Below are 72,089 nucleotides of genomic sequence, written 5' to 3' on the forward strand. Positions count from 1 at the left end.
ATGAAAGACAGTTTCTAGGAAATATGTGATATAGCAAATAAAACAACCTAGAAAATTTGAATCACTGTGTAATGTTTGAGCATTTTTTTTGTGTCGAAAAAGTGATTCTGCCCAAGTTTGTTCTTTTTTATTATATGAATGACGCACCCTAGCTCATCCTCTATTAAATCAAAGAGAGATTGTTTTATTAATTTTTGAATTGAAATTTGTGGCATATTATAAAAAACAAAAGGCATAATTATTTACATGAAAAGGGATGGCTATAAGTGGAAAATAAAAAGCAAAGGATATTTTTCTTTCTAGTGTAAACATCTGGCAGTAATCCTTGCTTACACAATTAATGGGCATTTAATTGGCAATGATCAGTTTATTGCTGCAATATGAAGTGAATGTTTCCCCAGGAACAAACAGCTGTTGCAAGAATTTCACAGTGATTTAGCAAACACCAGGTGATAGCTGTATCTTGAAAGAAGTGTTCTGTCTCTCAGCAAATCACAGTGCATCGAAAAAACAAAGTAAAAAGTAGCATAGCGGAAGAGATCCAATTGTCACTGGCATTAACATTTATCTAAAAAGCAAACTTCATAAAACAACAGACTAATTACGTTAGATATTATCCATGCCTCAAATATAAAGAAAGAATTCCTCCAAGAAGCAAATAATACATTGGCATGACATTCTTCTATTTAAAAGTAGTATTTTATGTCTTGTTTTAAAGACATAATAGTTGATAAAACTTTTTTTGTATTCTAATATTTTATCCTTTTAAAAGTCTTAGAAAATTTGATAGTCATTCTAATTTTTTGATTAAAAAGTTATTGAAGTCATTCCACAGTTACCGACAATTATATGCTTTTCTTAATAGATTTTATTCAACTGTCTAAAATTAAATGTACCACTTTTTAATTTGCATTGCTTGTGAGCTGCTTTCCCATTAAGTTTTAAATAAAAAGTTTTTCATTTTTCATTATGCACTCTTATTACTAATTTAATAAAATGATAATAGCTATGCAAAGTTTCTGTTACTACTCAGCTTTTGTCATAGATTAAATTACACATTTTAAATGTAGCACACTGGCAGACACTGTTATTTCATAAAGCTGAGTTTCATTAGTGAAGAAAGTAATTTTGCTTCAGCAAAAGAAAAAATGCTTTTATTTACTATACTATTTAGTATTAGCTCATACTAGAGTCTACGAACAATGAACTCAAATGAACAAAGCATCAAGGGCCAATTTATAGAACAATGCTTTTATTTTTTCATGTATGCATTCTGCAATAATTCATCTCCATGACAAAAGCAGACAATCAATCATCTTCTATTGTGCCTTTCTCAATAAAATTACCATTCTTGATGTAACAAAAGAAAGCTGCCTAAGAAACAGGAACAGTTTTACATGCTCAAATCAATAAATTGATCATACTTCAAAAAAACTTTACCCATTAATATGACAGTGCAGTTTTATGTTTAACTTATCCACATTAATATTAAATTATTAAGTAACATTGTTCTTTTTTCATTCAAGAAAACAATAAGAAATAAGAAAGCATGTTAAAGGAATGCTTTCAAGGGTCTCTGTGACAAAACTTTGTTGCCTACATATGTTGTTGTTATGCTATCGTCTTATAGCTGTGTAAATTGAAATACATAACATTTTGGAAGTAAAATCTCTACATTTATTAGTCCTAAAATCATATGGAATCTATGTATTGTTACAAAATTTATTACAAGACATGTCAGAACGGCAGATTTAAGGCAATCTTATGATATAGGGTATTGTCCTAAAGCGAGACATTTATATGGTAGTAAGTATACGTTAAACATACAAACTAATGCAGATATTTCAAAAAGTGAAATCTGAAAATGTCATGTGAATATAAAGGAAACTTAAGTTCAAAAGTTAAGTAAAAGTTTCCACACTGGGAAAATGAAGAAGGACTATTATAGGTATAGATATAGCTACATACACATTCTAAATAACTTGCTCTTTTATTTTCAACTAGAAGAATAGAAGCTTAACATGAAAAAAGTAAAAATTTTTAGAAGTTTTCTAGCCAATATAGAGTTCAATACAGAGATACGTATTTCATTTTCATACTGTTTGTATATATATAAAATACTATTTTTCCTCCTAAATTTCTCTCACTGAGATCAAGTGGAATTACAGCAAAATTCATAGATTAAAATATGAATTATTTCTGTATAACCTACCAGAGTAACAGGATTAATTTAAGCTAATAACACTCATGTCATTAACCACTCCAAAATTCAGATGACTTTGGAACCTCTGAAGATTCTCTATAATTGTATTTTCTTTTTTCTGAATTAATGAGGCCAGGCCATAACATGTTTCAAGAAAATGAAATCCTTTGTTACAGAAATGCAAATTCTGTGACTTAGCATCTAAGAGACTATATAGTATAAATGATTATGAGAATAGTTTCATTGCAGTATACATGACATCATAATAATTCACAATTTTCAATAACATGCACCAGTTATGTAATTAAATTCTGAATATTTTGTGCTTATATTGTCTATAAATTTACTGTATGTTCATGAGTTACACCATGACACAAGAATGGCATTCTAAATTTGATATTAAATATTGTGTTTGATTTTAACCTCATAGTAATTAATTTGAAAAATTGCAATCAAAACATATTACTGTAACTGAAAGTTTAAAGTAAGCATTAGTGAAGATTTTACTGCATTTCATTATAAAATAAATGTTTTAATTGAAATGTTTTTAGGTCGTGACTTTAAACAGTTGCTTATTTTGTTGCCCTTTTCTTTCCTCATGAACTGGTTAATTCACTCTGATTTAATTCCCAGTCAATGTGATGTAATAGTTATTTACTGAGAGAGATGTATTACTGACGATCAGCTCTTACTAAGGAATCTTGCTTACTTATACGTTACTCTCAGAAGGAACCGATTTCAGGGAAAACTAGAAAGTTAGTTTATGTTGGATGTTTCACTTTTGTCTTGCCATCCTTAGCTTTCTTTGCTGAAAAAAGAAAAAGCAGCAGATAAAATTTAACAAGAAATCACAGTGTTGTTTATCATACCATCACAACAGTATTGCTCAGTTTTCTTGAACTGTTAACTTATCTTTATAGAGAATCTATGCCTTGGGACCAAGGTTTGGTCTTTGCTCCCAGGTCTCAAGAAACAACTTTACAATTCAGTTATTTTCTCTTGAAGTCATCACATCCTCTCTTCCCCGTGTTCCGTTCTCTCCTCCTCCCCCTGTTTCTTTCTCTCCTTTCTACTCCTTTTTCTCTATCACTGCCCGATCTCTTAAAGTGTAATGAATAACATCCCCATGATTTCATTACAAACTTTGCTTTGGAGGCAGGGCCCAGGAAATTTCCATCGAGCGCATCTGTTTCATTAATCCTGGAACTTTGTTGCATTTTATTTAAATTATATAACCAGTACCACTGTCTATGGAAGTCCTTGGTTTCTTTCTTTTATGGATGGCAGTATTTCCAGCAACAGCACCAACTGAAGAAACTAGAGCCAGCTATGTTTGTAGGTATATAAATCCAGAGTATTCCATTGAAATTTGAATTTTTTTTTTCTTTGTACTCTTTTAACAACTGTATTCAGAGCATGATGGTGCTTCTTTTTACTTTTGTTTTTGTTTTTAGCTGCACAGCTACTGAGTCTTTCTCATGCCTAGTCAGTCTTTCCTTGGAGTAAGAAATTGATCTGAGACTATGTGTTTTTTTGAAAGCTTTGGCAGAGAATAAGAGAGAATAATTATTAGAGAAATCTAGGCTGACCTTTTGGACAAGTCAATTTACACCAGTTTACACCACTACGACTATATTGCCGTAGTGCTCATACTTTCGTGTGCATCAGAATCATCTGGAAGGGCTTGCCCAGTCCCACCTCCAGAGTTTCTGTTTCAGTAGCATGGAGGTGATGGAGAATTTGCATTTTCAACAAATTCCTATGGTTTGCTGATCTTGAGAGCTACTGTTGTGTTAAGCCAGAGGATATTTTAAATCTTATGATTTTGAACCTTTATAATATGGTGGATATCTTGTATCATTTTGGGCTTTTTAGAAAAGTATGATTTAATAGTTTGCCAAAGAGTACATTATTTCATATAATAGGGATTGCATGCTGAATGTGTTTTGATTTCTTTTTATACAACTTTATTTATTTAGAGCAGTTTTAGGTTCATAGAAAAATTGAGAGGAAGGTACAGAGATTTCCATATACTCCCCGTCCCCACATACACACAACCACCTCCATTATCAATGTCCCCACCAAAGTGGCACATTTGTTACAATTGATGAACCTGTATTACACATCATAATCACCCAAACTCCAGAGTTTATATTAGGGTTCACTGTTGGTGTAGTAAATTCTATGGATTTGAACTAATGTATAATTATGTGTATCTACCACGACAGTATTGTACAGAAATCCTCTGTGTTTCACCAATCCATCCCTCCCCACCACTGGAAACCAGTGATCTTTTTGCTGTCTCCATAGTTTGTCTTTTTCCAGACTGTCATACAGGTGGAATCATATAACATGTAGCCTTTTCAGATTAGTGTCTTTTACTTAGTAATATGCATTTAAGGTTCTAGCTCTTTTTTGTTTGTTTGTTTGAGCACTGAATAATATTCCATTGTCTGGATATACCACAGTTTATCAATTCAACTACTAAAGGACATCTTGGTTGCTTACAGGTTTTGGCAATTATGAATAAATCTGCTGTAAACATCCATGTGTAGGTTTCTGCATGGCCATAAGTTTTTAACTCCTTTGGGTAAATACCAAGGAGCAAGACTAATGGATCATTTGGTAAGAGTTTTAGTTTTGTAAGAAACCACCAAACTGTCTACCAAAGTGGCTGCACCATTTTGCATTCCCACCAGCAATGAATGCGACTTCCTCTTGTTCCACATCCTTGTCAGTATTTAGTGTTTTCAATGTTCATGATTTTGGCTGTTCTAACAGGTGTGTAGTGGTATCTTGGTTTTAATGTGCCTTTCCCTGATGGCTTATGATGTGAATCTGTTCATCTTCTTTGGTGAGTTATCTGTTAAGGTCTTCAGCCCATTTTTTAATTTGTTTGTTTGTTTTCTTATTGTTGAATTTTAAGTTTTTTTGTACATTTTAGATAACAGTCCTTTGTCAGATGTGTCTTTTACAAATATTTTCTCTTAGTCTGTGGTTTGTCTTCTCATTCGCTTGACTGAATGTGATTTTTGACTCGTGCAGTTTGTGCCTTAGGCTGATGTCACCAGATCCTAAGATTATTCTGCAAAGCTGTTTATTTTTACCAGATGTTACTTCTAGAGATCAAAATTATTTATAAGCCAGAGTGTCAGTGGTCTGACTAAAGATAAGCTTCTTTTTATAACTGTACTTCAACGAAATGAAGATTTCTAATACCTTGACCCTCCTTTTTTTTTTTTTTCCTTAGAATTAAACTGTCTTGCCTTCATTTGCTGTACTATCCAATGAAGTCTACAGCTTATCACTTCAATCACTCTCTTGTCAATTACCCCCATTCCCATTTCAACAACAATCCAGTGTTGTTATTTCCTTAGACTATACCAGGGAGGCTGAGTGCTGATGGGAGGAAATCACACTGAGTAACCACTGCAAATCCATGATCTCTACTTCAAGTGGAACCTCATTGCTGTCTGGCGGCTCTTCTTTCTTCAGTTGGCTCTCTTTTCTATTGACTGTACCTACTTTGAAATTTTTCTTCTTTCAAACTTTTTAGCCAACCACATCTGTATTTACACTCTGAAAATGGTTGTGATTCCTACTTTACAGAGAAAATGCTAGAAATTGGATAAAAATACGTCGTGCCACCAAATCCACCCCCACCCCCAAAAAGGGGCAAGAGCAAGATCCTCATTCCTAAAACAAATACCTCTTTCAATGCTCTGAATGTACCTGTACATAAAAACATCATTTCTTTTATTATTCCCCATTCCAACTGTGTATTTATCTTTTCCTCTCCACTTCCTCCTTCAGTATCAGCATTAAAAACATGCCCAAGTCTTTTCCTGTTTTTCCATGTTTCCCGCTAGAGACCAACTTCTCTCACCTTTCTCTGGTATGCTTACTGAACAATATACTTTTTCTCACTGTTGCTGTCCCTAATCTATTCACTTCTCAGTTTATGGCTCACAGCTCTTTCTTAGAAATTAGTATTATCTTCCCTTAGCTTCTACACTCTGACCTCTTTTCTTCACTCTATTCATTCTTCACATACTCTTCTGGCTTCACAAAGTGCAGTGATCTAATCTACAACCAGTCTTTGTTATACCTGCAAATGTAGCGTCCACTCTGGTCTCCCTCCTGAGTACAAACCCATATAATCCAACTGCCAGCTGGAGATCCCTTCCTGGAAGGCCTACACTCACCTGAAACTCAGTACTACTTCCATCAAACTTATCTCCTTCTTCCTTGAAATGTGCTTCTAATCATGTGGACTTCTAATTAACAAAAAAGCAGGCTGATACACTACATAATAGTCTGCTTGGACTCAGCGTATCTCAGAGCGCCTCATTACTACTGTGTGACTTGATGTATGTCACACCACTGAATCTCTGTTTCTTTTCTATAAAATTAGAATGACCAAGTGACAAGACGTACATTATAGGAACAAAGTGAGATACGTATGCTATAACATATGAAATGCTTCAACTAAAATACATAGTGCTGTACAAAAATAATAATGATAATCTTACTGTCATTTATCCAAAAGGTTAAAAATTAAATAGATGATAGTTGATCAGTCATCTCTCACTAGAATATTATTTGCCCCAACAAAGGGGCGCATTTATTTATCTTTTTATATTCTTATTTAAATGTTCCTTTTTATGGATCTTAGCATTTTTTCAAAAGGCTGATTCTTCTGGGCTTTCATATATTTCATGTGTTTATTAAATGACAAATCCCTTTTTACATATTTATCCTTTAAGTACCTTTTTGTTTCTTTTTTATTGTGGGGTGACAGGTGGGCTTATATGCCACTTCGGCAGGTTTTGCTTTTTCTTTTTTAACTTACTCTCTTCTTGTAAAAGTTAACTTAAACTTTTCAATATCTCCCCTCTCTTTCAAACCAGTATTGTATATATTTCTTGTATTGTAAGAATTTTACTAGTTGTTCATTACTCTCAAGCCATCTTCTCTTTTACTAAATCATAAGGTCTTTTATGTGACCTTTTTGAAATTTTCTACTGTGTCAGGCTTCCCTCCTTGATTATCACAAACTCTAACAAAACCTGGCCACTTAATTTGAAATGTTATATCACTTTTAATCCACAGATTAGTTTTTGTTGATCAGAATTCGGTGTGGAAGTAAGTACTTGGTTGTTTGATTTACTTTCTGTGAAAAGAAAAAGTACAAACTTTGAAAGATGCTGAGTTGAAACAAGATGGCTCACACTTTGGCTGTGTAAAAGTTGCATGTCACCAATTGAGAGTGTCATTTTGGGCACATTTGGTGTTTTCCATTTGTAATGGTATCATCAATTTTTTTTTTCTGCCATGCATTCACTCCCAGTTGAGTACATACAATCTACAGTTTTTACTTTTTATCCAACTCTCTCAGAGTCATAGAACTTGTTTACATAATAGAAATTAAATTATCAGCAAAAAGCAAGTAATTTATCATGTCACAATTAATCTCCTTGTAGCAAAGTATTTTGATTTCCACTCAGTACCAACTTACACTGGTTTAGAAAGGAAGGATATGATAAAATTTCCTTGTCTACACTGCTTTTTTTTTTTAATGGCTCTATAAGACTATTACTTTAAAATACTTAATGATTATTTCCTTTTTGCAAAGCAATACAAATTTATTGCAAAATATTTAAACATTACAGAAAGGAGTAAGTTAAAAATAAAAACTTCTCAAATAATCTCATTTCTCAGAAAGAGTTTCCAATAGTATTTGATATACAACCCCCCGATTCATATCTGTGTCCTACAAGTGTTACATACAAAAAGCAATAGAATTATATATATATGTATACACACAAACACACACACACACACACAACTTGCTTGTTTCACTTACTAATATGTTGTGAATCTCTTCTGTTTCAATTGGGATTTTTTTTCCTCACTTTTTAAGATCTACGTAATATACCAATGGGTGGATAAATCATATTTATCCGATTAGCATATTTTTAAAGATCATTTCCAATATTTTATTACTAAGGACAAAATTGTAATTAATATCCTTGTACATATAATTTTACATGTTTATGTGAATATTTCTGTAGAACCAATTCCTGCAAAGGAATCAAGAAGGTACACATTGGGCTTCCCTGGTGGCGCAGTGGTTGAGAGTCCGCCTGCCGATGCAGGGGACACGGGTTTGTGCCCCGGTCCGGGAGGATCCCACATGCCGTGGAGTGGCTGGGCCCGTGAGCCATGGCCGCTGAGCCTGCGCATCTGGAGCCTGTGCTCCGCAATGGGAGAGGCCACAACGGTGAGAGGCCCGCGTATCGCAAAAGAAGGTACACATTGAAAATTTTGTTTGATATTGCCAAATTGCCTTTAGAGAAAATTATTCTATTTTACATGATAACTAACAATATATAATATCTTCTATCTATTGCACCCTCGTCAATTCTAAACATTATCACTGTGTGTGTGTGTGTCCTTTCTGATAAGTAAAAGACAACCCTAAAGTTATTTTATGTGTTTATAAAATCTTGTGTTCTTTAAATGTTTGTTTTTGCCCTTTGTATCCCCCCACTTTTTAAAACTTGGCTCTTTCTTATTTAGGTGTAATATAACTATTAGAGTTAGGAGTAGTTAAATTATATGTGGTTGTATATGTTACATACATATTTCCGCTTGTTTTAAAATTAAAAACTGGTCTATAACATTTTACCTCACAGAATTTCTATAGGTAAATTGTCTACAGTGTTCATGTTATGCTTTGAAAGGCCTTTCTAGTTCCAATTACCATCTTGTTTGTTTTTGGTAAGTTTTAACTATAATTGTAGAAATATTTTATTCCTTTTAATGGACTATAAGCAATGTCTTTTAAATTTAACAGAATGTACAAAATATTTCTATTTTGTCTTACATAAACTATTTTTTCAGATACTTAACAAATATACTTCCTTTATGAAAAGTGGGTCTGACTTGCTTAAAAAGGAAAAAAGAAGCTAACGTATGTTTAATACACAGCTAGGCCTTATGGCTAAACATGAGTAGGGCTAACAGAAAAGCCAAAATTATAAGTACAAGCTAAGAAGACAGTTGAAAATAAGAAATATAAGGAAAAGTTAATGGAATTGAACCGCTAATTTTAGAGAAAGAGAGAAAGCCATGAATGGCCTTTGTAAAAACAATGGGATTGACAACAATTTACAATTTACTTCTACCCAATGACTATTGAATAGAAAGGTTTGAACCAAAAATAGGGGGGATTTTTATTAGATATTGGTACACGTTTTCTGACAGTGAGAATTATTAAACATTGAAATGAACTGCTTTGGAGGTCTCTAAAAATTGGATTGATTTCTAGTAATTCTGGAAGATCCTAACATTTGAAATTGTATAATGATTTGGGTAGGCAATCCTGAGGCATCTTTCATTATTTTATGATAGCTCTGAAAATGTCTGGAAACACCAAATGTAAATTCATATTTTGGGAAATACTCTGCAGGTTTAGTTTGGTCTTGCCAGCCAACTCCCAAAGGTTTTCCCCATTTTTTAGTTTATCCTTACTCCAATTCATCATAAAAGCTACTTAGATAAAAGATCCCAACCTTTGACTGTGAGTTTCCCCCATGTTCAAGGACAATTTGAGGCTGCTGAGTCTGGATCTTTATATCCTTGATGATGATCTGATTCCAAAATACCATTCCTACCCAGCCTCCACCTGCACTTCTTCATGTACCACAATTGTGGCCAAACCTCACTCTTCACTTATTCACAAACTGGCTGTGTAATTTCCTTCCTCCTTTTCTTCCCACCTCTCTTTATGTCTATTGTCTAACTGCACACATACCATCCCCTCTACCTGTAATGTTCTCCATCGCTGTCCATAAAAGTTTCATTCATTGTTCATATATTACATCACAAGAAGTTTTCCTTTTCTCCTCAGATGAGGGCTCAATATACAGCTATCACTTGTTTATATCTTTATCTCTACCTCTAGCTGCAAACTCTACAAAGCCAGTGTCTCTTTCTTACTAATCCTTATATTCCTAAAGGGGCACTGGTTGTTTTCACATAGTACCAAGTTTCCTCAAATTTGTCTAATCATAAGAATTACAATTAAGGATGCAGACTCATGGGTTCAGCCTGGCTACTGCATCAGAATTCTGAGGAGTAGTAGAAAGGAGTTTTATCAGAAGGAAAGTTTGGAAATCACTAACATTTAAGTACTTAATAAAACCATGTCAAATAAATAAATGAATGAGTCCATTTTTATTTCTTTGGAGTTTCCTCTTTGAGGACATTTAATCAAGTATATATTTCTGTGGCTCTCCTGCTTTTTCTGTTCCTGATATCTCCATCAAAATACATTGAGCAGAAGGGTGTTGAACTCAGCAAAATTAGTTGCTTTTATTAGCCAATTGACAAATGATATTCTAAGCATCCCTGTAGGTCTTAAAAAACAATGATTACTTTTGAGCAACATTTTCAAGCTGTTAGGTGGGAGTTTGAAGTAATGTGGAGGGCAGGGTTGGAAAACCTTAATTCAGTGTTCTGAGATATGTTTGTCACTGGTTGAACTTCACCTGGAATGGTTTGGTGCAGCCACTATGGAGAACAGTGTGGAGGTTCCTTAAAAAACTAAAAATAGAGTTACCATATAATCCTGAAATCTCATTCCTGAGCGTATACCCTGAGAAAACTATAATTCGAAAAGATACATGCACCCCAGTGTTCATCGCAGCACTATTCACAATAGCCAAGATATGGAAGCAACCTAAATGTCCATCGACAGATGAATGGATAAAGAAGATGTGGTGTATATATATATACACACACATATACATACACACATATGTCTACATATATATGTAAAGGAATATTACTCAGTCATAAAAAATGAAATAATGCCATACACAGCAACATGGATGGACCTAGAGATTATCATACTAAGTGAAATAAGCCAGACAAAGACAAATATCATATGATATTGCTTATATGTGGAATCTAAAAAAGAAGATACAAATGAACTTATTTACAAAACAGAAATAGACCCACAGACATAGAAAACACTTACGGTTACAAAAGGGGAAAGTGGGGGGAGGCAGGGATAAATCAGGAGGTTGGGATTAACATATACACACTCCTATATATAAAATAGATAACCAACAACGACCTACTGTCCAGCTCAGGGAACTATACTCAATATTTTGTAATAAACTATAACAGAAAAGAATCTGAAAAAGATATAAATATATATAAAACGTGTAGGACTGTGGAAAGGGCCTGAGCCAGAAGACCCGCTGGTCCTTGACCTGCAAATAACCTTGCTCTGTGACGTTTTGAAAACCTCTTTGTTTCAAAGGGCTCAATTTATTCATCTGTAAAATAAGGGAGTTGAAGTAGCTGATCTCTGAGGTCCCTTAGCTCTAAACTTCATGATTCTCTGATTCTTGTTTTATCTGAGAATTTCATTTGTCTATGTGATTTCTTTCTTGCCTCTGATATGATAATTGAGGGTTGATTATACGTATCCAGTCCAATTATTCATAGATCATAAAGATTTTTATTATTATATGTAGAAGATTAAGATGTATGAAGGGCATAAGATTGAAATCTCTACAAAGCCTAATGATAAAAATGCCATTATATACTAAAAATTTTCTTCTTTAGGATACTTTACTGGTATTTTCTGTTCAAAAAAATTTAAGATCAGTGCTTAATATTTAGTATGTTTCCATTCTCGGAGAGCTGAATTTTTAAAATATATGTATTAAACATGCTTTCTTATAAATTATGATACATCATTATTGGAAGCACTGGGCCATGGCAAACGATCTATTACCTCATGATTTACTATGCTGTATTATGTCAACTGATGGATTATAGCATGTCAAGTTTTGATATGTAAAATTTTTAAGATAATTGGAGAAGCAAAGCACAAAAATAGTTCATGTACTCTTTTAAATAAAAATCTCCAAAGTAATTTTAGACATTTTAGAGGGTTCTGTATTTTGGCATAGCTGAGTGTCAGTGTATTACCTCTGTGAGTATATAATATGCACAAGGAAAGTTATTAAGGTTGGACGTATGATTTAAATAGCTGATGACACCTTTAGAAGGATATAAGAATTAAGACATTTTATAAAGCTTCACATATCTGTTTTTTTTCTGATTTTTCAGTATTGTGTCAACCATGGTTTTACAAATATGAGCCCTGTTTTTTAAAGAATCAATATATTTTGCCTGCTATTCTACTCAGCAGTTACTATCAGCATAAATTTGCTACCAAGGAAACAATAAAAATAATTCTTTGTTGGCCAGTGGACAAAGAAGATCAGTTTTACAGAAAAATTATCTGCACTTTTAATCTGAATAATGGCATAACCAATACGATGCCAACTACAGATTTAAATAAGGTAAAAAACCCCACAATTTTCCAGGATTAAAATATGATCTTGCAGCATTACAATTTCTAAACTGCCAGATATTTATAGTTTAGATACATTTCACTTGAGAATATAGGTATTGTCTTTACTGAGTATAATAGAACTAACTTTTTAAAATTAAAGGATAATAATGCAATAATATTGTTATGAAGTGAGTGGGATTTGGGTGTCAGAGCCAAGTTCAATTTTTTTTTTTAAACATCTTTATTGGAGTATAATTGCTTTACAATGGTGTGTTAGTTTCTGCTTTATAACAAAGTGAATCAGCTATACATACGTTCCCATATCTCCTCCCTCTTGCCTCTCCCTCCCTTCCACCCTCCCTATCCCACCCCTCTAGGTGGCCACAAAGCATCGAGCTGATGATCCCCCTGTGCTATGCGGCTGCTTCCCACTAGCTATCGAGTTTTACATTCGGTAGTATATATTAGTCCATGACACTCTCTCACTTTGTCCCAGCTTACCCTTCCCCCTCCCCGTGTCCTCAAGTCCATTCTCTACATCTGCATCTTTATTCCTGTCCTGCACCTAGGTTCTTCATAACCATATTTTGGTTTTTTTTAGATTCCATATATATGTGTTAGCATACGGTATTTGTTTTTCTCTTTCTGAGTTACTTCACTCTGTATGACAGACTCTAGGTCCATCCACCTGACTACAGATAACTCAATTTCATTTCTTTTTATGGCTGAGTAATATTCCATTTGGGCATATAACCTGAGAAAACCATAATTCAAAAAGAGTCGTGTACCACAATGTTCATTGCAGCTCTATTTACAATAGCCAGGACATGGAAGCAACTTAAGTGTCCATCGACAGATGAATGGATAAAGAAGATGTGGCTCATCTATACAATGGAATATTACTCAGCCAAGTTCCATTCTTATCTCCACAATTTGCTAGCCATGTGGACTGGACAACTATTTAAAGTCTTTAAACTGGTTTCTTTATGCATAAAATGGGACAAATAATCCTCTACTTCTTAGGCAAGTTGTATCATGTGAGACTACACATTAAATGTGCCTAACAGAATATGGCTGCCTCCTAAAAAGCCCTCAATAAGTATTAGCTTCTGTTATTGTCTGATGTAGGCCTGTACAATAATTCATATTTACAGTCTGCTCTATGAAGACTTTCTTTCTCATTTCTTATTTATTTTTTTACTGAAGTTCTGAAAACATTCAATTATTCAAAGGTTTTTTTTCAAAAAACTATGTTCAATTAAATCTTTCATATTTTTAGAGATTGTAAATTCTCTCAGACCAATGTTTTCCTGATTGCATTTTGTTTGGGGAATCTGAGCTGTTTAGTCTCTTCTCCACAAAAGAAATTTTTCTATATGCTATAATTTCAGGAATTTCTATAGCTCATAGTAGAGCTGAGAAAGACAAAACACTAAAGTACACACAAAGAAAATACTGCTGTTAATCATCATGTGACAAATTATTATGGCTAGTGGTTTATTTGAGGCACTTCTTTGGAATTAAATGAGAACCCAGCTCATCCACATATGCCCCTTCTTGTACCTTTGCATGCTTAGAATTAAAGGCAGCAATGTATGTTTTTTAAAGGCATGTACTGGATGCCTTCCATTTCCTCCTCCTGGTCTTCTTTCCATCCTTCTCCATCTTGATCTCTTCCCCAGGAGGTGTTTCTGAATGGATTATATTAATAAGGTTCTTGGCTTTCTGGCTTCCTATTGAATGTGGCATGTGGGATTCAGCAGGGATGTGAGGGAAGGGAGAAATTGAGGTTAGATGTTTATTCCACCACAGTCTCTCCCTGCAGGTTTGTCTGAGGCTGTCTACATCCCTCCATCACAGGTTATAACTCCCTCCAGGTGGTCGTACCCCACAGACCTCTTTTTGTCTCACCTGCTTCTGGTAACTGCCCTCTCCTGCTCTTCTGGGCCTAGAGGCGGGAGGAGGTACAGGTGTTTTTATATTGTTGTAACCTCTGGTTACTGCACTAACCCTCTGGTGACTTCCCTGTATCCTTCTTACACTTTGTAAATCTCTCTATATTAGATTCCCCTCCAAATACTCAGTTTGAATTTGCCTTTTATTTCTTACTGTAGGACCTACACCCCGTACAATACTCATTTGCATTTTTAATGTATCTTCATGTTACTGTTTAAATGGTAATTCCTTTGAGAACAAAAAGTATTTACTATTTTTAATTTGCCTCCTTTTATAGTCATAAAGTGGTGGATTTATAAGGGAAGAAATAGTATATAGGTTAAATAATAGTGCTGGATTTGAGTTGGGAAGGTGTAAGGATATGTGCTGGGCAAGGGCTGAGGAATTTCTGCATCTTTTACTCACACCATATTGTAAGTCCAAGATGCGGCTCGCACAGGCAGGGTGTAGAGAGAAACTGGGTGTTTCCAGGGTCTCACTGATGAGACGGGATTCCATTGGCTTCTGCTATTACCCTACTGTATTGTAGTAGCTAGAGAAGGAATGTGGACAGCGAGTGATGGCAGAGCTTTTTCAAATTTTCTTTTTTTATTCATATTTCATGGCATATAAGGTGATGACAGCTATGTTGTTGAGTTCTGCTTAATCCTCTTCCCTCAGAGCCCCTTTGGATACCATGGCATCAAAGTATAGGTAAAAGATAAATGTTGGTGATTTAGTAAGGTATTTCAGAACTATCTATTCCTTGGATATAAAAAGAAATTGAGGTTACTATCTATAATCTAGTAAAATAATCTCTCTCTCGATATATATATATATATATATATATATATATATATATATATATATACGCGCGCGCACACACACACACACACACACACACTTACTTGATGGTCATTTTCATAGGGAAAATAGTTTCTAAAAATGTCTGTATAATCAATAGAAAGTGTTTTTCAAATTTGCTATCATATTCAATGTCATTTACTAACGTTTATGTTTTTACTTAGATTTTCACAAACTTTATATTTTTTCAAAAATACAAATATTTTGGAATGATAGTATATTGCAAAGTATTATCTCCACATAATCTCTAGCATATTTTTATAGCTCACTTATCAACAATCCACAGAATTGCAAACTTAGATTAGTGAAGACCTGAAGGTAGCAGGAATGTCCCTTTGTAGTCCTTAAACCTTTTTAATCGCTAAAGGTACACCTGTGAAAAAAAGCTGAAGGTGGGATTATGAACGCATAAAATATATTGTTTTATCTAGACCTACAAAACTTGACTGAACTCACTCTATTCTTTGATTCTAAATATATGTTTGGAGTCAAGGAAACAGGACAGGAACAATATTTACTTCATTACAATCTTTTCTATGAAAATACTTAACCCTAGGTTTTTCAGCAACTGGGGTTTGAATTCACTAAAACTGTTAGGCAGTATTTGAATAATTTTGTGAAGGTAATGTGATAAAAGAATCCTCTGTAAATATCTGATTAGAGTCAAACATTTAGATGAATGTGTCCCCAAGAGAAGTCTTACAGTTACTATAATTTTACAGAAGAAGTTTGTTACATACATATTATTATTTTAAGCTACAGGTTTAGAAAAATTTTTTAAAAAGCTTTGTAAGGCAGAGCCAGTAAATGTTGAGTTGTTTTACCCACTGTACTTAGGAAATTGTATAGATTCTTGACTAGAGAGAATTAATGTTTTGTTTTCCTTAAAAGATGAGAGGACTAAAAATGTCCCATATCCTGTTAAGTGACCTATGAAAGCTACTTTAATCATTTTAATAGCTTTTTTGGTTCTCAAATTCATTTGAATATGGTTCTTTACTAACTAAAAATATTCAGATATTAACTTAATTACATTTTACCAATTAACAATACTTTCAAGGGTAGAGGTTTCATTTTGTTCAGACATTAGTTTACCTGGAATCCTTTGGTTTTAAAAAATAAAAATATATACCATTAAATTGTGAAAAAAGGTACACACATAAGTAGCTGTGATTGGCCAATGATTAACATAACCTATGTAATGTATTTATTTGAGTAACACCTTCAAATAACATATATAATGAGTACTGCAGGGGACATTATATGAAAGTTGACTATTAGTGATAGTATGCAAGTATTTGGTATAGTACTTACAGAAAAAGTCCTGTCCTATAACTCAAAAATAGTTTTATAAAGAGAATACATGTAAAAATCTTTAAATATTTTGCTTTATGAATATTCATAGAGAGATTTAATATCCAAAGAGATCTTTTTTTTTCCCTTTGCATGTAGACATAACATAAGTTGCTAGTTGTCTTAAAACCTGTAGCGTGATTACCTTCCTTTATGGGAAGTCCCTGTAGCAAGTTTTTACTACCACACTGGCTCAAAATATTGTAATTCATGTACTACTAAGATCTCTGAAAAATCATTGTTTATTTTTGTGTGACTAGGAGCATGAAATACCCTTCCTTCTAGGGGTCTTTGTCCCATAAATGTTAATGCACCCATGAAACTGATCTGATGCCTTTTAACTTTATTTTTAAAATCCAGTACCAAATTCCCAGATTATACTGTCAGTACAATGTCATTGAAAAACAGCTCTGGGCAAAAATATGATGTATGAAGCTTATTTCCTTCCCATTAGATTTATCTGTGCCATCCTGATAAACTTCCCATGCCTATCACAATAACCAAATAAATTGAAAAACTTGATGTCAAGTGAAAGTGAAGACTAAATCTCTGCAGAATATCACAGAAATTTATTTATTTCCCAAATATTCACTCAACACCAGCCGTGTATCAGACACTTTTTGAGGTGCTCACTAATGATATGGTGAACAAAAATAACTCTTCATAGTCCTATGGTCTAATAAGGAAAAGACAGAGACATATTTTTCAAATAAAATTAAAATGTTGTTTAGGTTAGGGAGAAAGGTAAAGCAGGAAAGAAAAATATGAAGTTTCAGCTTTTAACAGGGGTGGTTGGAGAAGGAGGGTTGAAAAAGTGACACTCAAGCAAAGACCTGAAGGAGGAGAAGAAGAGAGAAGGGGAAATCCATGTATCCAAGGATTTTGGCAGAAGAGAGAGGGGAAATCCATGTATCCAAGGATCCTGGCATGTTTGAGAAAGAGTGAGGAGAACAGAGGGGCTGGAGCACAGAGAGTGAGTGCAACAATAGAAGGAGTAGACGTGACCAGAGGTTGGATCTTGTCAATCTGGCAGCCTGTGTATTCAGAGAGAGTTAGGAAGCAGAGGAATAATGAAATTTGAATTCTACTATAAGAGGATCATTCCGGTTGCTGAGTTGAGAAAAGATGCTAGGCTGCAAGTGAACCAGGCTGGAGATGGTAGAGGGGATGAGAAATGGTTGGAAGTGAGATGATGTAGAAGTTTAATCTGTGGTTGTAGAGATTCTGAAGTACACGTTAGGAATAAAATGTCCTATTTTAAATGTGATGGAATCTGTAAGAGTATATATTTAAAAAAAGAAAAACTAAAACTTCTGTGAGTAGAAATATCCTTTTCACATGGATATATGATAGTCATGTTTATATGGCATTGCTCTATGATATGTCAGTGGTTCTGTTATAGATTGACTGAAATTAAAAGAAAAAAAGATAAAATGTTTATCTAAACTGAGGAAGCTAAAGAATTAGCCAAGGAATGTGATAGGTTAATAGTTTGGAGCTTTATCCTGAAGCAGTGGGTAGAATGTTTCATTGGTATTCTATCCCTAGGAATGAGATGTGTTGTTTATAAAATCCAAAGGAGGAGAAATGTACTAAATTGGCCCTGATGAATAGATGGCCACTAGATCAAAATTTAACTGGTTGAACCAATAACATTCAGTGATCAAGAGAATTGTACGCAAAGTGCTAATAAGAGAAGGAGGAGGAAAAGGAGAATACGGGGAATTAATGTCATTAAATGTTTACTGTATTCTAGAAACTATGCTGTGTGTTTTTCTTACATTGCCTCATTTAAATTTCAAAACATTATGGAAAGTGGAATTAAGAGAAAAACAATTAGGGAAAAGCACTGAGGGTAGTGCAGCAGGGAGGCATGGAAAGGAAAATAGTCCACGTGCCCAAGAAACTGGAGGAGGGATGCAGAATGGGAAGAAATAATTAATGCTTTTATATTGAAGTTGCTGAAGAATTTTAAGTAGTATTGTGACTGTTGTATTTGCATAGATAGTTTTGGTAACCATGTGAAGGCTGGGATTACTGGGGGCTAAGGCTGGAGACAAAGGACTAGTTATGAGTATGTGGAATCAAAAAATGCAATATGTGACTATGACCAGGAGTAATGCATGTTTGTTTTAAAGTTCTCTTCTGCCATCCAAATAGACAAGCAGCTTGATTACACAATTCAGGAGAGTGGTCTAAATGAAAGACAGAGATTTGGGACTGATCCCTATAGAAGCCTTGGACATAGATGAGATCATGGGGGCTGATGGAAATGTATAGAGTTAGGACAACAGCCAGCACTGAGAGAAAGAAGGAAGAAGAGTTCATGAAAAAAACTATGGAAGATCAATGGAAAATTTGGGGAAAAAGAAGACAGTAGCATGGGAGCCCTAGGGAAGAAAGTTTAAGGAAAAAGGGAGAAGTTAAATAAAAGTGAAAGAATGTAGTCAGAGAAGGTAAGAACCTTAGAACATTCAGCAGCAGGATTTTCTTGTGCTCTGAATAAAAACAACATCAGACCAGCAATTGGGGCAAAAGTCCAATTGAATTAGCTTAAGGAATGCATTAGGAGTTGAGGAATTAGAGGGCAGAAAGGTAAAGCTCTCTGTATTACCTCTAGTAGGTATAATAATGATCCCCAAAGATGTCTACATCCTATTCTCCAGCACCTGTATGTTACTTTACATTGCAGATGTGATTAAATTACTAATTTTGCAATGGGGAGATTATCTTGAATTATCTGGGTGGGTCCAATGTAACCACATGGTCTTTTTAAGAAAGGAAGGCAGAACAGTCAGAGAAGGAGATGTAGTGATGGAAGCAGAAGTCATAGGGATGCAGTTGATGGCTTTAGTGATGGAAAGGGACTGAAAGTTAAGGAATATGTGAAGGCTCTAGAAGCTGTAAAAACACAGGAAATGAATCTCTGGAGACTCTAGAAGAAAGACAGTTGGGCCAACACCTGAATTGTAGACAGGTTGAAACCCATTTTGGACTTCTGATCTCTAGAACTTTAAGATAATAAATTAGTGTTGTGTTTTAGCCACCAGGTTTGTAGTAATTTGTTATAGGAGCAATAGAAAACTAATATATTACCCTTGGCTATGAAAGAGGAGAAATACAAAGAGAGATAAGAGCACAGGGTGTGTGTGTGGGGGGGGGGGGTGTGTGTGTGTGTAAAATCATCATCAAGGATTCTTGAGACTACCCTCATGAAAATTCTGTAATATGGTAGGATGGTAGCTTTGGGACTTGTTTATTGGAAGATTTTACTTGTATGCAATTATATAAATGATAATCACTCGTGATAATTTTACTCGGTTCCTCTCATATAGGTTTGCAAGGACTGAAGAAGCAGAGTTGACAGCTGTACTTTTGGATACTTTGATATTTGTGTACTTGTGTTGCCACATTTTTATATGCCTCTACAGTCATTTTATTTTATGTATGCAAATTCTGTTCCCATGCTATTTTTATGCATTTTAAAGAAATCTCTGCTCAGAGTGTTATTCATAATAATAGTGTGTTCCATTTTTGTTTTTTTTAAAACTAGTGGAAAATAAGTTCCTGCAATATAATGAGGACCCATGACACTTTTCGAACTTTCAAAATGAAATGAAAATCCTTTGATTTTAACTTTCTGTTCGTCGTCATAATCATCCCTGACTCATTTCCCAGCATAAGCATCAGAGCAGTAACATGTAAAACTTCTCAATGTCTGTCAAAATGACAATACCTGAAAAGAAATGGCCTAGTTTAAAGAAAAGTTCAAGTGTTTGCAATCAAAGTAATCAATACAAGGTGATTAGATATTAATAATGAACAGAATTCTCAGTGTTCTATTTGCTCATTACTTCAGATTTTTCTCATTATTATAGACTACAAACCATAATTATAATTTATAAACATTTTAGATCAAATGAAATAATATTTGCCTCTAATAATTATATACAAATCATTCTTTGCTAACTCAATACATACCTTAATCCTCAGACCATTGAAGCTAAAGTTTAGTAACTCATACATTCACTCTGTCCTCATATAAATACAAGTCAAACTTATTCTAAAACGATTAAAATACAGATGTTAAGGGACAAGGTTAACCAGGTCTTCTGCTTGTAGCTGCCATGTTTGGAGTTGTCCAAGATGACTTGAAGTATGTTCAAAACAGTTTCCTCTGACACTCCTATGTAATTGTATTTTAAAATCAAACAGGATTATTTTTCTCTAAACAACACTTTCCTCTGTGTAATATTTTCCCCTGTGATTTCTTTCCTCTATGCAGTTGCCTATGCTGATCGTTCCACGTGCATTTCTCTCTTCCTCCATCTTCATCTATCTCAAAGCCTAACTGTAATTCAACTTTTTTTCCTGATGTTTTGCTTGATTTTAAGGGAAAAAATGCACCTCCACCTCCTTTTGGGATGTAACATTATAACTCTTTGTGAACTGATCATCCCTTCATTAGGATAGAGTGAATGCTTCCAGATGGAAGGAATGATTCATCTTCTGATCAGCTGCATCCATGGTGCTCATAGTGGGGGCTTTCAACAGAGCAGAGCCTCTATAATGACTAAGTGAAGATTGAGGTTCTGCTCTCCTCTCTTAGTAGGTTGCTATATTAAAAAAAAATCATTAGCTCTCTTCAAATAATTATTCTTATGGATTTTTCTCTTGATTAGTAATGATCTTTAGTCCTTCTTCAGAGTAGCATTGTTTAAGGAAAGAAACTCTTCATGAGAAATGTCTAAAAATGGAGAAAACAGATTTCAATTCATAGCTACTCAGCTTTACTTAAAAATACCCAGATAAGCTTCCTAATGCATCCATTTATGATCATGGCTCACCTTTTCCTTTATATGAGTTTCATGCTTCAGTGGAATTATTTGGTTTTACTGGAGTTCTTTTAATTTACACTTAAAGTATAAATTTTATATAAAAATCTATAATAATGTTATCATGATATTTTTTTCACATTTCATATCTCTGATAAAATACAATAAATAGCATATTTGGCAATTAATATCAGTCAGGATTTCTGTACGAACTCATTGGATCTTTACAACTGCTTTATGGTTTACCTACAACTATAATCCACACTTAATAGATGAAGGAAGTAAGGCAGTGTTTAAGTAGCATGGCTAAGTTAACACAGCTGGTTATCAGCAGAGTAGAGATTTGAACCCATGAATATAGTTCTCAGCAAATATATCTGAGTGCCTCTGTATATTCTTAAAGGCTTTTTTTTTTTTCTTTCTAGAATGAGATTCATGCCATTGTTTTCTATTTCTTCCCACCTTTCTTGTTGCCTCATCTGTGGGCTCGAATCTAGTACAGAATTTTTCATATGGTATTAGTATTTAAATTCTTGAATAGTCTTAGTTCACAAGATTTGAATGCATTGGTATCAGGGGCACTATCTTTAGTGCAACTAAGTTGCATTTAGGAGCTTTAGTTTTCTCCTCTATAAAATGAAAATGACAATATTCAAGATAAATTAGGGTATCAATTGAGATTAAGTATGTAAAATAACCAACATATTTCTTAAACATAATTGTTGCTCAATTAGTTCTATTTATTTCACCCTCCTTTAATACTCTCTATTTTAGAATTGGAGAAAAGTATCTGTGTCATGAGAACACACTTTTTATTTGTGAAAATTTCTAAACGAAATTTTCAAATGGCCTGCATTTGGTATGCAGTTGATTGCCAAATGCATTTTCTAGTCCTTTTCCATGTGGCAACACTAAAACTGTTCCTATCCACACTGATTATCTACCTTTTTCATTTATTTATTACAAATTTCTGAGACACAGACAATTGGGGGACGTTGGCAGACGTGCTATTGTGTGTGTGTATGTGTATATATCCCTAGTCTTTCCAAAAAAGTCTTTTCAACTAATTATGGAAATAAACATAAAGGTGTAATGTCTAAACTGGGAAATTTGTTTAGTTATAGTTCAATAAGGTGATTATAAAGCTCAGTTTCAGGGAACTATTTGGATTCCATGAAACATAGGGTGTAAATTATAAAATATATACTTTGTTCAAGTGCGTGTGTAAAATTCAGAATCAAATAAAGTAAAATAGCAAGGCTTTTTTAATTTTAAGATTTTCCAAACTATGGAAGACCTTTCTTTCATCTCTGAAACAACTATTGATATTCCATGGAACACAGTTTGGGAAATGTTTGTTTGATATGAGACAATTGAAGATGTTAAACCTATGTTTCCAAAGATGTATGATATGTTAAAAGTTGTTACTTGAAAACCTGAGTTACATAGTCGAATTCATTTAGAAAATTAACAGAGTTGAATAATTTTCTCTTATTAAAGGAATTCTTAGAAATTTTAATATAGTAAATATGTCTGTTATTAGTATGCTAATAATATGTTAAAATATCTAAGAGGATACTTCCATCTGTAGCATAGCTCAAAATGACTTGATTATCAGTCACTTTTCTGTAAAAGTCCCCATTAACATCTCATGGACTATTAGTGCTGCAAAAATAGTTTTAAAAACTTGGTACTAGATCATTGGTTCTCAAAGTATAGCCCCCTGACTAGCAGTATCAGCATCACCTGGAAACTGGTCAGCATTGCAAACTCTCAGCCCCATCCCAGATCCACAGAATCAGAAACTCTGGGGTTAGGGTCTATAATCAGTGTTTTAACAAGCTCTCCAGGTGATTTTGATAAACACTGCCGTTTGACAACCAATATTTGGATGTTTGTAAGTTTGACCACAATAATAAGTGCAAATATTTTTAACTGGACTCAAATTAGAAAAAAATAGATAATGAAATTTTAAACGTATTGTTTTGGGCTGAACAGTGTCTCACCAAAATTCATAGGTTGAATATCCCCTCACAATGTAAATATGTTTGGAGATAAGGCCTTTAAAGAGGTAATTGAGGTAAAATGATATCACATGGGTGAGCCCTAGCCCATGTGACTAGTCCCCTTATAAGGGGCAATTAGGAAACACATGCTCACAGAGAAAAGACCACTTGAGGACGTAGCAGAAGGCAGCCATCTGCAAGCCAAGGAGACGCCTGGGAAGACGCCAAACCTGCAGATACCTGAATCTTGGACTTTTTGCTTCTAAAACTGTGAGTCAATGAATTTCTGTTGTTTAAGCCGTCCCAGCCTATGGTATTTGTTTTGGCAGTCCTAGCAAATTTATGCAGGTATGTATTTAAATCACTGAACTTTTGGATTGAGTCAAATCAATTCAAAGGGTTTTTTTGCTATTATAAAGTGCTATGTTTACTTTGGAATTCATCTTCACGAAAGCTCACAAATGTTGTAATATTTTGGAAGAAATGATACAAAGCATCCTTGCAGTTGTTTAATTATATCTTGGGCTGAATAAGCCACAAGACTCGAAAGAAAGTTTTGAGCAGAGGTGGTAGCTCTTGTTAATGTAATTAGCCTGTTACTTCTTTCCTTTTATTTTGTCTAATTTGAAGGTAAAAGCTTATTTCTATACCCCCTCATCCTTTTGGTGTAAGGTCTTTTTGTTTTACCATGTAGCAATGGTAGCATTTGGTATTTTATCTAGAAAAGAAAGACTTCGTTGGAAAACACCTAATTTATCTCGTAAAAACTCCACTACTTTTGTCATTTATTAGTACAAAGTACATTAAACTAGAAGTAGTAATATGTTTCCCTGGTTTTAAAATATATTTATCCCATACACCATTAATAGATTTAATACCATTAGTGATTTAAATGATGTCTGTGTATTGCGTGTTTTAGGCCTTAGGTGGCTAGAGTTAATTCTTTCTATATGACTGCTTGTTATGAGACTTATTCTCACGTATATCTCATAATGGTTCCTGTTGATTGATCTAATTATATACACATGGTTTTATTGGAGCTTTGTGAATCTGGAGATACCCATGTTTGCTTAATGTTCTACAAGCACAATTCAAAACCCTTTAGGCTTACCAGGATTGTTTCCATAATCCTTAATTGAGAAAAGTAAGCCTTGAGAATTTTGAAATACCCTGCCTAAATCAAGCTTCTGGGCCAGGAAATTTTCTCATTAGATTTTTTGGTTTTTTGAGAATCTTTTAAAAATGGGTTATGTATTTTTTGTGTGAATGTCATTTTAGAATGAAATGAAACATATTTATTCCTATGAGTGAATATAAATGTCTTAGCTTTAAGGTCTTTGATTTTCAAATGTGAAGAATGACTATTTTGCAAAAGAATATACAAAATAAAATTATACCATAGTAAGCAGTGACTAGCAGAGAAATAGTAGTATTTCAAAACAAGGCTAATACCCTTAAATTACTATATTTTATGTATGAAGATAAAGATAGCAGAATAATATTAATTTTCATAACTAAGTTAATTTCATGGAACACTCCTGAATGGTAGATATGAATCTGTGAATTTTAGTTTTTTTATTGGTCTTCATAACATATCAAGAATATCATCCTGATGCTTGAAACATGCAATTGTGTCTATAATCTGTGATTTATCCTTTCTCTCTGCAGTTTTAATGATTTTTACATTTTTTTTCTTTGTATTGCTTGAAGAATAGTTCTGGCAAATAAGGTTACTCTGTTTTCTATCCGCTTCAGTGTTTTGGGCTTTCAAGTGTTTATATATATATATATATATATATATATATATATAAATTTATTTTATTTTTAATTTTTGGCTGCATTGGGTCTTTGTTGCTGCGTGCAGGCTTTCTCTGGTTGCGGTGAGTGGGGGCTACTCTTTGTTGCAGTGTGCAGGCTTCTCAGGCTTCAGTAGTTGTGGCACGAGGACTCAGTAGTTGTGGCTCACGGGCTCTAGAGTGCAGGCTCAGTAGTTGTGGCACACGGGCTTAGCTCCTCCGTGGCACGTGAGATCTTCCTGGACCAGGGATCGAACCCATGTCCCTTGCATTGGCAGGCGGATTCTTAATACTGTGCCACCAGGGAAGCCCTCAAGTGTAATTTTTTAACAGAGCTTCAGTTTACTGAAAGCCCAAGACATACCTAAAGTTTTGTAATTCCATAGACATATGAAATTTTTCTTGACTGAATCACTTTATTTAATAACCAAAATCTTGTGAAGCATAAACCAGCAAAACTGTAATGCTGATAGAGGTTTCTCTCATAAATCTTTCCCACCACCCCCATCAGATATATATATGTTTAGCTGCAGTAAAAGACTCAAGGGAGGGCTGTACTGGAGCTGAATAATGGCGGCAGGATGGGGGCCAGAGGAATGCTTAAAAACGGCAAAGAATAACAAATGAGTGACTTGCTAAATAGTGGAGAGCTTTGTGAACCATAATTACATTCTTTGAGCAGCCAAAGCAGTTTGCTTTCTTGGTACTTACTGACCTTGATTGGAGAAGAGTTGTCTAATATACTTCGGAAATGAAAATGGTACAATTAGCTCCTAAAGGAAGCTAACTGGGTTCAGTTCATCTGAAGTTTACCATCCATGGATGTTGATAGTTGCAGTGTAACTTTAAGAAGTTATCATTTCAACAGGAAAGACAATGATCGATGAAATGAAAGTTAAAAGATCTTTATGATTCAGAAAGGATCAAAAAACCAAACATGACCTGAGAAGATTTAAATGAGACTCCAGTGTTAAAATGCACACACGTTCGTTTATGAACATCTCTTGTCAGGAAAATACCTTTATTATTGATTCATATTTGTCTATTTACAATACTTGGAAACATTATTGAGTCTTTATTGTTAGGCACTATATTAAATACTTTCTTCATTAATCCTCTTAAGAGACTCATGAGGGTGAGAACTAACTTCATATTCATTTTACAGATGTGAAAACTGAGGCCTAAAGAGGTTTAGTAATTTTCTCTGGCCAAGGGTTGGGGGCAGGAGTCAATCCGAGGCATTTTGAACACATTCTTTAAGCAGCATCGCCTGATAGTGAAATAATTGTGGAAGACTTGACCATTAATAAACTGGGGCACCTTTACTTATCAAAAACCACACTGAACCACAAATACTAAAAAATTGGTAGTCTCTGGTTCCAAATGGAAAAAAAAAAAAATCTGTCTTTATTTGAGCCTTCATATCTGCTTTGTCTTCTAGTTCCCTCTTGACTGATTAGAGCGTAGTAATATAATAAAGTTGAGATTTAAGAATTTAGATTTTTAAAATAAACCTCCCAGTATGTATACTCTAGGTTAAAACACACGTTTTCCTTTTTTTCTCCCTCCCATTCAGAACCTTTTCATCCGGACAGTACTTTTAAATTTCTTTGTTTATAATTCAGTTTTTTTCTTTTTTTCCCCAGTGTTTTCAAATAGACCAAGTATTGGTCTTTAAAACTGTTAGTGATGTTCAATTGGAAATTTAGGCAGTGATTCAGTTTTTTGCCTAAATGTAATATTATACCTAAAGAGAGATGGGAGAAAAAACTTGAAATAGAGGATATATAGCTCTGCTTTAAATCTGGATTAGCAGCAGTTGTCTTGAAAACATTGTTTAAGTTAACAATATGAAAATGTAGTATGCAGCTGTAGTTAGTGAGTTTGCTTTCTTATGTGCATAATATGAGCTTGTAATGGAAGTAATGTCATATACTATTTAACTCTGACATTTAGTGTTTGCCCTAGTAGATGGTCTTCCTTTTACTTAAGTGCCATTACTTTTATGTAGTCCATTTTCATTGCATTTAGTCCCATTTTAGTAATAATGCTTGCATGATTTACCAGGCAAATGCAATCTTTGCCCTGAATGGCACAGTGCAAGAAAAAATGGAAGCTGTTAAGAGGCTGAATGGCAAAAAAGTATTATTGACCTATGGTGGCAGCCATGTGTTTCAATTATTTTCAAGAATCCATTTGTCAAATAAGTGAAGCGATGTGGGACGTCAAGTTCAAGCTGGGGTTAGTGCCTTTCTACATCTGATATGATGTATCTTCTGTAGCCATTTAATTGAATTACCCAATTTATTTTTCAAGCAACAATGCTCTACCAAAAGCCATGACATTAAACAATTAAATATGAGTTTAAAAGTCTGCATTTTGTGTAGTTCATCATTCCTCTGCAGCAGAAAGTGAACCCTAGGGCCTGAGAATTTCTGATTTTGGTGTAGTAAAAGCTTAGCTTCTAGGGAACACCCTAACTGTCCCATATGGAAACATTTTAAAAGTAATACTTCATAATTCTTCTTTGAGCAGAACGATGGCATAAATATTTAGAATTTAACTGAGATGGCTCAATAATTCCTTGAGAAACAACATTCTATGTGGACAAGTAAACTCTAGGCTGTGATCCTTTTACCTAATTTTAATGCTCAATGATTTTGGTTAAGAATGCTTTTCTAGAAGTGTCTCCATTTTGTGAATGTAGAGGAGAGATCCTAACGAATAAAATAATCAGGCTTTCAAAGAATTATGAAGGGGAAATGCAGTTGAGAAATACCTATGTTTTCAAGTCACTAAAATATTCTGAGCCATTATCACTTACAAAGTTGTTGAAACTTTTAATGAAAAACAAGTTACATGACCATAACTCTTCCATTTGTGTGTGTGAGGGGAAATGGTGGGCGAGAATTCAAAGTAGATGCATGCTGGCTTTAGTTAAGATAACTACTGTGGAAAAAAAGTTAATTTTTATATTTTACAAGGGTATTCTATAACAAGTATTAAGAACCCTTTATTTTAGGTTTTCTTTTGTTGCCAAATTTGACATAAAGATGTGTTTTTGATCTGAGGAGAATAATTACTGAAATGCAGAAAACAGAAGCGACTTATATTTTTTTCAATTAACATTCAACAATTAAATTTTAATATGGTCAGGGAATTGTTCAGATCCTTTTGTATAGGGATACTGCACCTTTAATTATCTGCCCTCTGGTGCCAAGCCTTTTCTTTGAGTGCTTCCATAAAAGCTTATTGCAGCTAGTTATTGAGCAAATTAGTACTTGAGTTTTGGTGAAAAATGTCTTTATTAGTCCTAAAACCGGAGTCACTGTGCATTCCCAGAAGGCGTGATTTTGTTTGATGAATAAATCTAGTAATTATCCTGCTGTTAGGGCTGTACTGCAAATGTCATAAGCGGATAAACAGAGGGAGTAAGCCTTCCGTAAATTCTCTAATTATCTATGTTGGACTACTTATCGCCTGCAGATGATTTATGAGCATATTGATATATCCTTAAGTATGTTCATTTGAGTTCACAGATGCAAATAATTAAGGCACTAGTCATTTACAAGGGAGGCTTCAGGTCAGGGTCATTTCATTATAAAATTTCAGCCTGGCTTGTACTATAAAACAAGATACAGATATAATCGCCTTGACCAGGATATTTCCTAAGAGACATTTAATTTTCTTTCCTTGTATCTGGAGATATTATTCTCACCCATTATTTTCATTAAATAAGACTTTTTCAACTTTCCTATGTCACCTATTTTTATTTCATTTTAAGAAATAGTAACTGACCTATGTTTAATGTTTCTAAATTTCTTACCAAAATGATCACTGCGAAAACCCAGAAATTCTTCAAAACATTTAAATGCCATTTAAAAATTTCCAAAACATGTTCTTCAAATACAGGTGCTTTATATTTATCTTAGACAATTTCACTTCAGGTAACTGGCTTCCTAAACTGTAGAAAGTTATATAAAGAATATTTTGTTCTCATGCCTATTTTCTAATTGACTAAGAAATCAAATATATAAATCCCTCAAAAATAATTTATTTTAATAATTAAAGCTAATATACCCATATATGAGAAGAAAAAGAAGTTACTCTGAAAAGTTGAACGTGAATAGTTAATAAAAGTACTTGATACTAGTTCTCCAACACATTGAATTACAAACACTTTAAGAAGATGAATGATTTTAAGATACATCTTACATATTTTGGTACTTTTTGAGCTGTGATGTGTGGAAGAAAATATACCAGTTAAAGGAGAGTGTAGACATTGTAGCATATTATTTAAAAAATTGTACAAAAACAAAAAGTTAAGCAAGCAAAAACATTCTTTTGATATTACTAGAAGTCAAAGCGCTAAATAGAATCACATAGATGTAATCATCGACTTGATTATCTGATTTATGAGTAAGGAACAAATCTCTTCCTGGCCAGATCCTTATTAAACTGAGGTTTAGCTACATAACTCTTGAAGAAGGCTACTGATGGTGTTCTCAAAGGATTTATGTCAGTTTCGGGTCATTGTATTTCCCAACTGACAAGAGCAAATTAATTGGAAACTTACGTATATTTTAAAAAAATCGAGGTTGTCCCGAGTCTCAAACTAAGAGGGACAGTGGCTCAAACCTCTAGAATCAATTCAGTCTACACAGAGCCCTCTATAAAACTGATCTGACGTTTGATATTGGAGGCAGATTCTTAGCAGAGTTGCTACCAGTTGAAAATCAAGATTATCTTAGAATTCGGTAAATAAAGGGACATTTCTGTTTAATATATCAAGGTGGTATTTCATGAATCTATCATCATAAAGCAATTTCTTATGTGCCTTTCCTTGCTTTCTTCCTCTCCCAAAACACACAGATTTCTCCATTTCCTCCTCTACCCCCTCTCCACAGCCATGTGTAACAGTGATCACATTCACTGCTTGGGATTCAATACATCAGACTTGATATTCCACTATTCTTTCTCTTCCACTGTAGCCTAAAACGGTTAAGTATTGTAAAGCCCATTAACAAGAAGAATCCAGTCGGCTTTTATTTCAGCTTGTCTATAAAGATGCCTTAAATGCCAATCCACTTCTAGAAATTAGCTTATCATAAATGTACAACTGAAGAAATGTGTCTTATCGTACAAATTTATCAGTATTAAGTCATGAAAACTAAGTCTTAGAATTAGACCTTACAAAAACTAAAATGCTTTTCACATTTCTAGCATTCATATGCAAAAATTGACATTTTTACAAGTATTGAATCTCTGAAAAGTCCTTCTTGGCAAATTGTTTTTGCAGATTTTCCCTAACTGAGCTGAATATGCCATTAACAATAGTTTGATCTATCAGGAAAACTATATAGATATAATTCACTGTTTTGTAAATAGAATAGTTTTATAAATTAAGTCTTAAAAGTTAGTACTTGATAACAAAGTGAATCAGCTATACATATACATATATCCCCATATAAAGCAGAAACTAACACACCATTGTAAAACAATTATACTCCAATAAAGATGTTAGAAAAAAAAGAAATGCAAAAAAAAAAGCTAGTACTTGAAAAGGTAAACTTTTTACTCCAAATGTTATTTCAGCATGTATGAAATTATGCATCTTGAAAAAATCTGTAAAAGCAAATTAAAATACATAATTCATACTTTTAATGAGTTATGTGTATTCATCCAAGATGCAGCTAGAACAAAGTGAGTAGGTAAGTCTTCTGACTTCCAGTCCCTATTCCCTTATAGCATTGAGTCTAATACAGAGAACTGAAGAGCAGGAGTATAACTATACTTTCTACTCAACTCATCATTCTCTTGATATTTAAGTAAATCCAGAAATGTTAAGTATCTTTATTTTATTAAAATTTCCCATTTCTAGAATATTGTGGTATTTTTAAAAAATTCTGGTTGCTCCATAAAACTAGTAAGAATAGATTTTTCCTCAATTACAGAAATCAAATTTTCTATTTTGCATTTCCAAATATTACCACTAAAGCCAATAATACAGGATTAATAAATATGTGGTGAGCAAAATTTTTGAAGGATTTAAACACAGACACACACAATTTTGCTTTAATGCATGCACTCATTTTCCATGGCTACTTTCTTTTCTCTCATTCAATTCCACCTCTCATTCTTTATATGTTGCCATAAGTTGAACATCTAGGGCATGTTTGTTAGGACATGGCTAATATCTTCTAGTAAAGAAGGAAAATAAAGCCGGTATTTAACAACGATTTTCTTCTGAGTGAAAATATATTGTGTTTTGTTATATGTTTATCTACAAAATGTTATATAATATAGGTTATATGGCTAATATGTATGTATATATTATATGCATTTATATGTGTGTGTACATATCTGTATATCTTTTGATATCAGAACTCTTTCTTCACTAGAATTATTTCTGAGCCAAGCATTTTTCTTTGAGAAGATGAAAAACAAAACAAGTAGTGAGAAATTGCAGTGCGCCTAAAATTGTGCTGAAACTGTGATGTCTCAGGACTGGCTCAGACATCCTGGGTGCCTCAAATTATATCATGGGAATCTTTACTCTTATGATTAGCTGTGCAGGACAATGATTCCACTGTTTGGATTGCAGTCACCGAACTGCTAGATAGCTGGGAGGCAGAGAGGGGTCGTGCAGATGTCACGGAGATCTAAGGCAATTGTTTTTGGCTTTCTGAAGTTGACTTTGTAGTATCGGGGTCAGAATGTTTTTACTTCTTGACAAATCCTTTATAGAAATAATTTACTCATCTTAGCTTAAAAAGTCCCCCCAAATTCCTGAATATTTTAGGTTTCTTTTGTGCCTATTGTTAAAATAAATAAAATGGAAAAGGAGGACAAATGTAAGAAATAATAGTGTCATTGAAAGTGTCATTGCACTGTAGTTTGTAAATGATTACTTCTTTTTCAAATGAACACATGCATATTCTCTCCCCACCCCCGTCCCCCCCCTTCTCTCTCTCCCATCCCGAAATACTGGAACACCCTTTTATTTAATGTTGGTGCCTGAAACTGGGAATGCATAGAGAAACAAGTAAATAGCAGTCTTTCTTTGTGGGCATTCAATCACTGTCAACAGCTTATTTTTATGAGTAGTAAATTTAGTTTCAAAATAAGCACAGTGAAGAAGAAGAATGTGATGCTAGAATTTAAAGAGCAATATATCACCTGACTAGTGTTCATGCATAAAATAGAATCAGATCCTATTGGGCCTGTGATAGGACTATTAACTGACCTACAAGGATAAAAGCACAAAGGTAGATATCTAATTCCCTTGCTCCCTGTGCAAGTGAACATTTTTCAAAAGAGCTAACTAGTAGAATCATTGATTTTCCTCTTTGCTATTCTTTGATTCTCACCAAGATCTGAGCTTATTCCTATTAGCAAGACTGCATTAAATCTCAGAGGAAACATGCCTGGTAAGGAAGTAAATGGAGGTTCAGGAATACCATAGACCATAATTTGCAATTTTTATAGTAATCTTAATTATGTCTCACAAAATTGCCGTAGTACTTTGGTGTTAGATACAGAACATTTCTCTAATTCTGTTGTCTCTTTCCTTGCCATTGAGGACTTTCTTTTCCTTTTTTTTTTCAGTGAGTTTATATAACCTACTTGGAGAAGTTTGTGTGCATTTGTTTTAAAATCATTGCCTTTGATTTTATATTTGATAATAAAAAAAAAACCGAAGGTAAACCCCAGTGCAGCTCATCATAACATTGTAACACTTAGAATTGTGCTTCTTGTTTATATATATTGTCTGTGGTTGTAGTGTTTTAATTTCCTACCATGTTATTTATTGAAAAATTATATAATATGATTATCTTTGCATGTTAACATTTTTTTGATTGGTTTACAGAGCTGAATCTTAGAACTCTTGTACAATCTTCATTCTTTCTCTAGGTTTTAAAAGTTTGTTTCATTTGCTTTTACTTTTTCACCTAGAAGTATCAAAGCTGAGGAGTCAAAATTTAGAAGAGTTAAGAATGAAATAAAATGCCAATAGTTTTCATTCTTTTTAGACTATAGATCTTTGCTTACTGAACAATAGGGGAAAATAGGTATTTAAAAAATTTGCCAATGTTTGTAATCTTGAGAATTTACCCTTAAAACTAGTTATTCAACATCAGATGAAAGGTCATCAATAAGCAATATATGAGTTGTTCACTGTATGGGATGTACTTTGGATTTTGTCTGATTCGAGTCATTTCAGCTCGGCTACTTCGGATTCTGTGATTGGATGTAGTCCAATCCAATCTTACATGTCTTATATGTGGTATGTAGTGTTTTTTGTTTGGTTGGTTGGTTTTACTGTAACCAGCGGAAGTGGAGAGATCCATATAAAGCCCCATTTCTATGATCCTCTCAGTGGGCTGTATTGAGCAAAGAAAAATTCACTTACACACCAGAATTACAACCAAAGAATTTTAATAGTGTTTTGTTTAAATTAGGTGGAAAATCTGAGAAGTATGTGTGATTTCTAAGATGCTCTGGTATGTTGCACGGGGTTACAAAGGACAAGTAGATTTTAAGAAAAAAGATAAAAATTAAGATATACAGACATTTCTTTTACCTCACACCTTTGTAAAAATTATTCTCCTCCTTTGGCCAGTAGTCAGTCTTCAGCTTCTTTTATTTATTTATTTTTAAAACATCTTTATTGGAGTATAATTGCTTTATAATGCTGTGTTATTTTCTGCTTTATAGCAAAGTGAATCATCTATACATATATCCCCATATCTCCTCCCTCTTGCGTCTCCCTCCCACCCTCCCTATCCCACCCCTCTAGGTGGTCACAAAGCACGAGCTGACCTCCCTGTGCTATGCGGCTGCTTCCCACTAGCAATCGGTTTTACATTTGGTAGTGTATATATGTCCATGCCACTCTCTCACTTTGTCCCAGCTTACCCTTTCCCCCCCCTCCCTGTGTCCTCAAGTCTATTCTCTAGTAGGTCTCCATCTTTATTCCCGTACTGCCCCTAGGTTCTTCATGACCTTTTTTTTTTTTTAGATTCCATATATATGTGTTAGCATACGGTATTTGTTTTTCTCTTTCTGACTTACTTCACTCTGTATGACAGACTCAAGGTTCATCCACCTCACTACAAGTAACTCAATTTTGTTTCTTTTTATGGCTGAGTAATATTCCATTGTATATATGTGCCACATCTTCTTTATGCATTCATCTGTCAATGGACACTTAGGTTGCTTCCATGTCCAGGCTATTTTAAATAGAGCTGCAGTGAACATTTTGTCACATGACTCTTTTTGAATTATGGTTTTTTCAGGGTATATGCCCAGTAGTGGGATTGCTGGGTCGTATGGTAGTTCTATTTTTAGTTTTTTTTGTTTTGTTTTGCAGTACGCGGGCCTCTCACTGTTGTGGCCTCTCCCATTGCGGAGCACAGGCTCCGGACGTGCAGGCTCACCGGCCATGGCTCACGGGCCTAGCCGCTCCGCAGCATGTGGGATCTTCCCGGACCGGGGCATGAACCTGTGTCCCCTGCATCGGCAGGCAGACTCTCAACCACTGCGCCACCAGGGAAGCCCTATTTTTAGTTTTTTAAGGAACCTCCATACTGTTCTCCATAGTGGCTGTTTCAATTTACATTCCCACCGACACTGCAAGAGGGTTCCCTTTTCTCCACACCCTCTCCAGCATTTACTGTTGGTAGATTTTTTGATGATGGCCATTCTGACTGGTGTGAGATGATATCTCATTGTAGTTTTGATTTGCATTTCTCTAATGATTAATGATGTTGAGCATCCTTTCATGTGTTTGTTAGCAGTGTGTATATCTTCTTTGGAGAAATGTCTATGTAGGTCTTCTGCCCATTTTTGGATTGGGTTGTTTGTTTTTTTGTTATTGAGCTGCATGAGCTGCTTGAAAATTTTGGAGATTAATCCTTTGTCAGTTGCTTCATTTGCAAATATTTTCTCCCATTCTGAGGGTTGTCTTTTTGTTTTGTTTATGGTTTCTTTTGCTGTCTTTGAAGTTTCATTAGGTCCCATTTGTTTATTTTTGTTTTTATTTCCATTTCTCTAAGAGGTGGGTCAAAAAGGATCTTGCTGTGATTTATGTCATAGAGTGTTCTGCCTATGTTTTCCTCTAAGAGTTTGATAGTGTTTGACCTTACGTTTAGGTCTTTAATCCATTTTGAGTTTATTTTTGTGTATGGTGTTAGGGAGTGTTCTAATTTCATTCTTCTACATGTAGCTGTCCAGTTTTCCCAGCACCACTTATTGAAGAGGTTGTCTTTTCTCCATTGTATATTCTTCCCTCCTTTATCAAAAATAAGGTGACCATATGTGTGTGGCTTTATCTCTGTGGAATCTAGAAAAATGATACAGATGAACTTATTTGTAAAGCAGAAATAGAGACACAGACGTAGAAAATGAACTTATAGATATCAAGGGGGTGAGATGAATTGGGAGATTGGGGTTGACATATATACACTACTATGTATAAAATAGATAACTAATGAGAACCTACTGTATAGCACAGGAAACTCTACTCAGTGCTCTGTGGCGACCTAAATGGGAAGGAAATCCAAAAAAGAGGGGATATATGTATATGTATAACTGATTCACTTTGCTGTACAGCAGAAACGAATACAACATTGTAAAGCAACTATACTCTGATAAAAATTTTAAAAAAATTTTGGAGGTGATTTTTTAATCAAGACAACATTTCTGACATTAATTCTGGTGCAAGGGGAAAACAGTAAAGCATAAGGAACTTTAGCAGGAAATAATGTATTTTGAATAAAGAGGTAAGTGCTCAAGTGTATAAATATGAGGCCCAGCTCAGAGTATATTAGGAGTTCTGAGGGAAGAATGAAAACCATCGGAAAACTACCAGAGGAAGATAATTGTTCACTGGTTGGATTCTGGACGTTTGTTTTTCTCACCTATCATTTATAGGTATATTTTAGTAAAGGCACTATATACTAAATGTCAAAAATACTTTTTTGAGAATTATTCATAGGTGGTTTGAAAGCTAATAAAGAGGATGCCCTAATAGTACAATTAATAGTAAGGAGTATATAAGCTAGAGTAAAGCCACAGAAGTAGTGAGGATAACAGTGCCTAGCCATTTGCAGGGAAAAAACATTTGGATCCAATAGTGGTTTTGGTTGTGAGAACTGATCAAGAGACAAATAGAAGACGACACTAATGTGGAAGTCAACTGTGCTACCTGTGGTACTAAGCATGATGAGAATGATGGAGAAAGTGTGTGTGATGGGGGGGTAGAGACTAGCTAATGAGTCTTTATTAGACCCTGTGAAAGACTCAATGTAAATATTGGGTAAAACTGGAAATATAGAGTAACTTTCTTTTAAAATAAACTTGGTAGCTTATCTATATTGATACGTGTATATCAGTAAACCCAGGACTAAATAACAAAAAGGATGATGGGATGATCATCACAGATATATCATTTATTGACGCTTTATTATGTGCTGTGAATGGCAGTAAGCCTCATCTCCCTTCATTCCATAACAACCTGATGAGACAGGTACTATATTAACCCAATATAAGAAGGAAGGAATCTGAGGCTCGTAGAGGTTAAGGAACTTGCCCCAAATCACTCAGCTAGAAAGGTGCAGAGCAATGACTTGGATATGGGAACTTTGATCCCAAACACCATGTTTTCAACAACTACCATGATATTGCATCCTTCTGAGGCTATTCGATAGACACTGCCACAGTTATCTTTTTATGATAACATTTTGATAATGCAGTTTATGTTGACTTAAATCTTTATTAAAGACTGTAACACTTCAGAAAAACATTACGGAAGAGTCTGTTCTCTTGGATGGCTAAGAATTTGTTCTCTACAGAATTGTTTTCATTTGAATAGTTTTCTTATAATTATGATTTAAATATACAACTGTATATTTTAACTAATATGTAACTGCTTTTAAGAGCTACCTTAATATTCTCTCCAATTCTCTTTCTTTTTAGGTCAATATTTATAATTCTATATCACTTTTGTGGAGTGGCAGTTTTAAAATAGAATGTCTAGCTTTTCTTAATACTTTGATTTGTGCAATTTGTTTGAGTTCATTCTCATTCCAAAGTTTCTTCAGGACTAATTATGTTTTGTGTGTGTGTGTATATTTGGAGTTAATAAGCTTAGATACTAAGGGGGAAAACAATGGAAAGATTATACCACAGATAATTAATAAAAATCAATTAGTTTGTTAATGAGTACTCTGTTGGTACCCAAGGTGGCAGAAACCAGCTGGGGGAAAGAAATCAGGATCCCTGAACAGGACATTTAGAATGCCTGAGTCCTGCTGAGAATTCAAGAGGAAATAACTCTAAGAAGCACTTACTTGGGTTCAAACTGGCTAAATTTCCTCTTGAGATTGCAATTCCTCTAGCTAATAAATCTAGTAAAAAAGTGATTCACCTTTACTGTATGCCATAAAGCATTTTCTGAGGCCTTAAGTACATTGCTCACTGCCCTGTATTAAAAACAAACCCATAGTTGTAAATGTCAATGACTAAGAATATTAGAGCCCTTGCATCTTTCTTGTTTTAGTAGAAAAGCTGGAAGCACCCATTACCTCTTCTATGACTTTTTACATTGTATTTATTTAAATGGCAAAAGTCAAACATGAGATGACAGGGAAATATAAAATCTGTCTTCCAGTGGTCCTTGGACAAAACAGAAAATTCTAATGATAGCAATTGACCTTCATATAAAGTTTTTCAGAACAACCCATTCTTCCCATCGTTATATTTATGATAAGAGTATTTCCTCTCCATCATATGTAATTATGGATCATTTATAGCAGTAACAGAGAAGAGTTGATTTATATTAAAAAAAAAACTAATTCCATTTGATGTGTTTTCTCTAAGGATTGAGGGAAAAATGTATTCTAGTGGACTGATAACTTTTATGTGAATTTTATATACGGTTGTGTTGTAAATAAACATATTTCCAGTAATTGTTATGAATCCAAATATGACAGCTAATGGGTCTCCCTCTTGGATAAAAGATAAAGTCTAAAAGACGTTTTCAGTATTGGTTTTATAATAAAAGTGTTCCAGATTCTGTGAGTTAGATTTATAGTATGGAATAAGATACATAAAATTGATATTGAAATTTTTTTTTTTTTTTTTTTTTTTTTTTGGTGGTACGCGGGCCTCTCCCTGTTGTGGCCTCTCCCGTTGCGGAGCACAGGCTCCGGACGCGCAGGCTAAGCGGCCATGGCTCACGGGCCCAGCCGCTCCGCAGCATGCGAGATCTTCCCGGATCGGGGCAGGAACCCATGTCCCCTGCATCGGCAGGCGGACTCTCAACCACTGCGCCACCAGGGAAGCCCGATATTGAAAAATTTTACCTAATGGCCCCCTCTAAGTATGAGTTAGAATCCTGGGGGTAAAAGATCATTGGTTTGACTCAAATAGTTGGCTTCCACAGATAACAGGTTCCTCTAATTATCTACACAATTTCTGGATAGTGAAATAGAGAGTGCTCATACATGGGTAGGAGAAAAAATGGACTGAATACATACAAATAAATGATTCATTAAGTAATGTTAGACTATTTTTAGTCAACTAAAGAAGTAAATAAGTTAGTGCTGTTTTCCTTCAAATAAATGCAGAACTGTGTGCTTAAAAACCACGTTCGTACAATGGACAAAAGTGGTATCTACACTCATTTAAGTAATTGGATTACAGTTTCCTTTTTAGTGCTCTCTGATATTTCCTCTTTTTCCCCTAGTACATTTTTAATTTCCTAGGTGGCAAGAGTAATTGTCTCAGTTTCATGACCTTACTTTTCTTTTAATGCATGGGATTTTTCAAATGTTCTGGCATCTGCCTACATATAAAATACAATTATGCTTTATTTCAAAATATGTTGAACAATGAATGCACCTTATGTTCATTTTAGGAATACGTATAGAGATATTACACACAAATGAGGAATTCATCTGTGAATACGTGAATTTTTGGAGCACATACGTTTATCATTTTCCATTTAACCTTCGCTATTCCATCAAGAAACTGAATAACATTCTTCATACTTATTAACTAGTTGCATTATTTTTTCCCCATCAACTAAAAAGAAGCAATTTTTTTGAAGCCATTTCTAAATTCTTGGAAACCCTGTGAACCCAAAGAGACAAACTGGCCTGACCTGTGGGATGGTGGCGGTCACCATCTAACTCCCTTCAGAGGTACATGGCCCCATGAAACATGTCAGAGCTACCTCAAACTTACACAGAATTAATATTTAGTATGGAAAATTAAAATTGTAGCTTCTGGAATGCATTTCACTTTTGGTCTTTAGGTACCACAGACTTTCACATAGGCGGTATATGATTTTACACCTTCTCTTTAAAGTTAAGGAAATCGAGACTTTAAATTACTTATTAATATTGCTAGACTTGTGATTGAACCAATGACCTCTGATATGGGAATATTTATTTATAATAAATATTTATTTATATTTATTATATATATTTATTTATTTATTGAGGAATTTATTTATTGAGGAATAAATGCCTGCTCTATCACTAAGTACTCAGACAAACTAACCTCTCTGTGTCTTGGCTGGTTCATCTGAAAATAAGGATACTGATAATGACTATCTCATAAGGTTACTGTGATGATTAAGATAAGGTAACTTTTTAAAAGAACTTATAATAATGCATAGTATACAATTAAGTGCTATATAAGTGTTTGCAAAATAAATCATTTAATCATGTTAATGCACTCAAATCATATAAACCCTTCCTTTGAAAGACTGCCAATCAGTGGAACTGCTAGAGGTAAACACTTTTCCTTCATTTGATATTAGATACTGCATTGTTAGTTCAACAAGCTGTGGAACGCTTCGTATTTGCCAGGATTAATGTTACCTGCTGGAGACTAGGAAAAGAAAAGATGCTGCCCTAAAAGAGTCTATTCTGGTTGAAGAGATTGAAACATACATCTAAATAAATAATTAAAATACAGTGTGATTGGTGCTATGAAATAGTGTTGGAAGAGCTATAAATTTCAACTTAAAGGAGGGTCTCACAAAGGTGATTCAGTAGCTCTTGAAGTTTTAATAGAAATATTTCTAGTAAGGACTGAGGAAAATACATCTTAGTGCAAACAGAAAGGACAGATGAAACTGTTGTGGCTTTAGCTCTGCCCTCAGGCTTTCTCATGCAGGGACAGGGTAGAAGAGCAGCCCAAAGTGGGGCTTTCCCACTGTCGTGCAAAAAGGAAGAGCAAGGGGGTGAGCTGAACCGTGCAATCACACTTACAGCTTCTGTTCAGAAGTGGTCTGTGTCATATCTCCACTTTCTGTTAATCAAAGGAAGGCATGTAGTCAAGCCGCAAATCAATGAGGTAGGGTTCAATATACTATGTTTCTCTCTCAAGAGTAGTAGAGGGCACATGACAATGAGCAGGGATTACAATCTCTCTCTGGAAGAAAAGGAGTGTATAATTGAACAGTAATATGAACTATCACAGGCATTTAGGGAGTTGGGGGGGATTTGCTGTGGTTGGAATGCAGACCATTAACTGTAGGGAATAAAACAAGTGATAAAACAAGAATGATAAATGTAGCCAAATTGTGAAATATCTCGTATCTTGCTGAAACTTTTTGACTTTATCCATGATCAACAATATATTTTTATAAGAATGACCCTGGCTGAAATGTGGAAGACGGCCTGGACAAGGAGAAAGTGGAGGTATAGAGGCTGGTTAGGACTGAAAGAGAATGGTACTGGGAGGGAGCTTACAAATACATGTAGAGTGCCTGGAGAAGGTAGAATTGGCAGACAGACCAGCTATGGAAGGTGAAGAGTAAGGATTTGGAAAGAAAGAAGTAAAGTTAGGAGGGTTCCAGCTTGGTTGGCTAAGTAATGAGATTGAATGAACCGGGAAATATGGGAAAAATCAGTCATTATTACCAAGAAAAGGAGTAGGATTATTCTGTCAGGGTCAAGGTATAAGTTGAAGGGAGGCTTCAGAAGATGGGATTGGTGGGCTGACTTCACAGAAAAGTGACTGGCTGTAGTGAAAGGGATCCCTAGCAAAGGGAACAGAGTATGGCAATGTAGATAGTATTAAGCATCACGCCGTGCTCAGAAATTTTAAGATACTTGTGGCCATAAAAACAAGAGTTAAAATCAAAGAAGGGAATACTGAAATAGTCAAATATACAGTCTTAGTGTTCTGGTCCATTTTCTTTCTCACTTTTCCATCTCAGTTGAAGAGTACGTGCAAATTGAGAATGACACGAATGCAATAAAAAGTCTTACTAACGGGGTAAACTCAATAAGTTTAAAGGCCAACTAGAAATCAAGTTATATTCATAAAATGAGCTGTGAATATGACAAATGATCAGGAGAAATATATAAATTTAAAACATCTATATCTAATGTTTGAACACAAAGCTATCTTGATACTGTAGTTTTTTTTTAAATTACTCATTTAATTTTAGGAATGTAGAAATAGTCACACAGAAATTGGCATCAATAATTAGTACTGGGACTCTGTATTAAGTTAGCCTTAGTGATTATGTGGTTCATTTCATGTTCAATTTAGTTGATATAACCAGAGTCAATATTAACACTGTAAATATCACATACTATTCTTGTATAATGATAACATAAGACAGAATAAAATTTTATAAAGGAAAATATTGTTATAATAGATTTTAAAAGGAGGCTGGCTGGCTAGTTTGGATAAAAAGCAGCAGGTCATAAAGGTCCTATTGGGTATAAAACTGTCAAATCAGATTCTCAGCTTAACATTTCCAGAAATTCAGTTTGAAAAATTACTCAATTATTAACTTCTTGAAGTCTGACTCAAGTTTAGTTGTGAGCAACAAAACTCATGAAACTAAATTATAAACCATGACATTCATTTATTCATTCACAAAATACTAGTTACTAACATACGATGTCTTTTCGCTCAAAATTACATGAAAGAAAATTTACATGGGAGAATACTGTGTGTTTTGCATGAAAGTAAAATAAATAAAATGCCTTTGAATTGCCATCAGACTAGAACTGGACAAGATACCATTCTGTAGTCTAAAAGAATTTTATCTGTATACCCAATTCTCTGAATTCCTGAGACCCATTCCGGATATAGTGACTGAAGAGTTCCAGGGGTGGGACCAGGAGATCATAGTGTCTCAGGTGATTCTTATCGTGAAGTGTCTCAGAAACATTGGCATGATGCATCAGCACTTGCTTCTTACTTCTCCTTCTCAAATATGATCTGTGCAGATTTCTGACTTCTCTGTCCAGGTTTTTAACATTAAAATTCTTGTGGATTAATAGCTTATTCCTGAGAACACTTCTTAGTTGCTATGACTTATCTGAGAAATAAGTATAACACTTGATTTCTAAAGACTTGGTCTCTGTAGTATCATGTTTCCACACCATATACTGGTGAATTATTTTGAAGAAAATTGGTCTCACTTATCAATATTTTGGGTGGATACTAACCACTTTAATTTCAAAGGAAGATTTTATCTGACCTGTGCCTAAATACAGGTCATTTCATTATAGTTTACAGTTAGTAAACTGCCAATCTGGAGTAGCTTGTCCGAAACCCTTGCCAATAAATATATTAGAAATTCAGAATGATTCATATTTAAAAAATAAAAATGGGAAATTTGCTATATATTACATCATGTACCGAGTGTGATTGAATGTGCTCTATAATAAATGGAGAAAAGTTCGTGTGTGTATGCGTCTTTCTTCCTGTTGTTGGTTCAGGTCAGGTTCTTAATAAGTCTTCTGTGTCAAACTTGAGGAAAAGAATTCTGTGCGTTTGTTTTTTTACTTTGGAATAACAGTTGACAGCTTATAAACCTATATAATAGTAATGAATGAGAGGGATAAGAGAAGTGAAATGAATGAATGCCTTTATGTTTTAAAAATGCCTTTCATTTATCCCTCAATTAGATATTTGAGTCCCTATCCCTGTTTTGTGCCAGGTACTGTAATTCTATGTGAAGACTATGGTCATAGTCTTCTTTTTAATATTGACTCGATACGAATTAATTTTTTTAACTTGAAGACATATTCCCTTAGTATTTGAGAACATACGGATACGTCTCATGTCGGATGTCCGTTCTGTGGTATATCTTTCCAAGTTTGATCAGGATTAATGAGCAGAGTCTTTTCCTGGAGACTTTTACCTTCATTTCAAAGAGACTGGGGAAGCCCAAGGGCTCTGTCACCTGTGCCAATAGCAAGAACAGTGGCAGGTTTTGCTGAAATTGATTATGAATGTCTCCAACTACTGGGCAAAGCTGAAGTACAGTCTGTCCATATCCATGTGAGGATAGAGTAGAAATTAAAATGAAAGCAGGACACAGCAAAGGTAAAGTAAAAGATTTTGCTATTAGGCTAGTGCTTTGATCATAAAGATTCAAACGTATCACCCTACATCTGTGAGAATGTATTAAAAGGTTAATGAAGTTTTGTACCTTTTTGGACTTAGAACTAAATTGTCAGTGCAGCAAATATGAAACATTTTTGTACTATAGACTATCCCAGGAAATTCTCTGAGGGAAAAAATGAGATGCCTTTACGATTTATTTCAGAACATCCAGTATCTTAAAACTGTTCTACACAATTTTGAGGCTGTTTCAAAGGAACTGTATAGAGCTAATCCTGTTTAAAAAGAAATTGGGAAGGCTCAAGAAAATCCCTTATGTGAGCAATCAGGACAATATGTATAGTACTATGATTTATATACAATTTATAGACCTTTGAATCAAATATTCACCATTTTAATAATTTCAGGGAGACAACTGCTTCTCCACAGTCTGTAGCATAAGAATCACATCATAAGACTGCCTATAATAGTGATACTGCCATGGGTTAAATGAGCAGAGCTTGAAGTGTTATTTTTTTTAAAATTGAAAGGTTGTGGCAGTAATAAAAAGGTTGAATGGTAATGCCTCTAATTGAACAGTAAGGCCTCTTCCCTATTAAGTCACTCTTTCATCTGTCTTTTTAATTATTTCATTATCATTTTGTACTGCAGTTCACAATGAAATGACCATTTGTGTTTAAGTGAAAGCTAATTATTAAGACTGAATTATTGTGCAGTTTATTGATCCCTATGGAGGATTAAGGGCTTTAAGTTCGTCTAGACAGAATAGTTAGCAAAATGACAAAAGGAAACATATAAGACCCTTGGGAAGAATCCCTATGCTCCATAAGCAATTAATGCCTGCCAGGTAATGGAATTTAAGTTTATACTAAATCCAGCAGAGCTTTGACATTTCAACTGCCTTATAAACACATTAGTCTAATGAATTAAGACTTATGAATTGTGTTTAGATACAAGTAGGAATAGTAAGTCCAGGATATTTTTAGCCATCATTGATTGAATAAAAATAGATCATTTTCTCTCTGAATCTGATAAAAAATGGAATATGTTCTTCTTTGTGTTGATCTCTGTTCATTCTGTTCTGTGCTGATGGATGTGTATTAACAATTTCCATTTCCCAGAGAACGCTAATCTTCCTTATGGATGTGAAAAGTATGCAACGATAAACCAAGAAAGGAAAAAACTACATGTATGTGTGTATATATAGTACTTCTGAGTAAGAAACCAAACAGCCTGTTCATTTCAGTCCAGTGCTGGGCAATTTTTAAAGCCATCTGTCATCACAGTGATGAACGAGCCCCAGTCTGAGCTGATGCTACAACCCATTGCTGTTAATTATAAGAGCATGTACTTGAGTGGACTTCGAGGAGATCTTACCCAATCCTTCAGTTATGTGACTTTTCTTCCTAAAGTGCTTGGTGTTCAAAGTTCTTGTGACAACATGACATAAAGGTTTTTGGAAAGAAATTGCTAAAACTCTTTTGATAGCAAAGATTTTGGCAACTACCCTGGGCAATAATGACAAATTAATTCAGACAGGTGGTGCCAAGTTTCAGGTATTTTTCTTTGCCATCTTCATTTTCAAACTTCCCACAAAAATCTCTTAGTGTACCAACCATAATTATTTAAAGGTCAGATAACAGATATTTAAGTTTTATGCAATAAAAATCAGGTACATTTTATCTGTCTAGACTTCTCTGAATTTGAAGTTGCTTTTTCACTATGAAATTCTTGAACATTTTAACAGCCTTCTGTGTGTCTTATATATATATACACACACACACACACACACACACACATACATATATATGTATATATCATGTCAAGGACTATTCAATGAAGAGGCATCATACCAGTCAGCCAGAGGCACAGTTTAAATATTTAAGTATATTTATACAAAATATATTTTAGGTGCTTATCATATAAGTTTGGATTAAATTGAAAGCATTCATATGCACCAGGTGTCATCTATTTAGCAATTGCAAAACTGTTTGCTTCCATTATATTTATGCACAATTTTATTGCTTGCATTTGACAGTGGCAAAGTAGCAAGTTTAATAAGCAAGCGTAAGTTTTTATAGCAATGATTATGGACTTTTATGGTATTTAAACTAGATTAATCAGTGAAGTATGATAAAGTCGAAGGATTAAACAGACTGTGCACTTAAATATAAAACACTAATGGGGAGATCTTCCACGAGGCAATATTTGTTATTATGAAAATATAATAAAAGGATAATTGGTGGGGTTCTCTTTCTAGGAAAAAGATGGGTTTTCTAAGCTTAAGAAGTCAAATTAATGCCTAGGGAAATAGGCATCCTTCTTATATATAGACATGGAGTCACCTTTGTGAGAGTCGTTTGATTTTTAAAACCTAACATAAAACTTATGCCTTACATTATGCCATTATATGGCTGAATTGAAAATAGGATCCTAGAGAAAAACATTCTAAGCATTTCTCCTAATTTTATCTTTGTACAATTGCACATATGCCCCTAGATATGCATATTCAGATGTTGATTTATAATACATTTGTGTTATTAGAAGACTTCGTTTTCTGTTTTGAAGAAAAACTCCTATGAGCAAAGTTGTAAACTATGTTTCAGAATGCTTGAAGTTTGAATGCCTCAAGTCTATTGGTGGGTTAAAAGTAAAAGTTCAAGTGAAGAGGATTAATTTACTTAACAAAAATGATAGGTATATATGACTCAAAGTCAAATAAGTCATGTTTTCTAAACTTAAAAATACTAATACTTGTATTATCTATTACTACTTAACAAATTCCATTAGAACTTAGCAGTTTAAAGTACCAAACATTTATTGTCTCAGTTTCTGTGGGTCAGGAATCTAAGAGCAGCTAAGCTGGGTTTCTCTGGATCAAGGAGGCTCATGAAGTTTCAGTCAAGCTGCCAAGAAGGGCTAGAGTCTCATTAAAGCCTTGTTGTCCTTTCCTAAACTCATGTGGCTGTTGGCAGGGTCCAGTGTCTTGCTGGCTGTTGACCATGGCACTACCTCAGTTCCCTGCCACCTGGGCCTTGCCATAAGGCAGCTCACAACATGGCACCTAGTTTCCCTCAGGCCAAGAAAGCAAGAGAGAGTGATCACCTAAGGTGGAAGCCACAGTCTTTTTACAACCTAGTATCAGAAGGGACATTCCATCATTTCTGTTGTATTCTAACAAAGGAATAAGCCAATAAGTCAAACACACTCCAGAAAGAGGACTGACAAGGTTATGTACTCCAGAAGGTGGGGATCATTGTGGGCCCTTTTAGAGATTGCCTTCTACAAAGCTGATGGCTTAGCAAAAGAGACAGATAGCCAACTGTTAGAGTAGAATGTTGTGCCATGATAAAAGTGTTTGTAGAGTGCAAAGGAAGGATATCTTGACAGACTGAGGGTGTTACATAGACTGTTGAATGGGAAAGATGATCCAAAAAAGTTTAGAAGAGCCAGTAGGCAGTGGCATATGTGGGAGTGGCTGAAAAGAGCGTTTCTGGTAGAGGGGTATGTAAGAAGGCTTGCAAGTAAACTACAGGTTGATGGTTACAACTAGAAGACAGTCTATAATAGGAAGGGTGGGAATTTAGGCTTATATAGGTAGGTGGTAGCCAATGACCTTATATGTTAAACTTGGGGTTTGAACTTTATTCTTAAAATTGGCAGAGGAATTGATAATTATACATCTGATCAACTTACTTTTTAGAAAGACCACTCTGGTACAGTATAGAGAATAGATTCAAGATATAAGAACTGGTTAGGAGACTACTTAGCTTATAGAGGAGCAAAGGAAACTTGAACAAAGGCTTAGTAGTAGTAGGAATAGAGAGAATGACATGAAACAATAGCTAGTAGGAAGGTAAGTAAAAGCTACAGTACTAATTGGATATGAGGCAGTAAAAGGATCAATAGAATATATCTAGGATAAGCGTAGTGACATAGGTAATATATGTTCAGAGAAAGGAGTTGAGTTTTTCAAAAAGGAAGCAAAATTGGTCTTAGTTGGTGTACCAGTTAGTTAATATAGTTATTATGACTTAGGGCTTGGGTAGCCCTAAGGAAAGAAAGAAACATAATAAAAAGTCATGAAAGGATACTGGTAAGATAAAACATTTTCTATTAGAGACAAAGGTATCAGATGATAGATGACTAGTATGATGTCCAAGAAATTGTTAAGCAGTTGTTACATTCTGTGTTTCTTACATACCTTCATTTTCATCCCTTTGTTCCTACAGGAATTACAGCAACTTTACCCAACTTCATAATGCATATATAAAAAGGCTGTAAGAATGTGACAGGATTCCAGAGACCTTAGCCTTGGCAGAGCACACAGGTGTCAAATGGTAGCAACTTTGATTAGAAGATTGAAGCATACATAAATGATCCTTGGAATTAGACAAGCTAAAATGCACCCACCGCTTAACCTAGATTCTCCAAATCCAGAAATCATAATATAAATTTCCAGACAATTACTAATTCATGGTTAAATTGTGCCTGTTAGTCAGTGTATCTTGACCTTAAATGATGTCTGCAATAGCGTCAAAGCCAAGTGATGCTGTGTTGTCAAGTAAGGATAATAACAAAACTGACCTCAAACCTTAGTTTCTTCATAAGAAATCAGAGGGTATGCATTGTTTTGTGTATTTTGCAGAGTATTTTGGTGCTTGACTAACTCTTATCAAAGATGGGAGTATGTGAGCCTGAAAGAAGGATGAACGACCTTCCTTCCGAAAATACTGTGAATGATGGCTATGTATCAAACCAGAACTGCTAAACCTTTAGTTTTGAAGTATCTTGTATCAGTGAGTCATCTTGTCAACATGCATACAAAAGTGACATACACACTAATAAGCTCAGTTTAACAATGAACCTAGTATTTGTCTGGAAATTTACACTGAATTCACAGAAGGTCTTTAATTACAGCGTAGTGAAAATTTTTAAAATAATATACTAGTAGTTGAACATTGAGATTTTATTTTCTTCAGGAAAAACTGAAACTTCCTAAATATTTAATCAGACAACTGGCAAGCATATATATTGCATGTTTTCTAGTCCTGTATGAGAAAATGGAAGTATATTAAAGGTTTTAATCCTGGACTAGAGTTAGACATTATGGGTTTGAATCCTGGTTGCATTGCTTAGTAGCCGGAGAATTTCTGGAAAATACCAACTTCTCTAGAACTCAGTGTAGTTATTGGCGAAAATGCAATAATAGTGACAACTACTTAACAAGCAGGTTGTGCAGCTTAAATGAGTAATCTACCGAACAACAGTTAACACAATGCCTAGATATGAAAGGCACTTAATATATTTTAGCTATTCTTAGATAGTCAAATTTCCTTTCAAATATCCTTATTTAGTTCTATTTTCTGGTTTTGTTTTTGTCCTTTATATTTATTAAGTAACAGAAACATAGGATAACTTTTAAAGAACATATACATGAGAAATTGTACTTAAAATTAATTCAATAATTTGATCCTCAGAGCACACTTAAGCTATTCATATTATTCATTTGTTCATTCAGTAAATCAGTATTTATTGGATATCTGTTATCTGCTAATCACTAAATAAGGCACTGGGGCTACAGTCTCTGCCCTCACGGAGTTTATAGTCTATCAGGAGATAAAGATGCTAATCACATAAACAAATGCAAAACTGACTCTGACATGCTGGTTTTAGAATTTGCTGCACTCATATTAAGAATGCGATATTACATGCTAGGAGTATTAAGTGTCAATATGCCTACAATTTTGCTAATAGTGTTAGTGAATTTTATAAACATACATCTTTATTTGAATATATAGTTAAGCAATATAATGCATAACTCATCTAGCCTAGTGACTACTGAATAATCAGAACCTAATAAATACTAATCTATCTTATCTAGCTATAATTGTGTGCATATTTACAGGTACTATTAAAAAGGAAATCATCATTTGGGGCCGTATTCAATGTTAATCCCAAAATGCCACGCAATACACATCAAAATAAGTTTTTGCTACTCTTAGAAGCAGTAACATTCAATGAGATGTTATGCCTCACTGAAATAGGGGTTAATTTTATTTTTGATATGTCCATTGTACTAACACTCAATATGAAACTGCAAATATCTAAGTGACTTGGAATAGTAGAATTGTAGACCCTTAAAATCTACTTCAAATTTCATCCAACTCCTAAAGTCTCTATATTTTACATCTGGAAGATAGTCTCACTATACGTTGAAACACTCTTTTGACCCTTAATTATACTATAATTAATAATTTAAACTCAATTGGCTCAGACTATATTGAATACTAGCTCTATTCACAAAAATTTCTTTCAAAGTTTTAAACTTCATGATATGATAATTTGGTGAATTTTTAGAGCACTATAACCTAGTAGCATATAAAACATATGAGCATATAAGTGCCCAGGTGAGTAAACCATTAATTTCTAATATTGGTAGAGTCAATTTTTAAAGACACTTTGCTACATCAATTTACTAATATTTTGAGTTACACCTTAATGTACATATTTGATGATGAAAAAAATCAATGAAGTGATCACTCTTACCTACATTTGCTAATTATTTAGCAACTTTATAGAAGCCATATTTTTCTTGGAATAGGTGAAAATGCCAAATTAACTAAATTAGTGAAAGTGCATTGATTCATTTTTAATAAGATAGTACTGAATAAATGGAATATGGTTAATAAAATCTGAGAGAAAGTTGTACTATGAAACTGGACTTTAAAAAGGAAATATTCTTTGGTATGTTTATATCTTGAAAAAGTATAACTTAGAAAGATTTGGGCTTTAGAAACTGCGAGCTAATACTATTAGAAGACATATTGACAACTTACTGAATATATTTTCATTGTGAGAGACTTAAACTCAGAATCCTAATTATAAATTAAAATTGGGGGAAATAAACTTGAAAATGGACACTTTTTTCAGGATACTTATGTGAGATATAGACATTCTATTATATAAGCATGTGTGCTTATATTATATGATTTAAGGGTCTCTAATAGTCTCCTTTTCTTTAAAATAAATAATCAAATTCTTCCACAACTTACTTTGATTGATCCTCTTCTTTCCTGCATTTCCTAAGAAGGGGTCACTCCTGGTATCTCTTGTAGCTTGGCTGAGGCATTTATTCTTATTAAATATCTTACTTGGGTAATTTGTTACCCCTTCCTGGAAGGACTAATTTATTATCCATAGAATGATTAACAGATTTGTTGACACATTCTAAGAGCTTCCTCTATCTGATTATAATTTAATTAACTTTATTTAGAATTTGTACCTCAGACTAAAATAATTAGACGATGCAGACTAAGACATTACAGTCACATATTTAGAGTTTGAAGGAAGCAGTGGGGGCAGAGGTTTTGAGGAAAATTGGGCTACATCAGGTTTTGCCATTTTATTTGATTAATCATTGGCTTCTGGGTGGGATTGTTTTATCAAAGGGTCTGATGAACTGAGCTATAAAGTGAGATTCAGAGGAAATGTTAGAGAATGAGATTTTGGCAACTTGGAGAAGTGGAAACAGAGATAAAGGCCAAGAGAAAGAGTACATAAATGCACAACAGATTCTGAAGAATTGATAAACAAATGATGAAGGAACAGCAAAATCAACACATTACAAATTTGCATGTGGCAAGTTTTGTGAATAAAGCCTAAGCTTCACTGCAATGGAGAAGCATGTCCTATAAGAAGGAAAAGGCTGAATTGTTTAGTACTGAAAATTAAAAACAAATTTAGTAGGCACTTGCTAACAATATTATTTAAAGCATGCACATCCAGGAAGATAACAATTAATCAAACTACTTATTAACACACTGATCTTAATAAGTAGATGTTAAACTAATACCTTAAACTAATCAAACTATTATTTTAAACTATTCTGTTAAACTAATCTATACATTAATTCTACCAGATTTGTATCTTTTATTTATTGGACTAGAAATTTATCTGAACAGCTGACAAATAATTGGCACCAGTTCTGCATCTTCTGCTACCAAGAAACTTACTTCCTAATGTGAGAACTTACAGCGCACACATCTGAATTGAAATGCTTCTCAATTCGTGTGACTCAAAGAGAGAACTTAAGTTTGTCTGTTCTGTATCCAAAAGAAAGTTTCAGGCTCCCCCTAAGAGCTTTTAGAATTAAAGAGTTAAGTTTATTGAAAGAGGGTGCATGGTAATAAAAAGGGCTTTTAAAAAATGTTACAAGGCCTCATATTTCTAAGTGAGAACTTGTGTGTATGGCAGGTGCCAAAGGAAATTTACTTGAAAGTGTAATATACGATATGGTTTTTTTTGTCTTTTAACAATTTCAATAGGTAAAGCATTCTGTGTTAGAAATTTAATTATCTTAGACAATATATTTTTCCACCTAAATGATCAGTGCAGAAAACCCAGAATGGTACTCTACCAATTCATCTGAGAATCAGCCATTTATTTCAATCTCTCTAATGTGTTTTTAGCTATGACCATCTTAGGTTTTTGTCTATTCTACCACACCTTTTTAGATAAGGCTATGTTACATTTTGAAGTTTATTTCATGATTACTTGTTTCTTTAAATTTTCTCTGTTTTAATTTTGATATTTTTCCATTTCCTTTGAAATGTTCTAGCTTATTAAAATAGACTTATAGCTAATATGTTACTGTAACACTACTATAAATAAACCCTTACTATGTGGCCATGGCTCCTTTCAACTTTTTATTGTATTTTCCCTCTTTCATTCTTTGATTTGCTTCTGATAAAAAAAAAACTCATTAGTTTGTATTCTATTTTTATTGGTCTCTTTTATCTAAAGATCAAAGATTGATGATCAAATGTATGATTTTCTTTAATAATTTTTTTCTTTCTGAAAACTTTCTCCGTTCTTTCTTAGCACTCCCTACCCCTTTTCTCATTTCTAGAATAGAATTATATGTTCATATACTTTTACTCTCCTATATTTATGTACAAACGTTATGAATTTGTCCCATACTTCAGGTTTGGCTGAAGACCTTGCAGTGTTTGTTATACTCCGAAAAATGTTCTGATGACTCAACCATGTATCTAAGAACTATTAGGCGATTACTTTTACAATGATTGATAGGTTGTTGTTTTAGTTTATCTGAACTTTCATTATTAAAGTAAGACATCTTATCCAAAAATGTTATTTGTCTAAGTTTTGATTTGGGGAATTTCTTGAGAGATTTCTTTTACATATTAGTGTATGCCTCACTGTTTTATACAAGTACACATTTTGAAACAGTATTTGTGAAGTGTTTATTATTTTGCCATTTGTTTAATTTTAGGTCTCAAACTCTGCCTTTCTATACTCATATGTTATTCTGGTCTACCAAAGATGGAGAAAAGACTGTTAATCTCACATGTTATTGGGATTCATTGTGATCATTTCCTTATAAGTTAAAAATTTTTGCTTAACACACGTATTGGTGATCTTTCTTATGCCTTCTTTGTCCATTACATTATTTTAATTTCTCAAAGCAGCATATAATTATACCTGACTTTTAATTCAATTTGACTAATGTATTTTAATTATCATAACTGGTGTAAATTTAATTTTATGTTTTATTATGCTTTACTGAAAATATAAAATACATGCTAGGTACCCAGTACAATGACACTATCATCTCATTTAACCCTTTTAACAATACTATTGTTATCTCCATTTCAAGATGTAAATTTTAGGTTGTAATTAAATGATCAAACACTTGGGTAGTAAGCAGTAAGTTAGAATCTTCTGTTTGATTTTTCGATCCTTCTTTTTAAAGTCGTTTCACTATATGCCATGGCTACTAAGTTATTATTTTTGTTAATTGCATTAGTTGTTACCCTTTATTTTTAAAAACATTCGTATAACTATATTTCTCAAATATTTAAAATCATTAAGTAGGGTTCAACTCACGTTAAGATACAGCTTTGGATTGGATCACAGAGCAAACTGTAAGCTGAAAACAAGCTTCAGAAAAGATAAAAATACATTAAAAAATATATATTAAAAAAACAAATAAAAAATAAAGATTGTAATTGATATTTGCCAAGATAGATTTCAGATAAAAAAGCTTTGAATAAGACAAAGACTGACTATATATATGTATACATAAATTTTTAAAACTTCATTTAAAAGATATTAAATAGAATATTTAAGTATTTCTAAAAAATAATAAAAACACTACATATCAGACTCTAGAATACAGCTAAAACATTAACCACAGCATTATTCATAACTAAATTCTGAATCAATATAGTGATTGAACATAAAGCCATTAAATAGTAAAGTATTCTGAAAAGAAGGAATGAAATACAAATGAAAATAGAAAATAAGTAGGTACAGAAAAATTACAGAAATAATAAATGAGTCATGCTAGGTCTTTGAAATGAACAGATAAATAGATCAACTATTAACTAATTTAAACAAGAAAATTAAAAGGGAAAAAACACAGACAAAATAACTTAGGAGGCCATATAAATATTGAAACCTAGGAAATTAAAAAATAAGAACATTAGACTACTTTGCATATAGATCTACAACTTAAATGAATTAGATAATTTCTTAAGTAAATATACTCAAATTGACCAAAGAAGACAAAGAAAATTAAGCCAGACTAACTTTCCTAGAATAGATAAACTTATCAAAACCTATGACCACATCCTATGCCATCCACACCTCCAAGAAAAGCACCAGGGCAAAATGGTATCACAAGGAAATTCTACCAATTAAGCAAAAAACAGATAATCTCAATGCTACTAAAATTGTTTCAGAGCATGAAACAAGAAATATGTTTTAAAAGAAGTAAACATTGGTAACTATGTACAGTGTTTACCGAGTATTAGAAAGAAACTAGAGATTGATCAAAAAGCTAAATAAAATATTAACACAGAATTTTATCATGTTAAGAAATAATAAATCATGGCCAAGTTTATTGCAGGAATATGAGTGTAGTTTAATATTAGGAAATCAATATAATTCACATATTAACTCCTAAAAAAAAAATCTTATGATCACCTCCATTAATGCTAAAAGGCATTCAATAAAATCCAATATCTACTCTTGATTTTTAAAAGTGAAAAAAAACAGTTAATGGAAGAGAAATCAATGAATATTTCCTTAATATGGTAAAGTATATGTACCTCATTACAAAAGTCAGCATCTTTTTAAAATGAGGAAACATTTTTCCGCTAGAGTCAGGAAAAATGAAAGTATACGTAATGTCACTAATATGATTTTATAGAAGATACTGTAGGTGTTAGTAAATGCAATCAGGCAAGAGAAATTATGAGGCATGAGCACTGGAAAAGAGATAAGTTCTCTCTATTGGCATATGATATGATAGTGCACTTGATCAAAAACCAAGAGAAACAATGACAATAAGAGAATTTATTGGGGGAACAGGATATAAAATTAATATATTAAAATCAATAGCCTTCATGTAGCATACTGTAACTCATTAGAGGACACAATGAGAAGATTTCAAATAGGGTAAAAGATACATTACCTAGGAACATAAATAAGAAAAGCACAAAATGTAGAAAGTTCAAATACACCTGGATATCACAGTAATAAACTCTAATAAATAGACATTAGTGTTCTTAGGTAGGATAATTCTACATCATGAGGGTTTAGGTCTGAAGTTAGTATATAAATCAAATGCATCTCAATAAAAATTCCTGTAGAAAACTAGTCAAGACCAGAGAGGAAAAAAAGGTAAGGGATAACTCTGCCAGATATTACAACATAATGTGTAAAATTGTTGTTAAAACAGTGTTAAAGCTGTGAAAATTTGGCACATGGGTAGATAGGCCAATGGAGTAGAATGAAAATCTAGAAATAGATCCTAAAATATAAGATAAAATGTGGTATATGTGGCTTCTAAAATAAGTGTGCCTGTGGTGGGGGAAATACAGACTTAAAAATTTGAGATGTATGGCTAGCCATTTAGTAAAATACAAATGGGTCAGAAATCTATATTTAAAACAAAAACCATAGATCTACTAGTGTAAAACAAGGATGAATTCCTTTATAACCTTGGAACATGAAAAACCTTTCTAATATGATTCAACATTCAGAATTGGTAAAAGTTCTAATTACTAAATTCAAATATATGTTTAAAGTCTGTGTGTATGGGGTAAGAGAAGCTCCGTAAAGTAAATTCAATGTGACAAACTAGAAGAAAATATTACCAGCTTTTTTCTTAAAGGGATAATCTCCAAATAAATAGCTCTTAATAATTGGAAGGACCAAAATTAATAGATAAAATGTAAATAAATATGATCATTTCAAAGGAAAGGTAAATTATCCATAACAATATGAATACATGTTTAGCGTCACTTACATGAAGACAAATGTAAATCAAGATTACACTGAAATACCGCTTCTTACTAGCAGAGTGGCAAAGGTTCAAAAGTTTGACTGTAAACTCAGTTGGCAAAGCTTTGGAAAACAATCATTCTCATGTATTACTGATAAGCATGAGAAATTATACAAACCCACTAGGATTATTTGGCACTACCAGAAAAAATAAGTTATTTTCTCTTTGACCCAGAAATTCCACTGATTAAAATCCATGCTTAAGGTAGTTCTCTACAAATATGAAGCAGAATGCACACAAGGCTTCTCATGTAGGTTATTTATAACAGCAAAACAGTGGACATCAAATAAATGTCCATCAAAAAGGGGCTGTGGTGTACCCTCAATGAGCCTATTTGATGAGCTTATTTGTATAAATTCAGTTGTTTTTTTTTTTAGATCAAGAAATAATTCTGTCTACATCACTGTGCATTGTGATGTTCTGCTTCTTCCTCTGGAAAACGAATAATTCTTAGATAGGATTTTTGTGCCTTCTTTTTACATGTTATCTTAGTTTTTAATCTCTCTCTGCATTCTGGATAAGCGTCTTAAATTTATCCTCCATACCAGTGACTTGATTTTCTGTAATCAGATCCAATTGGGACTACCTCCAATGTGGATTTTTATTATGCCACTCTTTTATGCTGCCAGCACCCTTTCTATCTTAACTCAGTTTTATCCTTAAGGCTTCTTGCTTCTGCTTCCTATAATTCATTTCCTCTTGTATTATTTTGAGGACAACAAGCTGCTGCTTGACTTTTTTTTTAAGTATATATTTTTCTTGTGAAGGTTATTTTCAGTTATTTTTTTCCCTTGACTATTAAGTGTAATTTCCTTTTTCTTTATACGGAGGTAGTAATTCATAGATGTATTTTTATTTGTCTTGAGTGGGCAGAGTGTTTACCCTCAGGGTGTGATGCCACATCTCACAGCTGCCGTCACTATTTACTTGATGGTAGGTGGTGTATCCTCTTATATCTCAGCCTGAAGCATCACCCTAAGCTTGATTTGCAATTTGTAAAGTAGTCCTATAAACTGAGCTTACATCATCTGCTGCTTCAATGCTAAACTTCTCCTGTTCCAATTTTCATTTACTGTTGGAAGTCTTCTTTGAACAAAATAATGCTAAGTCCTTACTTCTTCCCCTGCTCCTTGCTTTTTTTTCAGTTCTATACTTCTGAATATAGTGTTTGTATCAACATAGTTCTACTTAGATATGAGAGAGAGAAGCCAGTGCTTGTTAGAGGTAGGGCTGTTCACTGTAGTTTGAATTTTTGTGCATATCCTATCTTATTTGGGAGATTTATTTTGGTCCAGAGTATGGATTGTTTTATATGTAGTACAAGAATGTGTCATGAATTATTAAGCAGAAATCTTACCCAGATTTACGCCCATAGCCTTTTCTTTGGTTCACTTTGAATCATGAGTACTTTAATTGGTGCTCAGTAGGAACAATATTACATGTATCTTACATACCACCATTTAACCCTAAAGCCTCAGAGCATTTTCTAAAGTTTTCTTCTTGTTTCAATGAAAGATAATGTCCAGAGACATCTTCTTCGAGATCATAGGCATTAACTTCTTTATTGGCTCTTCTCTAATAATTTTGTACATAATAGTCTTTGTGTCCCTTTCTTCATTCCTTCCATTTGTCCCTCCTCATTTTAAATGAATAGAGATCAATACAGACATTGTGTTTAAAAACTGTCTGATTTTCCTTGATTCCCAGCATTGTTCATCTGGGTACTGGTCAGATCTTCACTTGAAGAGTGTGTTAACGTGCATAACCCCTTGCCTGGCTGTCAGATGTTAGCAGGTATTTGTTCATTGTGACTTTGCCATACTTAAAATGGCCTACTTCAGTACCTGTTTCTGTAACTGGCACAGGCAGTAAAAGAAACAAAATTGCCATCTCCAACTTACGCTCATGAGTCCTCAAGTATCGTGTAAAGGGGGCAGCCTCTTCTCAGTTCCAACCTAAATTCTAAATGACAGTTTTTCTAATTTACATATATATGTATATACACACATACATACATTGCAAAAGATACTAATAAAAAGCGATTAAAGTGATAGCCATTTCAGAAAATGAGAACTGCTGTGGATCATAAGAGAGTGTCCACTGTGATTATTAGGGCTGAAGCTGCAAATCTGCTGAACTCAGTACAGCTGCAGATGGCGCTGAGGTATTCTATTGCTCTATGGGAATTAGAGACCCGATATGTGATATTCCCAATATCCCCTCAGGGTAGGAGCGACCAAGAACCAACATTAGACCTACTTTTGGATGAGGAAGCCAAAAGTGCCTGTGGAGGAAAATAAAAGTCTTTATTACACAAAGATAGTGGAGCACAGAAGAAGCAGAGAGAAGGAGCAACAAAACTTAAAAAACCCTGCCTAGCTTAAGAATCTAAATCACAATATGAAAACATGTTGGTAAATTAATAAGAAAGCTACCTTAAAAAAATCAAAAATTGAGTTATTTACTACAGAAAAACTAAAAATAGAACAACCTAAACGTTGAAAATGTTTAGGAATCTTCAAGAGCTAATGAAAGATTTTCTATATATACACATACGTATATGTATGTATACGTATTACGTATGTCTGTACACATACCAACTTTCAAGGAATTATAAAACAATACAAGTAGTAATAAAACTGGAATTGTTGGGGAACATGAACTTTCTCTGCTGCAGTGTTCTAGCAACCATTCTTCAGCTTCTACAATGTTGAGACACTTATTTAAAGGCATCAATAGCAGAGGAGTCTTGCTGATCTGGCCAATTACTGAATCGCAGTTGGTTCTTTCTCCAACTCCCTGGGTGTCTAGAGGCAGTTATACTGGTAGCAGTTGATTTTAACACACGTCCAGAGGAAATTGCTCTTATCAAGCCATGGGTCAGTTGAGTATTCTGGAAATCATTCTAGACCTAGAACACATGTCTTTAACTCTTCCAATAATTTTTATAAGCCCTTAATTTCCTGGGTTAAATCACTTCCTACTTAACAATACTTAGAGACCCTAAGGATGGGAATATGGTTTGGTGATTTGACATGATTTGGTTTGAAATCTGGTTTTCCATTACTATTAGAAATAGGGAGATCTGTAGTATACTGGGGTAAAATAAATGATTACATTATTATCTAGAATTGTATGGGTGAGGTGTCTAAGGCTAGTCTTTGGCAGAACAAGCATTTGCTGTTATGGACGATTAAAAGAAGAATGGAGTATACAGGGCTGGCTTTCTCTCAATACAATAAAGAGAATAAAGAAAATAACACTTGAATGCCTTGGCAAGGTCAGAGACCAAGGGGTTTCTATGAGGGCCCTAAAAGTATCTCTTATTCCTTCTAATTTGAAAGCCTCTCAGCTGGAAATTAGATGCATAGCTAGAATCCGCTGTTTGTTGAATTTCAATGTAAGTTCAATTCACAGCTTTTCCAGGTTTCTTACATAAATGTCAGAACATTTATTGGGAGAGAGTGGGCCCCTGAGAATTAGAACAGGGACACTTAAACAGGTTTAGGAATGTCTAAGCCCAAACACCAAAACTCTAATGAGCCTCCTTGAATAGCATAAGCAACCTCTTCAGTGATTGAGACATTTGTCCTGCCTCATGACCTTTCCTGAGAAAATTACCTGTCAAAGGTAGTCCGATTTTTTCATACTCTTAAGCTTAGTTCTTCTCATTACTTTCAGAATCTATAGCTCAAATCATATTAGTCACACATGTGTATACTTTATTTAAAATATACATGCAGTGTGTACATGTTTAACCATTTTACTTACAGTGATTGTGATCAGAAATGTTTGGAGATTATTGTACTAGTCAACAATATTCAAAGAAGTCCATTAAAGACCGTATCTCCTTTAGGAAGGCCAGAAATATAGAACAATGTTAGCATTAGTTAGAAAAATCATAGTAAGAATGGATAGCCAATATGACAGATGGATTCTAAACTAGAAAATCAGAAAGGCCAAAGAAGATTTGAGCAACACAATTTGTGAGAGAAAAGAGAAAACCCTTTACCAACTTGAGACTGTACATTATTTGCAAACCACCATATATTTCTGAAAAACTGTACAATAAATTGCAAAGGAGGAATGAATTAAAAAATAACAACACACACAATCTTCTTAAAGTCCAATATAAATTGAATGTAATAGTAATGGAATAAAAGATCTAAATGACAGGGTTTATTGTCAATAAGAATAATATTACAATACTGAATTTATAGTCAGAAACAGTATTTACATTGCATACTTATAACAAGCCTGAGAAATAGATCTTTTTAGCCCCACTGTTGGATTAGAAATCTGAGGCCGAAAGAGACCAACTTGCTCAAGGTCACACAATTAATAAATGTGGCAATAGGCTAATTAAATATACATCTATTGGCCTATGAATCTTTGTACCACAGAAGAAAGAATAAGCAGCTATTATGTTACTACATCAAAAATTTTTAAACTACCTTTTTAATAAAATTTATTTTTTAACAGTAGTTTTAGGTTCATAACAAAATTGGACAGAAAGTTTTCCCCTATAGCTCCTTCCCCACACAGCACAACCTCCCCCCTGTATTAACATCCTGAATCACAGTGGTATATTTGTTACAATATATGAACCTACATTGATGAAACATCACCTAAAATTCATAATTTACATTAGGGTTCACCCTTCGTGTTGTACATTCTGTGGGTTTTGACAACTGTATAATGACATGAATCCATCACTGTAGTACCATATAGAATCGTTTCACTGCCCTAAAAATTCTCCGTGCCTGGGAATGGAAGAGAAATTCCTTAACTCAATAAAGAATATCTACAAAAACCCTATAGCTAACATCAAACGTGATGGTGAGAAACTTGAAGTTTTCCCACTCACCACTACTTTAAACATCTTATTGGAGGTCCTTGCTAGTGTGATTACACAAGAGGAGGAAATAAACTTACAGATTGGGAAGGAAGAAATAACACTGTTTGCAGATGATGTGATCAGCTATGTAGAAAAACTTGAAAGAATTGACAAAACAATTCCTGGAGCTAATAAGCAATTATAGCAAGGCTCCAGGGTACAAGTTAACATACAAAAGTGAGTCACTATATAATAGCAATGAACAAGTGGAATTTGAAATTAAAAACACATTACCATTTATATTAGCACCCCCAAGGTTAAATACTTAGGTATAAACCTAACAAAGTATGTGCAAGATATGTATGAGGAAAACTATAGAAATCTGATGAACTAAATCAAAGAACTAAATAAATGGAGAAACATTCCATGTTCATGATAGAAATATTCAAGACTGTCAAGCTATCAGTTCTTCCCAACTTGACCTACATGTTCATCTAATCCCAATCTAAATCCCAACAAGTTATTTTATGGATAATAAAAAGATTCTGTATTTTATATGGAGAGGCGAAAGACAAAGAATAGCCAACATAATATTGTATGATTCTATCTCCTGTTGAAGCTTTCTACTGAATTTTTCTGTTCCATCACTGTATTCTTCAGCTCCAGAATTTCTGTTTGGTTCTTTTTGAATAGTTTCTATATTTTTATTAAACTTCTCATTTTGTTCATGGATTGTTTTCCTGATTTCATTTAGTTGTCAGTGTTCCCTTTTATCCCACTGAGCTTCCTTAAAAGTTGATTTCTTTGTCAGGTCATTCGTAGATCTCCATTTCTTTGGAGTGGTTACTGAAGCTTTCTTAGTTTCTTTTGATGGTGTCATGTTGGCCTGATTCTTCATGATCATTACGGCCTTGCATTGATGCCTACTCATTTGAAGGGGAAAATACCTTTTATAGTCTTTACAGGATAGTTTTGGCTGGTAAAGACATTTCTCCTATAACGTCCCTGGGCTGATGGGATTATCTCTGGGAGACCACTCAAGTGGGGTTGGAGCCTGGTCACATGGCTGCTGCTCTGCCCAAGTGGGGTTCACCATTGTTAGGCCTGTTATCAGAGGCTTAGGTGGGCATGTACCCCGTCTGTCTCTGGACAGGTGGAACTGCCTCCAATACCTTGATCTGTAGGGCTGGTGTTGGGACAAATGTCCACAAGTGGGTCCTCAGATGGCTAGCCTTTTAGCAGGTGAATGGATGGATGTGGCTCGTGTCAGTTCCCTGGGAGGGATCCCATCAGGTCACTGGACAGGTTGCTGGGCAGTTAAGACTGTCTTGGAAATCTGTCTGCATGGGGTTGGATCAAAGCCATAGAGCCTCTTCAGACCACAGCTGTGACTGAGGTCTGCAGGGCTGCCTCTGGGGGCACATAGACTGTCTTCCTTGGTTCTCTGGGTGGGCAGGAGTGCTCAGGGTTCACAGGCTTCTACAAGGTACCCAGTCAGAATTAAGGTTGGTGTACCCATTACCCAAGGCATGGATAGGCAGAACTCCTTCCAGATCCACTAGTGGCAGGACCAAGACCAAATGGGGCTTTAGCTGAATCCTTTAGGGGCTGGGGCTTTTTCTGGGCTTGTAGCCAAGACCATACTTGGCAATCCTGGCACCTGGGCACAGTCCTGCCTTCTCAAAATGTTCTTCCACTACCTTGGGCTCCACCAGGGTTTTACAAGCTCCTATCTAGATCTCAAAGCTCCCACAAAGGCATTTTTTTTGTCCGTGGGTGGCTGCTAAATAATTGTTGCTGTTGGATATGAGTGTGGGGTCTCCTATTTAGCCATCTTGCTTATATTGTCATTTCACATATCTTGATAAGTTGTGTTTTTATTTTTGTTCAAAATATTCTTAGGTTTTTCAAGATTCTTTTGGCCTATGTGTGGGTTTAATCGCCCAGTGTTTGGGGATTCTTCAACTATATTTCTCTTACTGATTTCTAGTTTAATTCCATTGTGGTTGGAAAGCAGACATGATGTGATTTTTATTCTTTCAAATTTGTTAGGATGTGTTTTATGGCGCAGAATATGGTCTGCCTTGGTGACTATTTCATGTAAGCTTGAGAACAAGGTATATTCTGCTGTTGTTGGATGAAGTAATCTATAGATGTCAATGACACCTAGTTGATCGATGGTGCTATTCAGTTCAACGATATACTTATACTGATTTTTCTGCCAGTTGGATCTGTGCATTCCTCATAGAGGGGTGTTCAAGTCTCCAATTATAATAGTGTGGATTCATCTCTTTTTCCTTGCAGTTCTGTCAGTTCTTGCCTCATGTAGCTTGATGCTCTGTTGTTAAGTGTGCATACACATTAAGTATTGTTACATCTTCTAGAAGCATTGACAGTTTTATCATTATGTAATGGCCACCTTTATCTCTGATAACATACTTTGCTCTGCTCTGCCTTAAATTTATATGGCTACTCCACCCTTTCTTTTGACTAGTGTTAGCATGGTGCATCTTTCTCCATTCCTTTACTTTTAATCTATATGTGTGTTCATATGTATGTGTCTTAAAGTAGGTTTCTTGTAGATTACATATATTTGGTTCTTGTGTTTTGATCCACTATGACAATCGCTGTTTTCTAGTTGGTGTATTTAGACCATTGATATATAAAGTGATTTTTTATATAATTGGAAATATATATCTTTTTTTTTTTTTTTTTTTTTTTTACTGTTTTCTACTTGTGGTCCACGTTGTTTGTTCCTATTCTTTTTTCTCTCAATACTTCAAATATTTCACTTTACTCTCTTCTTGCTTGCATGGTTTCTGAGTATACATGGAACGCAGTTTTTTCTTTGCTTCTCAATAGGTAAAGTATTTCTCCACCACACCCCTCACATGGCTTTTTAAATGATTTTTTCTTTATCTTTTATTTTCTTAAGTTTGAAAATGATATGACTATGTGTAAATTTTTGGCATTTGTCCTGCTTGGTGTTGTCTGACATTCCCGTATCTATGGTTTAGTGTTTGACATTAATTTGAGAAAATTCTGTTTTTGTTTCAAATGTGTCTTCTGTTTCTTTCTTCCTTCATTCTCCACCTGAACAAAACTTTTAAATCCTTTTGGGTTAACCATTCCAGTTGAAATCCTAAGGACTGTTAACCAAACTTCCTAGAGTATCTTCAGCTACCTGGTTACACACAGTGCACAACTTCTAATTCTATTCATCATTAATTTGTCTGAATAAATCTCAGATTTATAAGATCATATGACAGACTTTCAAACTGCTCCTATTCCATATACCCTCATGTTGATCAACACATATCAAGTCCAATGATCAAGAAGAGAAGGTTAGAGTTGAAGTAAATAAGATTTAAATGTAGGTGGAAACAGTTGCTATTTACCTCATTAGTTTTCACTGCAGGCAAATCATTGCCTCATTGTTTTATGCACAGATTAAGTAGTATTGGCTCATTTGTGAGAATCACCTCCGAGAGAATAAAAGCAACTTTTACCTCTCTTACTTTCAGTAAGTTGTCAGTACTAATCTTGCCATTCAACTATCCTGAATCCTGGTTGGTGAATGTTTTTGGCTTTATTTCTGCCTGTGCTTTCAAAGATATTTATTTATTTAGAATGCTATTTGGGGTACAGAAAGTAATATTAACATTTAACTTACTATGGTCTTTTTCTCTGAAAAAGGAAACTGTTCCACTATCATTAATATTTTGTGCATTGATTACCATTTCAAGAAACATTTCTCCTCCCTGGTGATATATTGTCAAGAAATTCTCAGCAGTTCTGACTTGTATCTGAATCAATCAAATTAATGAGATTGAATGTTACAGAAGTTGAAGTTACTGAGTTCTTCTCTCCTTTTTTTATCTGCAGCTGAAAGTTATTGCAAGATAACTGTATGTCCAAATCTCATGAAATTTTAACTTGTTTGAAGTTTAGAATTACAGTGCTGCTTCACTAAATGCAACCCACTTGTCTTTGTTGTTCAGTGTCTTACTTTTAAATATGGCTCTTGGCATCAGTAATAAGATTTTTGAGACACCCTGTTAATGTTCATGTGTAAGAAATATCGAAAACAGGAGCTTACCTATCATCAGAAGGTTAGACTATTTTTGCCTTTTCTTTCAGATTTCAACTTTAATAGGCACAGTAGAGGACTTTAAACTCTTCAGTCTTAAACTTGTTAACTTTATTACAGTTATTACTCATGAAATGAAAGTATGGTTAAGCACAAAACATATTTCTTCAAGTTAAAGTATTTTGTAAAATTGAATTTATGTAATGTTAGTTTTATACATAAGTACAATGTGAAAATCATTTTTCTGTTTTTCTTGGCGCTATGTGAAATAGTCTGCTGATAAATGATCCCCACCATATTGGGTCATTAAATTAGGCATTACAGTCTTGAACTTTTCTCACTTTACTTTAGTTGTACACCCATATCATTCAAAAATTTGTTTAAAAGTAGCATAACTTTATTATACTTCATCTTTTTCCAAAATGTGTTCTTTGTTATGTTTAGATTAACATAACAGTTATGTATGTTAGTACATACTGTAAAGTAAATAATCTGATTAAAAGTGAGTGTTTGCAAAGATTATACAAAAGTTTTACATTTTGCCTTATTTAGGAAATGTGTTTTCCCCTTTCTATGGAAAAAATTTTCAGGCTTAATTTGTCTGAACTTTTGACAATTATAATAGAAGTGGTACAGAAGTATCTTCAGCAGATGAACCTGACTGCTACCTAGAAGTAAAAAGTTCTCATAGGAAAAGGTCAGACAAATGATGGAAAGTGATCTCCATAGGGAAGAGAAACATATAGAAGAACAACCTTTCATATCTCAGGCTTCTTTTCTGTATGATTCTTAATTTGTGGTGGCATTCAATGCGGAAATAGGACATTCTACAAAGCTTGTGGAAATGCTACTTCTTGATCCATCTTTCTTTACAACTAAAATTGATGAAATCTCACACAAGATTTATTCCAAAACTTACTGTGTAACAAAAATATTTTTCCCCAAAATAATGAGAAAATACTTTATGAATTTGTTTAATTTCTCTACATAGTCCTTCAGATTTTCCTTCTGGTACCAAAAACGATGTGTTCAAATGAGTGGTCACTAACTGGAAGCACCTTTTAATTTAATGAGACTGGCTTCTTTGAAATTGTAGGTTTTAAATCCAGATAATACCAAGTAGCTTCAAGAAAATTTAACTATACTTACTCAATATTTTGTAATAACCTATAAGGGAAAAGAATCTGAAAAAAAATTAATATGTACAAATGTATAACTGAATCACTTTGCTATACACCTGAAACTAACACAACAGTGTAAATCAACTATACTTCAATAAAAAAGAGAGAAAATTTTAGTACATCTACAGCAATGTTTCTAATGCATTACAACAAAGCTGTCAAATGTTGTTAAACTGGATAAAGACTTTTCTTGTGAACAAGTTTTCTAGAGATATATTAAATATTTGATTGTTGATTTCTTTGGAACCTTTTTTATGTCTATTTACCTAATTTGTATATTCAACAATAATTTGCATATTCAACAACTTATTGTTCCAGTTGCTGTGGCTGTGTGAGAAATTATCCCGAATCTAATAATATGATCACGACTTCTATGAGTCAGGAAATCAGACAGGGCATAGAGGGTATATAGCTTGTTTTTGCTTTACAATGTCTAGGGTCTCAGCTGGAGGACTGCTAGACTGAGTGGTAAATTCACCTAAAGTTCTATTTACTCACAGGTCTGGTGGTTTATACTGTCTATCAGCTGAGGCCTCTGTTAGGATAGTTACAAGATGGCTGTCTCATATTCAGGCATTCTATCCATAAGCCAAGTAGAAATCAAATGAAAAGCGTAGCTTGGAAGGGGAAATTCTTGTTAGGGAATCCAGCAATGTAGAACATGGGTACTGTAGGTAAAATCTGGAGAAGCAAGCATTACTTAACTGGGAACAGAGCTGCTACCAGTAAAATTGTGGTTTTATTATTAAGGCATATTAGAATGTGTATTATGTGGGCAACTATCCATACTTGCACTCTTGGTATTCGCTAAGCCTGCCCTAAAATTCTCTTAAGCTTTGAGCTTTGCTTTGCTATACAATTTTATCTGCTACAAAGCTTCTAACTCAATTCCTGCTTTCTAGGGCTAGAGATAATTATATTCTAGTCTGAACCATATTTGAAATGAGTTGTTTATCATTCTGTGTTCATCCCATCTTCGTGATAAATTTAAATTCAAAGTTATAGTTATGGCTGCCCAATAATCAAGCTGGAGACAAAAATAGGGAAATTTGGTTTCCATATTCCCTTAGTTGCATCTCGTAATCCAGCAAACTTTCTTTTATTGATTAGTTATAGATTTATATGTTACCTGTAGAACTAATCACATTTTGAAAGTGGAAAGTTTTCATATGTATCCAGTGTAGTTCATTTCTTATAAACTTATTTAAAAAATAAACATAACTTTCTCTTACAAACATATACTAAATTAGCAGTTAACACTAACTCAAAACACTAAGAATCAGTAATTGAATGCAAAGGTGATCTGATGGTAACTAATAACTAGTTCTCTTTTACCAATTCATTCTCTGTCAAACCTTCATTTTGTGCTTTGATTTAAAATTTGAGTTTTGCTCTCAATTTCCTTAGGAGAAAATATACAACCAGAAGTGGTGTTTTGGTTTTAAAATCCCCTATCGCTAGCACTGAATGTGGACAATATTGCAACAAATAGACTAAAACCCAGGTTAGTTAGTCACTCTTCACCTTACTGAGATTTTAGTACCCAAGTAATCTATTATCAGTAGAATATACACTGCCAGTTGTCTTTTAAACATTTTAAATTGATTTCTTTCCCTTGTGTTAAGGGTGAACAGGGTAGCTGAGAAAAGTTGTGGTCTGGAGCCAAACCAAAGTTACTTGGCAGAGATCATATCTGTGAATTTAGTGTTTTATTACTTATAAAATAACAAAAGCTTATGAAGTGACCACAATTTACCAGCTGTTGAGCTAGATCTTTGAGAGAGACACAAATTAGTCCTGTTTCAAACTTAATGGAAAGCATAGAGAACATAGATAATTATGGTACACATAATAAGTACTATTTATATAAGCACAGTTTGTTATGGAAACCCTGTGATTTTTGCCATTTGAACACATTGGAACAAATTGAAATTTGACTAATACAAGATAAACAGCAGGAGCCAAATCTTCGTATATAAGTTAAATGGTGTTCTATTAAATACATTTTTATTCCTTTTTTATTTTACATTTTTTTTTTTGCCTATCAAAGCTAGTAAATGTGAATCTTGGTAGGACTTAGTGCAGGAAATACAGTCTTTATAAGAGTTTAATCAAAATAGAAGGCTAGATTGAAGAACAGAGTGGGAAGCTAGAATAACAGATGAGAAATGTACAGTTTATGTGAGTCTGGAATAAGGATGTGGCTTCTGTATTTGACCAAAGAGTATGAGAAGAGAGAACAAATTTAAAAACTTTTCACCTCCACCATTCCATAACCTTTATAACTTTAGTAAACTTTATAACTTTAATGCTGAAACTACTCTTAAAAGTTTGACATTATTTCAAATCACAACTTTCAATTATATTTTAATCTCCCTCCTTAAATTTCCAAATCATATCACAAAATGCATTTCTTCCCCACTCCTCCTTTTGAAATTTGGGACTCAAGTGTTTTGCCTTAAATTGGAAATTAACTGTACAATTTACTATTTAATATTAAAAATGCTATTACATCCAATTGAGGACCCATAAGAAATCTAAAAGAATGTGCTAAAGGCCATTATTCAAGGCATATGTTCCATCCCATAGAGGACTCATGGAATTAGGGTTCCAGAGCATTTTTTAAAAATTCTACTCAACTTAACCAGACTTCTTCACTGCTTAGTTCCTTTTTTGTCTTTTAAATCTAAAGTCCCCTAGACTTAACTAATCACTACTTTTCTCCATTTTCTTCATTTCTCCTATATCCTCTCAGTCTCCATATCCTCTTTGGTTACCCTCCCAATGTGCCTACCTTTTCTCTGAATCTCTAATATACGTTACCAGTGATCCAGATAACTTTACCTCCACTCTGCAGAAGTTCAGGGGTTGGGGTGGGGAGTAGGCTGTAGAGAAAGTCAGATCTCACAGGTAGTGCACACTCTGGACCGTCAAGTCCTTCACACAACCAAGATGGAGTAATGGGGTTTCCCCTCTCTCCTCTCTCTTGATCTCCATTATTATAACCAAATAACCCCTCCATCAGATCATTCAATTCTTGTTGGGATTTTTCTTACTCAAATAAGACTGGGGAAGAATACTTGTTAAGTCACAAAACTAGTAACTTTACTTACCTGCTTTTCTCTCTAATTTTGACTTAGCCTTTGAAAATTTTTCAACAGATTATTGTTAATAAAACTTTCTTAAAATAGACTATTTACATACATTTGCCCATACAAATATTTAACTATATTTCTAACTCCATGTTCCATAATATGGAAATTTTATAGATGTAGCGAACACTAATTCCAGTCATATTCAAAGAGTGCTGACATAGATGTTTTCCTGATATAAAACCTCTTTGTCTTACTCTTTTCATTTGAAGATGTTGACAATTCTTGCTTGATTTGAAGGCTTATACACATTATTTTTTGCCCTCTGTGAGGAACTCTCTTGTTCATTTTGCTCTATGGCTGTTGGCTTTTCCTTCTCAGATTTTTTTTTTTTTCCATTTTCCTTCTTAGTCACATCTTCAAATGGGAAATCAAGTCCATGTCCTTTTTGGGACTGGATGGCTTTCTCAGTCTGTTCCTGCCCTTAGAAGTTCGGGAAACCGAGATGTGTTTTAAGCCCAGACAATTTTAAACCAATCTGTGGTTTCTTTGGCAAACCATCTCCCTTAAAAACTTAGTAGGCTTCTTGTTGAATAAATATCAGCCCTTTAAAGGATATTTCCTCTGAGTTATTGTATCATATAAAAAGAGTTACTATTTACTGCATTTATAATATGATCTTTACCTTGAGTCTCAATTTTTGGAAGATCTTAACAGAAGGTATGGAAGCAACATCTTTAGTTCCCTCTTTATTGCAAAGCTGAGTTTAAATTATCTTTGTTACTTAAAATAATTCAATTTTATCTCCTAGTGTTTGTTATCTCAGGGCACTTGGTTTGTCCCATACTACAAATTCCAGAATTCCTTGAATGTCTCCATTTCTTTCATTTTAACCTGCAAATTAACCAGTTCTTATCTGAGCTTACTAATTTTTAAATAATACCCTGTCAAAAGTAGATAACAGCAGTTAACTCAGATGAGTAACATTTAGTTTTCTAAAATCAGTTCTTAGGAGTTCACATTCATTAGGTTTATGATCTAGTTTCCCAAACATTCTTTGTCACTATAAGCAGTAGAAAGATCACTATCTTTCCAGATGACAATGATCAGTGTCTTCCTCAACCTATCAGTAAAACAAGGTCACATATTTTAGTTATTTGTTTCAGAAACTTCTGACTTATAGGATTAATTTCTGTGTTAGGATAAGCTGAAATACATTACAATAAAAAAAACTACCTTAAGATCGCAGTGGCTTAAGAGAACAAACATTTGTTTCTTGTTTCTGCAGAATACACTGCAGGCCTGGATGAGTTTCCAAGGAAATAGTCATACATGCAACAACCAAGTAATCCAGCATGACTAGAGTCCCTACAATTTTATAGTTCCACCATCTGGAATGCGTAGCTGTCATTGTTGTCATGAGGAGGATAGAGAGCACTAAAGGGTCTCACACAGCAATGGAAAGCTTCTACCCATAGATGATGTACGTGACTCTCACAGCCCAGTGGACGATCTGATCACTTGTCACATGGATGTGATTGTCTATAAAGGGGCAAGCAAGTATAATCCTCTTCTACACCCAAGAGAGAAGACTTGGATGTGAATAGGCTATACTACACTCTCATATCCTGCTTTTGTGAATTTCTGCCTCTTATCCTATGAAAAGTAAATCAGTATCCTTCTTAGAAAGTAGGGACAGAGGTATCATGTGAGTATGATCTCCTCACATGAATAAAATTAAAATCTAATACCATCAACTACTGACTAAATATTTAGATCATTTCTTCATTCCTGATGTTAGTTGCTATCAGACAGCTTGTTAAGGTCTACATTAAAATAGACTGGAAACCTTACACCTAATGGCTTCAAACTTGGAGCAGTAGAATTTCTTCATGACTTTTTTGGTTCCATTTTGCTGTCCTTCTCTGTACATTATTGAACATGATGTGAAATGTCTTCTCTTTCCATAGCTTATACATACAGTGTATTTCCCTCCCTCCCCCTCCCTTCCTACCTCTCTCTCTCCCTCCCTCCCTCCCTCTTTCTCCTCCCTCTCCCTCTCTTTCAGTAGCTATATAAATGGCAGAATTTACTGAGAGTTCGGAGCAAAGTAGGTTTATATTGCAATAATACTAATCTCGAGTTAATACTAGTCATCTCTATTTTTTAAAAAGCTCTCCTTTAACAGTTCTTCGATCAGCCCCTTCTCTGCTCTTTATCCTCTTACCCTCATTCTTTTGCCTCCTTTCTTATTGCTGCCCTTCTCTATCAGGAGTGAGAACATTCTTATTTTATTTTCTGTCCAATTCAGTAGCCTCTGCAGCATCTAACTCCAGATTTAGGACCATATTATTCCCCATTCTCTGTGAGTGAGGGTAGAGTTCCATAGCTTCATTTATACCAGGATAAAGATAAATTTCTTCTGGGGTTGACATTCAGCACTCAGCAGCTTGATTACTGACTTCCAGTTAGGACCAAGGAAGGTATCATATAACCCTTGCTTCCAGAAGCAACAGTGTTCCTTCAGTTAAAGCATCAGATAAAACCACTGTAGGAGGAGGAATCAGATTTCATTGATTTACTTAAAATTTCAGTTATAAAAAGAACTAGTTAGATATATTTATTAATATCTAGGATCTTATGAATAAATACCCAAGAATTATAAATAAATTTTGATAAATTCTGAATTCATGTAATGGAGTTTTCAGAGCTTATAAATGCCCAATTTGTTATTACAGAACTGTTCACATTAAGAC

The sequence above is a fragment of the Pseudorca crassidens genome, chromosome 3 (assembly GCF_039906515.1).
Source record: "Pseudorca crassidens isolate mPseCra1 chromosome 3, mPseCra1.hap1, whole genome shotgun sequence".
Classification (NCBI taxonomy): domain Eukaryota; kingdom Metazoa; phylum Chordata; class Mammalia; order Artiodactyla; family Delphinidae; genus Pseudorca; species Pseudorca crassidens.